Source organism: Mytilus californianus, unplaced genomic scaffold, assembly GCF_021869535.1.
Source record: "Mytilus californianus isolate M0D057914Y unplaced genomic scaffold, xbMytCali1.0.p SCAF_5, whole genome shotgun sequence".
NCBI lineage: Eukaryota > Metazoa > Mollusca > Bivalvia > Mytilida > Mytilidae > Mytilus > Mytilus californianus.
In genome coordinates, this window is record NW_026262701.1 from 84,210,875 (window position 1) to 84,271,822 (window position 60,948).

Below are 60,948 nucleotides of genomic sequence, written 5' to 3' on the forward strand. Positions count from 1 at the left end.
AAACCCAAGATACTTGCAACACAGCGAGGTCCCAAGCGAGGTCCCAAATGATGTTCGCATGTGGGGTAGACATTTTAATGTACTCGTACATGATGATTTATTCTTTGGAGTCGTTGTACACCCCAGGCGGATCCGAAAGGGGGGGCTGGGGGGCCACCCCTCCCCTTGGTTGATTATATAGCCCCACCCCCCTTTATGAAAAGTTCTGGATCTGCCCCTGTACACAGTGGCGCTCAGCAGTCATTGTTAATTGATATATCAACAGCACTGAGAACTGCATTTGATATAGATAAATCCAATTCTAATTTGTTCACATTACAATGTATCGTATCAGGTCTTACAATAAGTATATTTCGTCGTGATGATAATTACTATTTGCTTTTATTCACATGTTCAAGATAATCAAGGTTTCCCATTTTGAGATGGTGCTTCTATTTTGCTAACATTTTCAAATCTGAATGAGCTGATACTATATGTAAAATCATCAATATACAATGGTGCTGAGTTTAATCTATCGGCTGTATTTGTATAAGTATTTGTAATATGTGATATTGGCAGATCGAACTGACTATGTTAAGGCTTTAGTTTATGACTTGGATGCGTTAACATTGATGGTGGTTGATAAGGAAATTCAGATCCAGGATGTTAATCCAAAACCGAACCGGTATTTTACGTATATATATTAGAATTCATCCTCCTGAACATAGTACCCATATATAATAACCATACACCTAATCGCTTTATGGAATTCTGTCCCAGCTGACCTGAGAATCTGTCCCGCTTCAACCATTGACATCATACTACAATCACTTTTCTATTGTGGCTTCAGATATTTTGTATTATGACGTCAAAATTTTACGTGAACCTTTGTGATGGCCAGTAATTGCAGACAAATAGCAATAAGTAGGATTCAAAGCAATCTTTAATAAATCAACTCTAATGAAATATTCTTATATATATATAGATGATCACATGACATCATGAACATAGACGTCGCTAAACTAGTGCCGAAAATAAATTTTTCAAATGCATCTATTGAAAAAAAATTATTGCATGCCTTTCATAAGTTCTGCTTTGGACATAACTGAATAACAATGCCGAATATAATGGAAGCTTACATTAAGGTAAATTTCTTTATTTTTCACATAGCATCTGACAGCATTGAATGATACATTTGTACGATATGAATCAGCAGATTTATCGTTGTTTTAGAAGTTCAACGAGAAGTTATATATGTTACTTAGTTGGGTGGATAACATAACATTTATCTTGTCATTATAATATAAAAAAAGAAGATGTAGTATGATTGCCAATGAGACAACTCTCCAAAAAAAAAGACCAAAATGACACAGAAATAAACAACTATAGGTCACCTCATGGCCTTCAACAATGAGCAAAGCCCATACTGCATAGTCAGATATAAAAGGCCCCGAAATAACAATGTAAAACAATTCAAACGAGAAAACCAACGGCATAATCTATGTTTGCTCAGCATTCATCATGAAAACGATCACATTACAAATCATTTTAGGAAAGCACTGTGTAAGCAGACATTTCAGGAGGCAACAAGTCTGTAGGCTGACTGTATATTATCTGAACAAGTTCATTTCTTGTCAACTTCATAATTATTTCAAACATTTTAATAGATGTCATCCAAATTTGGTCTATTTCTTTTAGCTTAATATTCTTGCTTTTTCAAAGTCATGTTCATTTATTTTTCAACTGCGCCCAGAAATATGCGGTTACCTTAATTTCAGAAAAGGATTTAGGGAAAGGCGATCTGGGTCCCCCTTTTAAAACCTACATTTAATGTTAATGTAGACATATTACTTGTTCCAAACCAAACCTTGTCAAGTTTGGGGCCCCCGGGTACCCCTTCTTTCTATAATTCATCCTACATCTACTTTTGAATTTGTTGCTTATTTGTTATTTGGTCTATGAATATCTGTCTATATATTGACAATGAAATCACATCTTCATGGTCCCACAAAAATTTTGAAAATGTGTACATTTCATTTTTTTTCTAGCTCCTCTCATATGATAGCAGAACCTTTTTGGTCACTATTCTGTGTTGCGTCTAAATATTAATTGTAACACTTTATAGTGACTGAACAGGTAAAACAAATACTTCTCAAGAAACAGAAAAAGAAGACTACTTGGAACAGCACTAGACTATGTACATGTATGAATAAAAACTCAGATCGGAATAGCATGGATGATATATTTATACATTTTGTACATCATTGTGAATAAGCAAGGAAAGCTATTAATAGTAGTGCATTTTAAAAATTTTATTGGGTTTTTTATTCATATTCTGTTCGAATTTTTTCACACAATCTGTCAAAAAGGCAAAACTAACTTTACTGAAACTTTCAAACAATATGAGAAGTGTTCCATTCACCAAAACACTCTTGCGATTCTGCAAAAAAAAATCATGCATGATTTTGTGAATGAAAGGGGAAAGAAGATCCTGACACAGCGCACCCGAGCATGTCAATTGCGAACTGACCCAATAATTTATATATCACGACCAGTCAACTGATACTGACATTATCAGAGAGTACACATCAAAGGAAAAATGCACAAATTACCGATAAATTGTTAAATATGATATCATAGAATTAAATATGTTTTATTACAAAAAAATGTGTTCTCAATCTTGTCGATAGATTTTACAGAATGTCATATCAGTACCAAAGACAACTCTCCATCCAAGTCACAATTTGTAAAAGTAAACCATTATAGGTTGAAGTAGGGTCTTCAACATGAAGCCTTGGTTCACACCAAACAGCAAGCTATATAGTCCATATCAATCATGACAATAAACATAAACAAACAAAACAACTATCGCTTACTAATAATCCTGACTATATGTATTACATGAACTTGTTGCCATCAGAAATGAAACTATTAATATTCCAACTAACAAAAGCATATGCTTACACATGCAACCAAATATAAAGCACTAAATGATAATACCAATATGAAGCTCTCATCTATAGAACTTACAACAAAAATGTCAAGATTACAAACCGCAACAAAATAATAAAAAATATAAGAAGCCAGCTGACAACATGTTCTAGAAAATTATTTGCAATTAATATTTCATTCCAAATCCATTACCACAAAACATCTTCTTACAGTTATACTACATCTGGAAATTAGTAATAACAACACTTAACCTGTACCTTCAAAACTAATTGCTTCTTCTAAGACAAAAGCCAGATGAGATACTCATCACTTGAAGTGCTCCAGCTAGAAATAGAAAGGGGCAGGGCACTTTTTTATGATAGGAAGAGGAACTTCTCATTTCTTATGTCTACGTTTCTGTGTGTATCACAAGTTCACCTTTTTTTTTACTGTATATGTTGTTAATAAAGATGCATAAGTTGTTGTTTTGATTATTTATTCTATTAAATTTGCATTAGAAAAGTCATTCATACTACATGTTCATAAAACATGGCAATACACATTCATACATCAGATCACTATTAACCAAAAGAAGCAAAATAAACTTACTATTCTCCCCCTTGGAAAAAGGCTTCAAGAAGGGGCACAATTGAAGGCACCCAGGGTGCGGCGCCCTTCTATTTTGGACTAAAGAGACCACTGTCTTCAATACATATAAGATGTAATATTCTCATATTTGAACAGCCAACTATAGTAGTCAAAGGCGGATTTAGAGAGTTTTTCAGGGGACCCCCCCTTTTTGTGGGAAAACTTTGGTTGATCATATATATGTAGTGAATCACTGAAGCATGACTAGAGCGGGCCCCCTCTTATGAAAATTTCTAGATCTGCCACTGGTAGTCCATTTTGTCAAGCAGTAATCCTCAAAAGTATTTAATACGTTTTTCTTATCAACTTGATTATAACCTTGCTAACTATTACATAACTGTCAAAACACAGTATGCATGTTAAAACTACTTGCATTGTCATAAAGAGTAAACAATCATATTCCACAAAACAAAGAAAAAAGTGTTTGTATCGTTACTCTAGCTATTACAAACCATATATATATATTATCATATGTGACTATCAAGCCTCCTTCAATGATAACCCTGATTCACCAATACTACAACTAAAATCAAAAACCAGGGGAAAAAAGACACTATATATTCTAATGCTTGGAATGCAAGATTCCAATAAAAAAACCTATACCCACAAACCACCGATCTCAATATAAGCAGCTAAAATACGGCAAGCTTTTTAGAAAAGCTATTACTTGTCGTATATCTGTCAACGATAGATTAATGCCTGCATGTTGTACTAAGCCATACGTTACTATTCGTTTCTGGTGTGCAAGTTTTTAAACGAAATTTGAATATTGATATTTATATGCAAACTGAAGGATCTGAAATTCAAATGATTTATGTGAAAAATAACGAGTACGGGGCGGGGGTATGACACGAAGTCAGCCAAAACCTACCCGAATTATAAATCCTAGCCTCCTTACTTGTATGATCATTTAATCCGAAATTAAGCTTGTCAGATAAAAAAAAATACAGCACTTTTGATTAGGACTAGAGTTGAAATATAACATTTGCTAATAATCCATGCAAAATAGTAAGACGTATATTCCCGAGCGTATAATGCACAAAAAAATTAATAAGGCTAATTTGGTCTCTGTTGCATAGTTTATCTCATTGGCAATAATATCCCACATCTTTTTATTCAAGAAAAGTGGTAAACCTTGAATGTTCTGTAATCAATTTATGAAGCTTGATCGAGAGGAAGATTCACTCAGATACCGATTGTTCTATTCTTCTATTTCTCAAATGAACCGCTGAAGTCAGGAATTCGGAATATGGCAGTTATTACATATGCTCAGTTTGTATATAATTCGAAGCATTATCGAACTAAGTCAGCCCAATGGACTTTCATCTTTAGAATTCCTTTTGCATTTAGTATCTATGTTACATACAAATAACCTTTTATATAAATGAGATAACATCGGGATAACTTGGAGTGTATACACGTACATGTAAAAAAAAAAAAAAATCAAACAGCAATATTTGACGAAGATGATAATGATGGAATGGAATTTTAACGTCCAGTGACATATATACATGCATGTCGAAACAGAAACTTGAAATTGACCATAGGTATTAATAGTACCCTACTTTTTACAAGTCGGAATTTCGCGTAGTATTGCACATGGGTCATATTATTATACAGTATAACTAACAATTGTGATGACGAATTTCTTAATCTGTTCTAGAACAATCTAATTGAAATATAAATCTGTGAATTTACTATGCTTATGTTCATAACTTCGAGGAAGTAAAGCAAGTTAGAGATAAATCTGAATTTAAATCAGATTAGTTCTGGAGGTTTGTCTTATTTTCAATATACATATTTTATTTAAATTGTGACTATCTATAGTTCCGTTACTTTTTATCTGTATGAACCAATGATCGACAAGTGTGTACATTTTTGTTTCAAAATGTCCATAATTATTGACACTAATGATGATTTTACCATTGGAAAATATCTAAATAGATTTTTATTTCATCAAATCTGTAATCTGGAATTATTTAGATTTTCATATATATTATTCATTACACTAGAAATGTCATTCATAAACAAGTGGTAGTAAAATTGACTATACGTTAAGTGATGTCCAGTGTATCACCGTCGGACTCAAATAAATGTATTACATAAAAACATTATGAACAAATTAGATTTTTGAAAACTTCTTTACACGGAACACCGCTAGTTAATTATGACTTTAAACTATGAGAGAATCTTTAAAAGTATATTTCCCTATATTTACTTGTTTCATAAACTAAGTAAAAAAAAAACAGTTTAAAAACGGGAGGCTATAGGTACTTAAAAATTTAAGATCCAATCGGCAGACTTTCCATATTCTTAAACGAACCTTTTTTAAACATTGTTTCGAATCAAGTTAATTAAAAAAAGTTGGCCGATAGGTAGAAACCATGTCTGGTATAATACTTTTTTATGATCCGTGATACTGTGTATGCATTTGTCGGGTAAAACACCCGTTCGATTGATAAAAGATTTTGACACTTACTTACGACTAAGTTAGTCCTTCCTTGTTTTGGTACTTTGTGGTTTAAAGATATCACGTTGTTTTTTTACCCGGGATGCCATCAACATGGCTATATGTAGAGACTTGATATTCTCAATTTAAATTCGATGGTGATATCTTATGAAGGAGAATAAAACGTTAATATTTATGAATTTGTGCTTTTTTATACAAAATGAACAAAATATCAATTTTTCATTTTTTTGCGGAGTATCCATATAAAGGCTGTAAAGCAATTGCTGCCTAGTTAATATTTTTGTGACTTTTATTTTTCATCCACATGTAAAAGAATTAAACCCGAAAGGAGTCTAATCTAGTGAGAAGTAAGGATGTTTTAACTTTATATCAATAAAAAACGTATCCAGCAGAAATTCATTTTTACAGTGTTTTACATTTTACCAGGGGGACGACACGTATAGAAATAGGACAACAGTTTGATGGGAGTACTGCATCTTTGAATTTTGTCAATCAGCCATGCTTTTCTTCTTACATGTCTTAGGCTGTGTAAGAACCTTTTTGCAGATAATAATTCATATGTCATGATCATGATTTGTACAATTCTAACATACAGACAGAGGTATACAACTCAAATGATCCTAACAAGTTCAAAATTTAGCATGTTTGAAATGCCCAATAATCACGAGAAACAACGATTTTGATTGGCTGATCATGATTGTCTCCGTTCGAAAAAGTTCAAAATCCGAAAAAAAATAATTTTTCCGTGTAGAAATTCACAAAATCGGACAGGTCGTCTCAAAGAGGGCACAGGGAATCATAAAAAGGACACAGGGTGTCAGTCGGGAAAGCGGACCGCGCTATGAAAACGATCAAGCTGTAACACTGATGGTCAATGCTAAGATCTATTTTAAACCATCCAATGAAAGACGATGATCACGCATCAAAACCAGAGACATGACGAAACATTATAAAAGTAAATAAAAAGATTATCTGGGTTTAACATACGACAAACAGAAACACTCTTTTAGTTAAATATTTTTTTAAACTTCAGAATATAAAACACAAAACTTTTTAAGTCCCGAGAATTACAGGTAATCATTTTCAATAACATACAGGGTCTCTATGACATTTGACACTGTCTCGAGAAGTAACCTTGATCAGTTGATCATCATTTTTTTACAGAGTGGAGTCTTTCAGTATCAATCACCAATTAAGGAAATCCTTAATAAACAACAGGGGCCCGTAATTTCACGAAAGTATTAAAAACATGGTAAGTGTAAACAGAACGCGTAAACTGTGCTACTTTTAATTTAAAACAAATAATGTGAGATAAGATTACATTACTATCACGTGCGAAGTGATTTTACTATAATTTTATGAATGAAGGACAATTTTATGAATGAACAAGAGCAACTTGACCTCTTTCAAAAAGAAACACGAATTAAAAAATATTAAACCGTATAAGGGATCCAGTCAAATTTTCAATTTTAAATCAACAACTGACATGATTCGAGAACGAAATCGCAGGTAAAAAAAATGAACTTTTTCACTCGGACTTCTACATTCTTTGATAGTCAAACGGTTGTCTCCATAAATACAAAAATACATCTACAAGAACATATGTTGAAAATGCACAAACCAACTGTTGTTTTTCAACTGTTTCAATGAATGTAGTTTATTAGAAAACATACATAGGATTCGTAGAATGACAGACGAGGAATCTGCTCAAAAACTTTGGCTTGATCTGGTTCACAAAGATGGCTATACGCCATAGCATTAAAGCAATTGCTTTAAAAATATTGTTTTCATTTAAAGGTAGAAAAGTCTACTCAAATATCAGAATGTTTTGAAGGGGTCAGTAAATCTTGCCATTCCAAAGATCTCATACAAAAAGTTGATATTTCTGATATTGAACTAATATTTGATATAAATGAGATTTCAAAGTCATGCAAAAAAAAAGACAAGTGAAATATATTTATAAATAGGGAAACACATAGCAAACAGATTAAGAGATTGTCAAGAATGGTTATAGTTTTCTATGAAATCAAAAAGAAGCAGTATTTGAGAAAAAAAAATATATACATTTTTGAAGTCTTTTCTGTGTTCTGATAAACCAGAGTAGTGGAAATGATGAATTGCATAAAAAAAGTTAAAAGGTTAAAACTTTACTTTAATGCTTCATTCTAATGCAGTAAGGGATTATGGAATTTGACTGAGGAGCCGGCAAAAACGATTACTATACACCCCTTTTGTTTTAATGACACGGGCTAAAACCTAATGTGTCAAACATTCTTTTAATGTTTTAATATTCTGTTTGGTGTTACCTTCTATCGAGTGCATATTAAGTGTGCCTGTCAATGAGTACTAGCTTGAGATTTGTTGAAAACATCCTCGTATGAAGTAATGAGATGTGTTTTTTTTAATTTTTTTTTCTCGATTAGTAGTGGAAGACCTGGTCGGAGATTTTTTTTTTTTTTGAATCTTAAAAAAATATTGATTCCTTTATTTAATGCTTGATGGAGTCAAAATTGTCCACATTTCTTTAAGAGATGCGGCTGCATCATTCTTAGAGACAGATGTAAACAACATAAATGCTTGGTCAATGTTGCAATAACTGCTAAATCAAAACATACAAATGACTCCCAATACATTTGTAAGAGTTGTCTCACATACCTCAGGTCTACCCCCTTAATAGCTTCTTTTTTTTTATTTAGAAGCAATCCTTTTACAAATATGTTGTCAATTAAAACTTCCAGAATATTGATGATGTCGGTCTAAGAGAATATTTTGTTAATTTCATAGTTGTTTTTATAATCATGTATGTTTTATCCCTTCACATAAACAAAATATTTGCATCTACGTTGGCCATTCTTTTTAATGATAATTTAGGACTTATTCTGTTAGTCTGTATTTAAGTTTTGAAGGGGGGCTTTAGTGTATAGGGTAAAGAAGTAAATTTTTTTGTATACCATTGGAAGAGGAAAGAGACTTTGATTGTATACAACCAAACCGATATTTTGATTTTTTAGTATCCACATCTGAAGTTAAAGTTCAAATTCAAAGAAAAATGGAGCTGATGTAAATATAAAGAGCGCGAGAGGGAGATAGAAAAAAAAACCCCGACTAAACAATTAGATAGGTTCATTAAAATCTGAGAAAGAAACAGGCAGAAAGAACTGCACAAAAGACCATGATTGATGCATCAGAAATATATTAAGAAATGTACGACGATTATAACAACGAGCTGTTGTAGCAAAACCCAATCAAAACTGGAAAAAAAACGCGTACAGTTGTTAAAACCCCAAATGAATAAACATGTCAAGCTCTGATGCATTATCCGTGATATTACCCATTAATAAAAGCAAGAAATGGTTTTGATCCTTATTAAATATAACTTCAAAACTTGTCATTATACTTATCTCATAGAAGTCTACATATTCGCCGTAGCGACCATATGAATAACAACTAATTGATACTAAGCTAGTATGAAAGTAACATGGACAGGGTACCGGTAATCTTTGTACTGGTTATCTGGTTTTCTGTACACTGATGAACTTTTATGGTGAATGAGCTCATATTCACATTTTGTTGTTTCTCTGGCCTCAGAGCACAATTATTTTTAACATTGGTTACAATGCATTTGTCTGTAAAAGTATAATTGAGTTAAAAAATTTGCACCTGTTCAAACATGAGATTATTTGTACGTCTCATAGACCATTATTATTCTAATAAATTATGCTTCTCCCAGCACAGTCCATTGCTGCCTTTTTCTTATGAGACCTCTGAAAAAATGCCACTTTCAAAATGTTTTACTCATGTCAATATATATGCAACTAATAGGACCACCAAAATAGTAAACTTTTCTAAACAAAACAGTAGCAATCAAACTCCGGAAGAAATGACCCAGACAATACTTTGGAACTATTTTCCTAGACCACGAAATAAAAGGAATTAATTGTGGTAAGAAGCCTATTAGACATCAAAAAGTTGGTGTATTCTTAAGAAACTTTATATTCACTTGGCAGGATATCTAAATAGTATAAATGCCAAATTTGATCATATTCTGACAATGAATAAAAAAAGTTTCGACAGTTTGGATATCAGTTTATCTGTCTGCAAAATATGCTTTTTGCAAAGTTTTAAGAATTCAGTCAACGTTATATTAGGGAAATATTTGTTGATAATTTTTTACAGAAATATGCCTTGATATAGTAAACATGACTTGTATTTACTTGGAATGAGACAACTGTAAAAGCATTATGCCAGTGCTTTGCAAATGTTTATCTCTCTGGTACTTAAATCAGAATTGGTTAATATGATAAAGGGATACAGACATAAAAAGCATTATTTAAGGTAAATTAACACTGAAAAATTGATTTATTTCCATCCTCTTTACTAGTTATGTGTACTTCTAGACAACTAAAAGTAAATTAAGACCTAACACTTTTGAATTTTCCGACCTTTTGACCTTCATATTTTGATGTGTGTTTGTATGACATATTATGTCCCTGGGTGAACTCATTTTTGAAAAAAAACAATTGAAAACGCATCAGTGAAGAACCCTTATTGATTTAATGAAGTTATGTGCTGCATTCTTACAAATTTAATTTTTTGATTTACATTAGAAATCACATAAAAAGCCAATACCTGCCTCATATGCCAAGATATGGTCAAAATGTCTTATTCTAATTACTTTGTGTGGTTTCTGTTTTCTTTCTTGAAAAGTAAATTGACAAAGATAATTAAGACCTTTTATTCACAAAATTTGTGTTTGACCAAACTCATCTCCTACGGGGGGTTGGTTGAAAACAAAAACTTTACGATGTAGAGAGATTAGTTCAGCTTCCCAATTGTGAACTTTCCATTGTTATGTAGCAACATTCCAGCAGCGCCTGCATACGGAGTATATATCTCCCAGTTGATACCATATTCCAGGGCTTGCATTTCTTATAATGATTTCCTTGATAGAGGGTTGCTGCTCACAAGGAAGCTATCAAACCAAGAGTCCCCGGTGGTGAATTTGAAATCATCCCTTAGTAAATTTTACGGACGCCATCTCGAGTTGGATGACTGTTATGGAATATCTGTTTCACAAATGACAACGGATATGTTTCAATTGTCTTAACTATAATCCCGTCCCCCTTTCTCCGAATATAAACTACCGAATTAAGACTTACGACCGGGTTTGTACTAACATGAGAAACACGATGGGTGCCACGTGTGGAACAGGATCTGCTTACCCTTACCCTTCTGTTGCACCTGATATCACCTCAAGTTTTTGGTGGGGTTCTTGTTGCTCAGTCTTTTAATTTTGTGTGCTGTTTTTTGTCTGTTTCTCTTTTTTTAGACATAGCGTGGTCACATTATTTCGACTTGTGATATTGAATGTCCTTTTGGTATTTTTCGTCTCAGACCACAATCATTTTTGCAATTGGTTACAATGCATTTGTTTGTAAAAGTCAAATTGAATAAAAAAATTGAACAAATTCAAACATGCAATAAATTTTACTGTTTATAGACCATTGTTATTTTAATAAAATATGCTTGTCCCAGCAAAATCTATCTTTGCGTTTTCTTTTGAGAGTCCCGAAAACATGCCAACGGTATGAGTTGATTCTTGAGTAAATGCCGAGGGCAAATTTCTACCATACTTTTACTTTGACCAAATCACTACTTTCAATGTTTCCCAAATCACTACTTTTAATGTTTTTCAAATGTTTTACTTATTTGAATATATATGCAATTTATAAGACCACTGAACTAGTAAACAGAAGCAAGAAAACTGCGGAAGAAATATCCCCTATAATACTTAGGAACTGTATTCCTTTATTGCACTAAGCATGGCCATTATTCTTCCTTATATATTTACTTCTTGAAGTAAGTTGGATAAGTACTTCTCACATTAAAGCATCACCAATAATATTAGAATAATCAGATGTGGTAAGTTCTCTAGATCTTAATTTGTTATAATGCCTTTCCCTTACGTCATAAAACTACGGAGTGATTAAGCCGAGCACTTTAGTGACAGGTAAATACGATTCATGTAAGAGAACGTGATTTGTTATGGAAGTCATCATGTTATTTAACACTCCTCACTTCGAAGTCTGTTGGAATAAAAGGATTATTATATCTGATACATATATATACATTATTTGCAATTCCAACCTTTGGTTAATTTTCTTTTCATTGTGGGTGATCTAAGCTAAATAATAACGTCTTTACCTCTCTATTTTTTATCTAATCATCAAACCAACACTAAAAATTAAAAAACAAAAACAAAAACAAAAACAACTAGAATTGCTATTGCAAGCAATAGCGGAGGATGTCACCCCGTACTGGACATTGCCATAGTAGCAGCAGCCATTATGAATATACCAAAGTCAAATGACACATATATACATGCCAGAACTTCCATGCCTTTGAATTTCCCCTCCCGTGAAAGAAAGAAAAAAAAATGCAATTTGAGAGTTTTGAAAGTTTGAGATCTTTATATAATTTGGGAAATCTTTTGAATCTTAAGTAAGACCGCATGCGAAGAAAAACATCGTGTCACGTGATGCTCAATGATATTAGATTGGACTTAGCACATTAATAGTCTTTTTAGAGGGGAACTTTGAACAGACACCATGTGTACATATTATCAGAGTAGCATACTAACTGTTCATTTTGATCTTTAATAGGTAACGGATGGTTGATCGCGGATCACACGATACATGCATTTGATATGTATTTGATCCTGTACAATTTAATTACACGTTTACCGATTGATTTCAACTAATATGTATATTTTAGTAGGTGTTTGAATCCCGGATGTACTTTAATGCAAGTGCAGAAATGTTACTAATATGTACTCTTAGTATTTCTCACTTCCTTGGTCAGAACATCACGCGGGACGCCCATTATTAGTATCAGTTTTCATTCATTTAAAGTAGATTGGTGACGATTCTATTGTCAGAGCACGATTTTTGTATAGAGTATAAGCACGTTTAACGTTTTTTTTTCTTCTAGCATATTCTAGAAGATGTTAGCAGTAAAGGTTTGATTTTGATCGTATGTACATACACTTGATTACAGAAGTTTGACTCAAATTTACGAGGTGTTTTTATGGATTTTCGAACTTTCACATCGTTGCTGTTGCCATTGCAACGGCGGCCATTTTGAAAATGTAAAAGACAGATGACATTTCAATAACATTAAACCGGGTTCGAGCTTTAAATTTGTAAGAAAATGTTACTTTTAGCCTTATCGTCATGGTAACAGCAGCAATCTTAAAAAATCCAACGGCACTAAATTCTACAGTTCATACTTTTGTAATGGGGGTGTATGTTTTGGGGTCGTATTCGTAACGGTTGATTAACTATGAATTAATCAAGGATTAATTTTCATTTTTTTCACATTTGGACTGTTTCCATGGCAACAGTGGCTATTTTGAAAGTTCTAAAGATGGATGGCACACTTTAGAATGACGAGTTATATTTCCTGAAAATTTCATTAAATTTGGACCACTTTTCTGTTTTTCACATTTTCGCCGTTTCCATGGTAACGGCGGCCATCTTGAAAATTCCAAACCCTAAATGCACATTCTGCACATTGGGATTGTCACTATAATGCAGTTTTATCAATGTATGTCAAGTCATCTCCGAGAACTAAGCTGGAGAAAAAAATGTGGAATATAAAATCGTAGAATAACAATATGTCCCTCCTTTTCCAAAGGGGTGACATAAAAACAAAAACAAAAACAAAGTAAAAAACAAATGTAAAAAACAAAAGAAAAAAGAGAAAAGAGAAAAGAACAGTCATGTATCAAAAGGTATTTTTTTCCACATGCAAAGCTCTGATTCCTGGTCAGGATTTGGCCTTACATTAGGTACTTTTTAATTTTATCTGATCTTCAACGTTTCTGTTAGGTTTTTGATTTTCTCAAATATTTTGGCATCGAGCATCATTGAAGAGACATCAATTGTCGGAGTGCACATCTGGTGCAGTAAATTTTTACCGTTAATAATATTTTGAAATGCAAGATAAAAACAAAAATCGAAACATAACTTTTAAAGAAAAGAAGCAACCCTTTTTATTCCATAAGGAAATTCAAAACATCTAAAGGGAATTTGACACAAAACTTATCTACAAAGGAATTTTGCAAAGGTTCAAGTTTTAGTCTTATTAAAGAAATTTTCGATTTGTCTTGATTAAGGAGCTGTTCATAATAGATTTGTAAAGAATAGTATGTTTACTCTATATGCGTAAAATGGATATACAATCCCATAACGTCTTTATATATAGAAGGAAAGCCAAATAATATAAAAATAAAGAGATGTGGTATGATTGCCAATGAGACAAATATCCAACAAAGTTCAAATGAAGTGGATGTAAGCACACGTACATAATATGTTTTTTTCTGTAAGCGATATTGTATTTTATATAATATTCATCCTTTTTGTAAAATGGGAGACATGATGAAATACTGCCTCGATTCTTTCAAATTAATCGTCAACCATGATTGAAGGTTATAAGAAAGGTTATTGAATCACACTGACCTTCAAAAGACTAGTCACTGGTAAATTATTTTTACTTTGTTGAAAACGAATGGACTGATTTTTTTTAACAATATGATAACCCAAATATTACCTTCTCTTTATTAACAACACCCATGTATTTGAGTAAAATAATTATAAATTGCTTCATTTGGTTTCTAGCTGTAACCTATTATGTTGCTGTCCTTTTTCGATTAATGTCCTTGATACTGTCTCCTGTTTCTTACGATTACCCCCTTTTAATAAACAAATTGTTTACGTCATATTATGAGATCAAAAGTTAAATATAGGCAAGAGATTAAATAACATAAAATAATTAAAGTAAATAACTTTGAACATTGACCCTTTAAAAACTGCGCACTGTAGAATTATATAACATTTCTGTTAGGTATATATTAGGTATGTCATGTTAAGTCGTATTATGAAAATTTAACATATAGTTTTTCATCAATCACATGACTTATATCTGTATACACATCTAATATAAACACAGGTAAATAAAACGATGACTAGACACGTGTCCATACATGTATTCTAAATGATTACGACGAAAACACCATTACATCAAAATGGACGAGTTGCAAGTTTCCAATTATGAGGGAATTGGGATTAGATTCTTTATTTTGATATTTGCTGTAACTCTTGTGCTAGTTAAATTTTTTCAGAAACTTTGGAATGATTTGTATCTTTCTTCACCGGGTCCGTGGGGATTTCCTATTCTTGGACATTTGCCGCTACTTGGAAGTAATCCAGCGAGAACATTAATGAACATATCTAGAACTTACGGTGACGTGTTTAAAATTCGCATGGGAAGTTGGCCAACAATTGTTTTAAACAGCAGAGAGGCAATACGTGAAGCATTGATGGACCATGGAGAAGTGTTCTCAGATCGCCCAGAATTTTACACGGGGATAAGTTTATATAACATGAAGAGTTTAGCATTTGGATCGTACACCCCTCGTTGGAAAATGCACCGAAAAATTGCAAATCACGTTCTCAGACAATTTGTTTCGGCCAAAAATAACCCAACAGAGGACGTAATTAATAAAGAAATAGAAACGGTCATTAAGAGCTTTCTTGAAAGAAAAGGAAACCACTTCAGTCCACATGACGACATATTTTTAGGAATAGGCTGTATAATATATCAGCTTTGTTTTGGGTCTGCAAGAAACTGTTGTGAGGATAAAAACTTTTTGCAGTTCATCAAAAATAATAAAATATTTGTCGAAACGGCCGGATCGGGAAACCCACTTGATGTTATGCCATGGTTGAGATTTGTAATGCCCTGGAAAGCTATACGATTTCAGAAATTGGTAGCATTGAACAGAACGGTGGTTTCTTCTGAAGTCAATGAACATGTGAAGTCATATGACAATAATAATCACAGGGATATCACGGATGGATTGATTTCCGCCGCGGAACAATACGGAAATTCGCCGGAACTTTACAATGGAATTACAAAAGAGGAGATTTTGTCATCTTTGTCAGACTTTATAGGTGCTGGATTTGAAACCGTTTCGACAACGCTAGAATGGATCATATTATATCTGTCATACCACAATGAAGTACAAAGACGAGTACAAGAGGAAATATACTCCGTGATTGGTGATAGAAAGCCGAAGCTAACAGACAAAGGAAAACTTCCGTTTACCGAAGCTACGATATTAGAGGTAACCCGAGTGGCTAATGTGATTCCAATGGCGCTTCCACACTCAACGACAACCGACACTGTGTTCCGAAACCACAAAATAAAAAAAGGTACTGTTGTGTTTTGCAATACATATGCCGCAGCTAGGGATCCTAAACTATGGACAAATCCCGAAAAGTTTTCCCCAGAAAGGTTTTTAGACAGTCATAACCAAATTAATCAACAGAAAGCAGACGAAGTTCTCCCATTTGGTATTGGACGAAGGCGGTGTCCTGGAGAATTTCTTGCAAAAATGGAAATATTTTTGTTTGTTGTCAATATTTTCCAAAGATTTGAAATAGAATTGTGTTCAGAACCTAATTTTGAACCAATTTGTGGATTAATTAGCAGGCCAGTGTCTTATCAGATTAAAATGACCGAAAGATGTTAGAATGTATTCATCTTTATCCACTTTTAATCCGTACAAATAATCTGTTACAAGTATAAGTTATATTTAGAAAATACACACATATATATATACATTATATTAAAATGTATTTAGTATAGAGGCTTTTCATTTGTTTGCACATAAAATCTGACACTGCAAATTTAAGTTAAACAAAGGAATGAATCATTGCGGGAAAGCAACTCTGAGTTGATTTATTTCATTTAATTAGCAGCTTGTTAGTCTTTGTTTATGTAGTAGGGGCCTTCTGCAGGCACGCGTTGCATAATGCCTTTCCTACACGTAAGAATTCCGGTGTTTATGGTTTAAAGTTCGTGCTAAATGTAACGTCGATATTCTCGATATTATTTCGCAAAATATTTACACGTAAAAAATACACAATCTTCTGTAGGCATTGCTTTTGATGGGTTCAATTATTTTCGAAATTGTTTTGATAATGAAAAAAATATCTAAACGTTTTCAACTTATTATATTGATATAATAATAATAAGTAGCTGCGGAAACAAGTCTATATATAGTAATAGAGATGACAATTTGAAAATGACCAAATAAAATATGTTACTGTTTTTGTTTTTGAGAACATTTAATAAATTTTGCCAATTTGTGGACTTCAGCAAGTCAACATGGCGTCTCACTCGACATGTCAACTGTGAATTTTTTCTAGTGTTTTTTTTTTAGAAATAAACCATGAAAGATTGAGATTGTTTTGAAATTTTTAGCCTTTATTTCAAAGGGGATAAAATAGAGCAGCCATACACACGACAATCTTACCAAAATCTTACATTTGCTTCAGTTTTTAAATAACCATACTTTTCCTATTAGAATCCAAATAATTCATGGAAGCCATGCATAGATTTGTTGGAAATTTACACTTGGCCTGGGCCGTAATATTCGGTTATAGATAATGCATATTTAAGGTGTTTCTTTTTGTATAACACAACGAGGCGTGTTATACAAAAAGATACACCTTAAAATATGCATTATCTGACTTATATATCGTCAAAAAATTATTTTTTTTTGCAAAGATTTCCAGGAATTGTATCCTATTTTACCGATCACTTTGAAGTGGGATATTTTTCTCTTAAACGTTTAGGTCTGAACATGTAAAACTATACATATGCTTGTTGTTAACAAAATCTTATATAAATTGTATCCGTATACAATACGCCCAACGGTTCATTTTTAATGTGAAATAAAACTCACTAATTAATCTAGATCATGTATAAACGTTAGAAATCACTGTCCAGTTACAATATAAATTGTATATATAGTAATTGCATGAAGCAAGAAGCAACTGAATTATAAAGATGTACGAAAAATACAAGTCACTTTGTAAGTAATTTATCATATAATCTATATAAAAGGGGTTATGTGTTTTTTCTATTTGTTTCATGACATTTCTATCGCGGAAAAGCAGATTGTTTTTTCAACATTTTTAGCGAACTTTTTGGAATAACCGTTTTCTCTCTTTTGTCTGGCAATACATTTTTTCTTCAAAAATTGAGAATCAGGATGAAATATTATAGCCCCCCTTTTTTTAAAGAAGGTGACTGTTCTCCTGTAGAAAATAGGAATATTTTGTCATTTATTAGAGGAAAGGGTATTAGTTTCAGCCTAAAACACGGAGGAAAGAATTATTTTGGCCTAAATGTTTTTTAAAAATGTTAAAGATAGAAAATTGTACAATAAAACCAAATTGGCAACAACACACGGATTAAATGTTTTGGTAATATGTACTTTAGTTCATTCACATCTTGTAAAGACTTCTGGTGATTAAGTGCTTATTGTCGAAAAGTTTTTGATGACTTCCAAATGTTTTAGTTTATCTTGTGATTTGTTATTTTTGGGTACTGATTCGTTTCCGTAATATATCCTAATTTTTACATACATGTAAATCGAGCATTAACTTATGTCATAAATAGCATCATATAATAGAAAAACAAAAGATATGGGGTATCCATCCATGACACAAATCAGTACATGCACAGCAAAAGAAAAAAAAAACAAAACAAAGGAACAGCGCTTTTATTGCTGTTCTTCATCTCAAAGTCACAGTGAGGCCTTCAACACGGAGCAAAAAACTCTCATTTCACTACAAGTTTGAGACCGCCCCTAGCACCGGCTTGTGCGGAATTCTTTGCAAAAATAATTTGGATAGACTTTGTAAGATGCAACACGACCTAATCTTGCCTGGTCAAAAAAGAACATACTGGAAAGTAGTACATATTTAAAACAAAATAGTTCCTACGCATAAGGGTAAATCTTAAACTATTTAGCATATATTTTAGTAATTAAGGTGTCAGATGAAAGGTGAAGGAATGGTGATTTTTGTAGAAAACACAATTTACTGATAATTTGAATAATACAAAAATGTATGAATGAATTCTAAAATTGAGGGCATATATAGCCTGTTTCTCAAATATAAAGTGCCTGGTTTGGTGTATCCGAAATTCCGGTAACCAGTGCAGTACGGTTTGATTTATAAATACCGGTATATTGATCCCGCTTCCATAAAATGTTTTGAAGTGAAAAAATTAACGTGGATAGGAATGATGACCAAACATAGGTGGTGTGCGTCTTATTAAAATTTTAATATACAAACAGCCTAAAAATTAAGAGAATGATGTGGCACACATAAGAGAAGTTATCTCAAGAATAAATACACCATAACTTTGAAAATACAGAAGAGCATACATATCAAGTACGGGGAAACTTTATACGGCCTCCACACAGTACGAGAAACAAATTCCGTTAATATAATAGAAAAACAAAGAATATGGGGTATCCACCAATGACACAAAATCAGTACATGCACAGCAAAATAAAACACACAAAAAGGACAGGAACAGCATATGTATGTTTTGAAAAAATCCGATTCAACAACTGTATGTGGATATAACAGAACAAAAATATCTAAAAGAAAATAATTAAAAAATGAAAAATTTCCAGTTAAGGTAACTTGATAAAAACTATGGATGAGCTTCACAAACCTGAGAAGGTAATGGTGTTGGCGGTTCTAAGCGGATATCAGTATTCAATTGGCCTCGCGAAAGTACTGTTAGATGGTTTAGAAATTCGTCGAATCCATGTATAATGTCTTCCCGTGATTTTGCTTTGTATTCAACTTCGCTGAAAATCTGTAAATCTTTAAATCGTCAATTTTTATATTTTGAATTATGTAAACAAAGAAATTGTTCACAAATCAATACATACTTATCTTTTACTAACTATTTTTAAGAAAAGGGGCGGGGAATTCAAGGTGGAGAAAAAACTGACAACGCCATAAAAAAATATTGAACACGACGAAATCACAAAAAAGTCCACATAATAATACATAGAAGAGTAAAAACTTAGCAAAACGAAATATTTTCAAATTATTTTTAGGATAATGGTACTTGACTCTAGCTCAGTTTGAATTTGTTATTATCAGTTACTTCAATTGAATTATACAATATTTGCAAATTTTTATGTAGTCGTACGATTATCAATACCAATAATAGACAATTAATGGAAAAATAAAAAATAAATATGTTTTATTGTTTTTAGTGCTGTCAACTGAACATTCTATCAGAGGATGTATCAACGAGGATAAATTAAGCGATAATTACGTTGTGTCACAAATTAAAATGTTTATCATATTTCTAACATTTTATTTTCAGTATTATTAGTAATCAATCTGGTTAATTTTGTTTCAATTTTTAAAGGAGATACTATCGTGTATATTAAAAAGTATACCACTGTATTACATATTCATTATTCAATTTGTAAAATGCCATATACAAAAGTGTTAAATAACTTTACTGAAATACAACACAATCGTTATACATCTCATGAATCTAGTTTTTATGTATCTTATTACTAGTTTTATAGATAGTTTTTTAAAGGTTCATCATAACCTATTGGCTAATATGGCCGTATTTACATCATAAACTTTACTCTGAGTACAGATAAACCTGTGCACCTGGAAAAGTTTAAAGGCATGACAGGAACTAGATAATTAAATTTTGAATGCATTTTATGTTTCAGAAAATTATAAATTTTTCTGGATTTTGCTATTCATTTTTTTCATTCCTGCAGAAGGTGCCAAAATAAACTAAGTTTGAAAAGAGGTTTGAGAAGCTCCCCTCATATAATAAATGCTGTGAGTAGTATTAATTGAAATGGACAATAGATGGACAATAGACATCTGCAAACAATGTGTGATTTAAACTGTGTGCTGGACCGTATCAAATGAAACTCATGTGTTAGTTTATTTTGCTATCTCTGCAGAACCCCCAAGGGTGACTGGGGAATAGAACTAGGTCACCATTGGTATTCCTCCGACCGGCAGTAAAATCCTTACCAAAGTGGGGCGTCCGTTTTGGCTGTGCGGGATGCACAAATTTGCAGCCACGTCCGGTCAGAATGGGGACGTTAAATCCGATGCCTCGTGTAAAGAGAGTGCCACGCTCTTTGAACGTTAAGAACCCTTGCAACAACTCTTTGAGGGGTCCGTAGGTGACCTGTTGCAAGGCTAAATTTCTGTCCCTATCCAATCTACCCTCATTTTCCGTGGTAGTCTAAATTTCTTCGACCTTATTCCCGGACGCCCCCCATTATAGAACCTACCTATTGTATTTATTGTTAATTTGTTCTCGTCCTGAATATGCATGAAATATTTGCCACTGGACGTTAAGCAACCAACAATCAATCAATCAATATTTTGTTGTTTAAACACGGCCATATTTTTCAATTCCTTTTGATGAACATAAAGGTTCATCATAACCTTTTGCAAATATGGCCGTATTTACACCACAAATTTCACTCTGAGTACAGACAAACCTGTGCACCTGGAAAAGTTTTAGAGCATGGCTGGACCTAGATAAATAAAATTCAAACGATTTTAAGTCGGGATGTTAACTCGATGAGAAATAAATACTAAAAGAGATGATTTTTCATTTCCTATCGTTAATTATCCATTTTTAGATGGTGACGTTCCCTTGTCACCATCTTACGGTGTTTATATATCTCAACTTGTACGATTCGCTCGTGTATGTAACAATGTTTTAGATTTTAACGAGAGAAATTTATGTATTACTGAAAAATCATTACACCAGGGTTTTCGATATCACAAACTAGTCAAAACATTTACTAAATTTTATCATCGGTATAAGGACATCATTCGTAAATATAGCTCAACATGCAGACTTCTTATACGTTCAGGTATTTCACATCCAATTTTTTATGGAAATATTCTTTATAAAGCACAAAAATGTCAGTATTCACCTCTGAAGCTAACAAAACCTTTAAATAGACTTATTAAGAAGGGATATAGTTACGATACTGTTGTCAGGTCATTAAAGATTGCATATTTTGGCGTTAATATTGATTCACTTATAGGGTCTTTGCATCGGCACTAAACACATTTATTTAAAAACCAGTTGTTGGCATGACACGGGTTATGTTCTTCTCATATATGTTATGATGGTATGATACTAAACCCCTAACGGGAAGGATTGTGCCTGATATTCATATGATGAAGACATAATCTTTCAATCAGTTTAATTGAAGTCTGGAGCTGGCATGTCAGTTAACTGCTAGTAGTCTGTTGTTATTTATGTATTATTGTCATTTTGTTTATTTTCTTTGGTTACATCTTCTGACATCAGACTCGGACTTCTCTTGAACTGAATTTTAATGTGCGTATTGTTATGCGTTTACTTTTCTACATTGGCTAGAGGTATAGGGGGAGGGTTGAGATCTCATAAACATGTTTAACCCCGCCGCATTTTTGCGCCTGTCCCAAGTCAGAAGCCTCTAGCCTTTGTTAGTCTTGTATTATTTTTAATTTTAGTTTCTTGTGTACAATTTGGAGTTTAGTATGGCGTTCATTATCACTGAACTAGTATACATATTTGTTTAGGGGCCAGCTGAAGGACGCCTCCGGGTGCGGGAATTTCTCGCTGCATTGAAGACCTGTTGGTGACCTTCTGCTGTTGTCTGTTCTATGGTCGGGTTGTTGTCTCTTTGACACATTCCCCATTTCCATTCTCAATTTTATTTAGAGTACTCGTTGGGTAAAATAAAGATTTGTAAAATTACACAAGTACATATTTTGTTGTCTAATTAACGTTTAACGTAAAATCCCTCGATTTATGTGACACCAGAATTAATAACTCATTTATTAAATGAAGTAATTAATTAAACAATTATCTAATAAACAATTTTATATACGAATTGAACATCAATTATTACAAAGTCACACATGATCAAACAACAGGTACATTCCTCAATCGAAAATTTATTTACAAAGGTGAGACGATTAGAAGTCGCTGATGCGTTTCACATTCATTGAGGGTCACTACGGGGTACGCATTTGTTCTTATTCAGAAACATAATTTTGTCCACTATTTTTGGTGAGAGTCGGTTTCGTAATTTTGTTACTAACAATCCTGCTGATGAAAAAATCCTTTCGGACGGTACCGGCTAATATACGATTTGCCAAAATTGTTAGCCTAGGATAACTGTTCTCATTTGTAGCCCATCACTGTAACGGATTTGTCTCGGGGTTGAGTTTTTCAGCGAGATAAGAATTAAGTTCATCATTATCCATTTCTAATTTTTCCTGAGATTCGTGAATTAGGAAGTCAATTGCATTTGGTCTACGTTGTCGTTTTGGTTTTGGTTCGTCATCATTGCCATCCTGAGAAATGTATGAAGATACTGATAAATGTATTTTGTTGAACGAAATGTCATCTAGCTTTGACTTGAATGCATCCTCAGCTGTTTTACGTTATTTTTTGTCCAGAAACATGTGAGAAAGGTTAAGTGTTTATAATGAGGATCCAAGATAGATGCCACAATTGGTGTTTGGTTTCCAATATCATCATCGCTGGGTATAAATCAACGTTTAAGTTCGTCAGCAAGTGTACTTTTAACTTTACGAACAACAGAATCTTGACTTAAAATCTTCAGCGCTAGACTTTCTATCTCGTTAGTTAGACTTTTAAACACAACTCTTTAGTAACTGTATAAGACCAACAAGACTCCATATAAAACTAATGTCAAAGCCAGAAACAAGTTAAAATGACAACCGCACTATACAGAAAGTTCGTGAATTTTTACGGTTGTATCCGATTGATACGTAGCTACTCGTTGAAAATTTTATTCGACAGTAGATCTCAACCTTGTTCCAGAATATCACAACCGATACCAGACAATCTCAATCTGACATACTTTAAAACATATTTAGCGTAATTAAATTAAATTCGTAAGAAATAGGAAAAAAACTGTTATTATACGTTGATATTGATTAAGAAGAACCCTTATATATTGATATATACGTTACGTATTGAAGAAATCACTGTCATTTTGTCAAAAACTCACTGAACTAGCCGCACTAACCTGCGGGAGACAAGTCATTCCGATGTCATTTTAAATTACATTGGTCGGAGTAATGAACGAGACAAGCTCTCATTTAGTTATCTATGGCATGACATTCTCCTATCAAACCAAATATTTACAGATTGACAATAAATTGATGAAAAGTCGACCTAACCTATCTATATTTTTGATATTTTGTACAAGAAAAGTTCAACAGGAAGTGCAGGTAAACTTTTTTCTCGCTTAACCATTTGATTGAGATTTGATGGTATACCAGGCGTGGAGATGTGGTATGATTGCCAATGAGACAAATATCCAATAAGTTCAAATGAAGGGGATGAAGTGGATGTAAGCACACGTACATACGTTTTTTTCTGTAGAAGATATTATATCTAATATAACATTCATCATTTTTGTAAAATTGTAGACATGATGAAATACTTTCAAAATAATCGTCAACCATGATTGATTGTTATAAGAAAGCTTATTGAATCACACTGACCTTCAAATGACTGGTCACTGGTAAATTATTTTTACTTTGTTGAAAACGAAGACACTGATTTTTTTTAACAATATGATAACCCAGATATTACCTTCTCTTTATAAAGAACACCAATAGATTTGAGTAAAATAAATATAAATTGCTTCAATTTTATTTGTAACCTATAGTGTTGCTGTCCTTTTTCGATTAATGTCCTTGTTATTGTCTCCTGTTTTTACAACGAGTATCCCCTTTTGAGAAACACATTTTTATTCTCATTATGAGATTAAAAGTTAAATATAGACTAGAGATTAAATAACATAAAATAATTAAAGTAAATAACTTTAGTATAAGTTATATTTAGAAAATACACACACACATATATATATATATATATATATATATATATTATATTAAAATATATTTAGTATAGAGGCTTTTTATGAGTTTGCACATAAAATCTGACACTGCAAATGTAACTTAAGCAAAGGAATGAGTCATTTCGGGAAAGCAACTCGAGTTGACTTATTTCATTTCATTTAATTGGCAGCTTGTTAGTTTGTGTGTATGTAGTAGGGGCGTTCTGCAAACACACGTTGCATAATGCCTTTCCTAAGAATTCAGGTGTTTTCAATTTAAAGTTCGTGCTAAATGTGACGTCGATATTCGCGATATTACTTCGCAAATATCTACACGCAAACAAGATACAATCTTCTGTAGGCATTGCTTTTGATAGGTTCAATTGTTTTCTAACTTGTTTTGATAATACATATTTTATCAAAACGTTTCTAACTTATTATATAGATATTTAATATATTCATTCTTAATAATAATAAGTAGCGGCGAAAACAAGTCCAGTAATAGAGATGAAAACTTTGAAAATGACCAAATAAAATATGTCTTACCGTTTTTGTTTTTGAGAACATTTAGGTTAATAAATTTTGCCAATTTTGTAAGTGTCCTCATAAACAATCTGCCAAATGCTCCACGAAACCGCTTTTCGGATAACTAACATCTTTAGTTTGATCTCGAATCAAAACTTGACTTCGGAGATATTGTTTAACTGCTTACAATAGGGACAGTGTAAATCAAATTTTGATACTAAAAAGTCAACATATCTTTTGGAGTATACACACTCGATCTTTCCTAGTATAATAAAATGCACCGCAGGGCGCAGCTTGATACGACCGCAGAGGTCGAACCCTGAACAGTTGGGGCAAGTATGGACACAACATTCAAGCTTGATACAGCTTTGCATTTGGATTGTGATTAAATATTTGACACAGCATAGGTTTCTGACACAGAATGAATGTGGTCTAAGAACTTAAAAATTTTAAATTAGACATTCACCTATTATGGTCCAATATCCAAAATCTAAATACATGGTTAGATTCAGCATATCAAAGAACCCCAAGAATTCAATTTTTGATGAAATCAAACAAAGTTTAATTTTGGACCCTTTTGACCTCAATGTGGACAAAGTTGATAACGGGGCCCAAAAATCAAAAATCTAAATACATGGTTAGATTCAGCATATCAAAGAACCCCATATATTCAATTTTTGTTGAAATCAAACAAAGTTTAATTTTGGACCCCGATTTGGACCAACTTGAAAACTGGGCCCATAATCAAAAATCTAAATACATGTTTAGATTCAGCATATCAAAGAACCCTAAGAATTAAATTTCTGTTAAAATCAAACTAAGTTTAATTTTGGACCCTTTGGACCTTAATGTAGACCAATTTGAAAACGGAACCAAAAATTAAGAATCTAAATACACGGTTAGATTTGGCATATCAAAGAACCCCAATAATTCAATTTTTGATGAAATCAAACAAAGTTTAATTTTGGACCCTTTGGACCTCAATGTGGACCAATTTAAAAACGGGGCCCAAAATCCAAAAACTAAATACACGGTAAGATTCAGCATATTAAAGAACCCCAAGAATTCAAGAATAAAACCCCATTGAAATTGGTCAAGAAATAAGCAATTTATACGAAGTATCTTCTTTTGCACAATACTGTGCAATTAAATATTTCTTGCTATTGCGCAATACTGTACAATTGACAATTTCTTGCTATTGCGCAATATTGTGCTATTGGATATTTCTAGCTATTGCGCAATACTGTGCAATTGAAGATTTCTTGCTATTGCGCAATACTGTGCAATTGAAGATTTCTTGCTATTGTGCAATACTGTGCAATTGAAAAGTTCTTGCTATTGCACAATACTTATTATATAATAATTTACACATCCTGTTTGGTGTGTATCTCCTACCATATCATTATTATTTGCTTTTAAATATAAATCAGAAATAACCAACTTAAAATGGAAAATTTTAAAGGAAAAAAAAAGGAAAAAAAGAAAAAAAAGGAAAAAAAAAAAAAATCCCCCCCCCCCCCCAAATTTTTTGAACCCCCTTATGATTCATCACCCCCAAACTCAATCCCAGCCTTCCCTTTGTGGTATGGTACCTTGCAGTACAATTTCAGAGAGATCCATACACTTGAACACAAGTTATTGTCTGGAAACTAGAAAAATGTGTTTTTTGGCCCCTTTTTGGCCCCAAATTCCTAAACAATTAGGGCAATTACCCCCAAACTCAAACCCAGCTTTCCCTTTGTGATATGGAACCTTGTAGTACAATATCAGAAAGATCCATACACTTGAACACAAGTTATTGTCCTGAAACTAGAAAAATGCTTGTTTTTTGTCCCTTTTTGGCCCCTAATTCCTAAAATATTGAGGCAATTACCCCCATCATCAATCCCAGCCTTCCCTTTGTGGTATGGTACCTTGCAGTACAATTTCAGAGAGATCCATACACTTGAACACAAGTTATTGTCTGGAAACTAGAAAAATGCTTATTTTTGGCCCCTTTTTGGCCCCCAATTCCTAAACGTTTCAGCAATTACCCCCAAACTCAATTCCAGCTTTTCCTTTGTGATATGGAACCTTGTAGTACAATTTCAGAAAGATCCATGCACTTACACACAAGTTATTGTCATGAAACTAGAAAAATGCTTGTTTTTTTGCCCCTTTTTTGGCCCCTAATTCCTAATAATATGAGGCAATTACCCCCAAAATCAATCCCAGCATTCCTTTTGTGATATGGAACCTTGTGGTACAATGTCAGAGAGATCCATACACTAACACACAAGTTATGTCTGGAAGTTACAAAAATGCTTATTTTTGGCCCCTTTTTGGCCCCTAATTCCTTTACTGTTGGTACCATAACCCCCAAAATCAATCCCAACCTTCCTTTTGTGGTATTGAACCTTGTAGTAAAATTTCATAGAGATCCATTCACTTAAACTAAAGTTAGAGTGCGAAAACCAATGTGTCTTCGGACGACACCGGACGACGCCAGACGACGACGACGACGACGACGACGACGACGCCAACGTCATACCAGTATACGACCACAAAAATTTTTTTGCGGTCGTATAAAAACGATTGATTGTTCTTATCTTTAAACAAGTATTCCTTATTCTTAACGTAAATACTGATTGAGAGAAAAAGTCCAGATTTGTTTTAAAAAAAGAATCAACATCGTAGATACAATATCTTGTATAAGCAACGGAAGAAATTACACTTGGTAAAAATATCTTTGATTCAAGCAAAAAATAAAAAAAAAACTAACATCAAAATACTTAATTTCATATTTTGCCGTATTCACATTGAGATAAACTCGGTGTGGTGTTGGTATCATTAACACGAAATAAACTTAACTTTTCTACAATCCTATTTATAAATATCAACGTTTACATGTACTTTTTAGTTTAAATCAGGTTTTGATTACATGAAATCGATAGTCACCGCAGGCCTTTGTTTTTACATAAAACTAGACATTGTGTCATAGATCAAACTTATTCGTTCAGTGTATGATTACTTGATTTTTTTTAAACGTCTCTTTGATTGAGTTAAGCTATATCAATTGATATTTTATAGTGTGTCTTTTTATATTGTAATGTTACACTACTTTTTCAGGATTGGGTGAAGGTTGGCGCCTGTTTAAACGTTTAAACCCGCGGCATTTTTATGCACCTGTCCTAAGTCAGGAGCCTGTTGTTCAGTGGTTGTCGTTTGTTGGTGTGGTTCATAAGTGTTTCTCGTTTCTCGTTTTGGGGCCCTTTATAGCTTTCTGTTCGGTGTGAGCCAAGGCTCCGTGTTGAAGGCCGTACTTTGACCTATAATTGTTAACTTTTTATACATTGTGACTTGGATGGAGAGTTGTCTCATTGGCACTCACACCACATCTTCTTATTTATATATTCAGAACGTGAATTTTATATTATAAATAATTACGATAGAAACATTAATTGGACGCACTCACAGAAACTGTGGCATTTATAAATGTATGGCAGCAGGACCACGTGAAGAGACATGCAGGTTTTTCCTCTCTTGGGACAATTTTTCTCTCTCTAGAATTTATCAAAAACAAATTACTTTTTTTTTGAAACTCAATTGATTTATTATATATTTTACTTATTTTTTAAAGGAAACAGTCTATTTTTTCACTTTCTTCTGAAGGTGTAATACCACCAAATCATAGTACGTCACATCCGGTTGCATACGAAAATAGGTCGAAAAAAAATATTCCCTTGAATTTGACAGTTGTAGGTAATTGATCCTACATTTCATTGCAGTAAAACATTTCTGAGTCATAAACATATATCTTGGGTATTTCAAAGCACCATTATTTCTTTATTTGGGGTTTCTATAGAATATTTTGGAAACTTGAGGTTACATGGTTACTAAAGCTTGTACACAGGTTAAAAAAGGGGGAAAATTTGATTGGTTAACTTCCAGTGATGGTTATTTTCTTATATGCAATGAAATGTTATGTGAAATTTTTTCTATAGTACTGGACAGGATAAAACTTTACTCATGCCAAGTATTTCTTTATTTGAAACAAAGATAAATTCTGCACAATTTTTTGAAAAGTGCAAATTTAACAAAGACTAATAGGGGAAAATCAATGGTGGTATTACACCTGAAACAAATATTTTTTTTCATGAAATTTTGATTCAAACTCATCATTTATAAAATTGCATGGCCCCAATAAGTCCTTAACTGGGAAAAAGGAATAGTCGGTGGCTTACTGCTACAAAATTTGACAAGAGAAATTTTCTATTCATTTCTATGTAACGTACTTTTAAATTTGTTTTCGTTTACTCGTATAAAAGGTAATTAAAACCGATGCATAAATGTTTTAAATCTAATGTGAAAACAGTGTTACAGGAAACTTACTGTATACAGGTTTGCGATATGTCACGTTAAGTATGAACATGGCCTTGTTACTTTTGGATGACATGTGTTTCAATATACAGTCGGCATTCTTAAATGAACACCAACTGTGTTCCTGTTCTTGCCGATCTTTCCATAGTTTCAATGTAGCAGAATTTCTACATGGTTTTTCTAGAAATGACGATACCATTTGACTGCACGTTTCGCTAGATGGGTGATATACTCTCCTAAACTATTTAAGGTTCGATCGAATCGGTCAAATTTAACCTATATCACAGAAACACTGAGGTCTGCTTACATCATGAAATTGACGACGAGGTGCCTTGAGAACTAACCTGTACGAATACATTTCCCCACTGCGAACTGTTAATTCCTTTCCGTGCAGCAGTATACCAGAAGCGCCTGCATATATGGAGTACGTATCTTCACAGATGATACACTATTCAAGGGCATGTTCTATCATGATTTCCATATTTATCTTCCACTTGTGATAACAACAATCCCATCTTCTTTCCCTTGTTTATGACATAACCAAATTCGACTTGTCGCTGCGTTTTTACTAAGAATGCCACTAGTAAGACAGAACAGAAATTATTATTTTTCAGAAGCAACTGAATTCCCCCTAATGTTTTGGTGGTGTTCATGTTACCTAATAAAATGTACTCTGGTTTGCCCGGTGTTATCAGTCCTTTTTTGACTGATGATATTTCTATAAGACCACATGTTGCGTCATTGCGTTCTATTCTGTTTTTATATTGTATTTATGATTCCTGTCTACAGAGATCTCCTTTCATTTTTAAGCACTAATTCTCAAAATGACCGACAAACGCTTTTCCTCATTTTGTGATATAGTGATGGGTAAGTATGACATTCTGTGGCCAAAATTTGTAATAAAGTACTGGTTTTACGGTATAACTCTCGAGGAGGAAATGCAAGTCATCAATATTCTTGATAAAAACATTCAACATAGTAGAAATGATAGGATCAATTTAGTTTTCAGAGATGTATATAATTTACACAGCCTTCTTATCTTTACGTTTATGAATAAAACTTTTTATGGAAATTGTCCCTCTGGAAAGGAATTCCTAATAGTAACTAAGAGGATTTCTTAAAGTAAAACGAAATTTATTTGAAACTTGTTTTTCTTCGAGTTATGAGAGTTGACTGCACTATTAGAGGTAAAAACCAAAGTGGGCAATCAACACCCATAATTCAATGCAAAAGGAAAAGAAAAGACGAACAGACATACACACAAGCCACAAAACACTACAAAAACTAAAGATTGGGTGATGGGTGATGCAAACCAGGGGTTAGCTCTGGTGCTAACACAGCATACTTAAAAACGTGGTATGGTATTCTAAGATGAAAAGAAAACAGACATCAAGAAGCAATGTAAATTGTCTTTACCATGACGTGATTATAAAGGTTTCTCTCAAACGTAATGCAGTTCAAAAATGCTCCGACCAAATGCAATTTGTTTAATCAAATCATATTGTTCAACTGGTCAAAACTTTTAACCAACTGCAAAGTCAAGTCAACAAAGTGCAAAGTAATAAAATAAAGCATACTTAAAATCCTTTAATGTTTGTATTTACACTTAAAATGAGAACTATAAACATGTTGCCTTAATTTTGTTTAACACATTTGTATTGTAATGAGTCATTTGAAAGGTCAATTAATAATTTTTGAAAGGCTAAAAAAATGTCAAATTTGATATTTTGAATAACAATGAACTATTTCTCCTAAAATGTTGTTTTTCTATGCATGCTACAAAGCTGTCTTAAAATTAGAATATGAAATAATTGGTGAAATATACTTTTAGCTTAAAAGAGAGGCGAAAGATACCAAAGGGACATTCGAACAAAAATCGAAAATAAACTGACAACCCCAACACAACATAGAAAACTGCAGACTGAGCAACACGAAACCTACAAAAAACCGGGGTGCTCTCAGGTGCTCCGGAAGGATGAGCAGACCAGGCTTCACATGTGGCATCCATCACTTAAGGGAATATAAGATCAATATTTCAAAAAGGGGGATCGATGATTTTAGATTAACTTTAATGGCAATTAATTTACAACAAACTGTAGATTTACATATATTTTACTGAATATTGCATGTGTTGTCTGATTTTTTAGAAATATATAGGAAACGTTTTGTAAAAGTAATAGAATGAAAATTAAATTCGACACTTTTATATCAATTAAAAAATAACAACCTCACCTTCCAATGACTAGAAACCATACTTGATAGCAGCTCAAAAGTGGAATTTAAGTCTTAAATAGGACTGGAATTACAAAATTACTATTTAAAGAAAAGTCTCATAGGATTGTAAGGATGCTTTATTTTATCTCTTTGTTGACTTGACTTTGTAGTAGGTTAAGATTTGTGACCAGTTGAACAGTTCGATTTGAAAGAAAAAGTAATTAAGTCAGAATTTTGAATCAACTGCAATAGGTGGAGATAAACAATTATAATGAAGTCACAGTAAGTAAACGTATGGAAAAAAGAGATGCACATTTCAAAAACATTTTGAACTTTGTTTTTCTAAGACATCTTCCTTATTACGATATGAAATGCCGTCCTGTGAACGACTATCAAAATAACCAAAAAAATTGTAAGAAGGATTCACAGTATAACTTAAAATTCCTGAAGTCATAATCAAAATAGAATTTCTGCAAATTTCATGTTTTTTAATCTATGTGTTATCATTTGTTAATGAAAAGCACTAAACATTTTATTTAAATTTTTTACACCCTAAATCCTTTCTATCTAACTATATATTAAAACATATGTTATGATACGTTGTATTTAGATGGTTATAAAATATTTTGTCAATTTGATGCAATTTTAAAAAAATCCAGTGTTGGCAACACAAGGCGAAAAACATTGAAGAAGATAACATCCTGGTACACATGTAGACCACTACAACCATCACATCTGAAAAAAAGCAGAATATAGGTAACATAATTTATGACATCCTTTATTTCAAGTTTGATCTTTGACCCTTTACCATATGAAGTGCGTGATTTGGTCTGAGAAGTGGCGAGACTATTTATTTTTAAAGAAAAAGAAACATACAAAAGTGTTTATGTAAAATGTGTTGGTTGGTAGTAGTTTTCATGAAATATTCAAACGTAACTTTACAAAATCATTTCCGTAAGAATATACATAATGAATTGTAGCAAAATGTCGAAGTTTAGAAAGCACAAATTAAGTAAGGAAAATTGGATGAGTAAGCTTTTCAAAAGTGTCCAAACGAATACACTTAAGGGTTACAAAAACAGACCGATGTGCATAAATTATTTTGGTTGAAAAAAAAAAACTTAGAGTACTTAGAGAATATAATGCATTATTTAACTCATTATCAACCTTTTAAATTTAGGATTATAATATTTTCCCGTTAATCTTTTTTATAAGATCTTTCTGATTATTTATTATTATTTTTAGGGTCTTTCCATTTCCTGTGAAAATACCTTTTGATTGTTTTTTGATTTTTTTTTCTGTAATTGACATACAAAAGAGGTAAAATATACCAAAGGGGTATTCAAACTCATAAGTTAACAACAAATTGCCAATACCATGGCTAAAACGAAAAACGACGAAAAGACAAACAACAATACACAAAACACCACATAGAAAACCAAAGACTGAGCAACACAAACCTCACCAAAATCCGGGGGTGATTTTAGGTAATAAGTATAACTCATGCACTATTAGTGATTTTTTAGACCTAGGGTCTTTTTACATGAAGTCCTTTGTCCATTATAAGAAATGTTTATCATAATTTTGATTTCTCTTTATCCACAAAAGATATCTACAAAGTTTTAATTCAAAAATGTTCATTTAGACTAAGTGGTCAATTTTAACCGAAGCGATCCAATGACGTCTAATTGGAGTTATTTCCCATTTCAAATTTGACATAGGAGATATGTCGAATTAACGCGTGCACTGTAAGTCATAGAGACCATTTAATCATTTGATATGTTGTTTTTTTGTCCATTAGCAGGAAGTTAAGTAAAGTTCAAGTTCAAGGTCACGTTCTGAATTTAAAATTTTGTTTGTAATCCTTTTTCCTCAGAAATTGTAACAGTGAACAATAAAAAGCTTTTCCAAATAATTGGTTACGCCATGATGAAACTTTGATGCATTTGAGTCAAGTGTTTTGGTGAGCTTTTATAGGAGTTCCCCCCTTTATTTTACCCTGTGTAACCATACATTTGTTCCTATGAGAGTTATCTGCACGTACTCATTTTTTCTTGTTATCGATACTCTCTTTTGCATCCGTAAAAGAAATCGACAATTTTTGTTTTCAATATTGCTCGTTATATCCTCAGAATGTTATGCTCAATTTTAAGACTCCATATGAGAGTTATGTTCCTTTCTATATTTGACATACGGAGTATATTAGTGTAACTCATGAACTTAAAGTGGTAGAAATCTAGGGTCTTTAGATTTGAGATGCTTGATCCACAAAAGGATGTAAGGTCAAAGTCACATCCTAAATTTATAAGTTAGCTTGTTATCGCTAATCTTTGGAAACCACAAGAGTTATAGACAAAAGATTTTATCAAATTTTTGGTTACGACATGTTGCAATTTTTATACATTTGGGTCGAAGTGTTTTGTTGACTTTTATAAGAGTGTTCTCCCCTTAAATATTTGAAATGAGCTGTTTAACAGCATTACTCCTCAACCATTAATAAAAGTGAGAGGGTAATTTGATTTGAGATGACCGATGACCTTGAATTGAGGTATATTTGACGTTCTAGATTTTGAACTTTGCTTTAACTTCATGCTGGTATATAATAAAGCCATATGTGTTTGTATTAGGATATGACCAGAGGCGGATTGAGGGGGTGTCTTGAGGTTGACAAAAATGGTGCACTAGAAAGAGTATAATTAAAATTTTGATTAACCAATAAGTCTATCAAATAGTACTAATAATAAACTTGCCATTCTATTTCCAATACAACAGATTTACCTTACGGATAAAGGACATTTTTATACAATGAACATGAAACTAATTACCCATCGGTTATTTCGAATTCGATTTTTTGATGTTGAGGTGTGAACAATGACGGACAATACTCATCAACCGTTTTATTTCTTCAATTAAGTTTATTTAGATTTTATGTATATGTTACAGCCATTTTCTTAATCTAGGCATTTTGTAAAATGACTGAATTTTCAGGCAATTTACAGAATGCCTTACCTTGACAGGCATTATATAAAATGACTAAAAATACCTAGTCATTTTGTAAAATTCAACAATTTGCCTATTCAGTTTCAAGTAATTTGTAAAAAAAATTAGTACCATTGAGATATGACCAAACACACAATATATTGCAAAGAAAATACATAATGGTACAGAAAAATTAAGTTTATTCTTCAAATACCAACTTGGAAAGTTTGTATGTATGTCATAGGTTTTTTTTAAGTGAAACTACTTTACGTTTGTACTTACTTTGTATTTCATATAGTAATTTTATGACTTTATTGTTATGGTGACAGAAGGACAAATTGTTCTTATATTAAAAAAAAATTGACAAACAATTTTTAGAAAATCTAGATTTATAACAAATGTGTGAAATATGAAACAGAGAAAAGAAGGCCATTGTTTGATTGACTGATTCTTGCCGTTTGTTTGCGTTCAGTGGCAAATATTTTATGTTTATTCAGGGCGAGAACCAATTGAAAAAAAAAAAAAATGATTGTAACAGGATGCTGTTATGAAGTCTCACAAACAAATCCCCATAAATAAAAACCCCTAAGCACTCTCCCTATTGAATAAATTGAAAAAAAAGAGTTCAAGGTCACAGGTCAAGGTTATAATTGACCATTGACCTTTTGACCTTTTAGTAGATCATATGTTCTCATGGTCATTACTGAAGACCCCATGTGTTTATCACTAACTGTTGTTTTCAAGTTATAATCATTTGAAAATAAAAAAAATGAAATCCCATAGGGTTCTTTAGTAAACCCCTCTTTTCTTTTTGCCTTTCAAAGTACCCCTTTATAAACCCCATTGCACCAAAAAACTGTGATTGCATCACTAGACATGTTAGTCTAACATATTGTGGAACCCTAAGTTAATCTGACAAGAACGGGTGCGACCAGTTAAATTTTAAAAGCGGCAGAAGAAAAAGAAGAGTGAATAATAATAATAATAAAGAAAATAATAAGAACTGAGCAAAACCAATAAGTCTCCAAACTTTGTTTAAAGGACAGGCATTTTGACTGCCTCTTAAAAAGAAGGTATGTTGGATAGGAACAGATGTTATCGTCCAACAGGCCACCTGGAAGGAAGAGTTCTTAACGTTCAGAGAGCGTGACACTTTTCATACAAAAGGCATCATATTTATTCATGCTGCACAACAAAACGAATTCCATTCTAAAGCATTGATTTCACCGTACAAGGTCATGTTTGGTTTTGAAGTAAAGATATGAGTATCATCACTGCCTCAAGGACATTGTTAGGTCTATATTGTAATGACTTGGCCAAGCGCAATTGCCAATTCCTTTGAAAAACATGTGTTTGTACTTTCAAGCACCTGCTTTCGGCTACGAGTCGATTTTTGGCTATTTTAAAGTTTGACACCGGTGCTCACCTTTCTAATTCAATTCATTATGCTTTCAGTGTTCTAATCATTCCGTTTTCCCAGTGTTCAACCATTTTTACATTTATGTATAATCGTGATAACTTATGTAGCTAACTTTCACTTTCGTACATCAGCAGCCATTTCCGGCACAGTGATTTTTGTGTATTGATTATGCAAATTAGGTTGACTGTGTGTAACCTCAGGTGAACTTTATGTACCACAACCGCAAAACAGTGTATGAATACTATAGCGATTGTAGATCGATTTTTACATGATTATTGTATTAAAACGGTATTAATTATGATTGTTAATTGTAATAAGATGATTTTTATGTTCCGTAAACATGTCGTTTATGTTTTAATGTACTTATTTCTAGCAATCGGGGATTCTTTTTCGTACTTGTCAGGCCCGTTTCCAGTTTCCCGTTCGTTTCCCCGTTGCAACCCCGTTTAAACCGTTCATTGCCTTGTTAAGCCCATCGGAGTATAAAAACCCTGCAACCGTTTGCCGGGGGCTCTTCCTCCTAAGTCAGACCAACAGATACGTTGCCAGATTTTCGGTCAGTTTTTACTGTCGTATATTTCACATTCGCATATTTTTATCATGAATTTCATGAGATTTTAAGCAGTTTCACTGCAGTTTAGAATATTTGGCTTTTTAAATACACATTTGTGTAGTTTTTCAATTGTTTAGTGCAGTTGACTTTTCTTAATTACCAAATATTTGGACATTTTCTGTTCACTATAAGTCTAGTATTTTGGACTTAGATCAGAATCAAAAATGGATTTAATTCAATTGTAAATATAAATAGCGGGTCTATTTATTCAGGCTAGTTTTCATTTGCTAACCTGTTTTCTTTGAGACAAAACGGAATAAAGTTACATGCCTTCCCCATCCCCCATTTTCTCTCCATTTTTGGTTAAGACATATTGTTAAGTATCCTGTTTGCTGAGTTGCTCCAGTAATCAGAGAGAACATAAATAATTTCTGTATACTTACTAAGATAGGAATAGTAAGAAGCTAGGACAATTAAATTTCTCTTTTAAATACTCTCAATCTCAAATGTGATTGAAGACTGCCTTCCTGTGCTTACTCCAGTCCAGGAGGCTGAGGTTAATTGAATAATAACAAAGTACAGTTATTTTAAATATATAATTTATTAGATGATATATATATGTAAACAAAGATATGATATATAAATTATTGGTTAGTTGGTTGAACACTGTGGCAAATAACTTGATACATTAATAGTTAGAAATATATTTATACACGTCTGAGAAGCTGTTAAAACTGTAATTTGGTTCACTGTGATATCTGTATGAAATGCTTTACCAATAATACAAAATTATGCTCTTAAATATCTTATTTATTCATCAGTAAACTTACATAATAGTAGTCCAACTTGGTTTCTGGTTGTTGGTGTCATAACACTGTCTCATGGGAGAATAGACCCTCTTGCTACGCCTAGACAAGAGACTATTTGATTGTCAGACAGAAGATATTCATTTATGTGATAGTCTGTTGGTACCGTTCCTTGCGTTTCCACTTCTTGACTGATAGTTTATATGTTGACAATTTAGAGGTTCATCCTCTACCTTACAGAGACAATCTGTTCTATAAACTACACGACAGGAGTGTGTTCATTTCCACAGACTAGAGCGTGTTTGAATATCCCAAACCCTTTTCGTTCCCCCTATTTGAGTTATTCACTCGTTTTAATATTGAGATTAAATATTTCTGAGGTGTTTTGACCCCTTTAACCTAGTTAAAGTCCCTCCCCATGAGATAATTACATCTAAATAAATAATAAAGATAGGACACCGTGTTTAAACCATTCTCTGTCTTAGACTAGCTATTTCTAGTCTATTAAGGTCCCCTGTGTACCTGTAAACGAAGGTGGTGGCAGCATAGTTAAAGAGACACCTGTCAGGCCAGTTATTACAATATAATCTGATGAATTACAATGTAAGGCGACAATAGCGTATTGATGTTATAATAAAGTAATGATACAAGAAGAGATAAATCAAAGTCCGTCAAAATGTTAAGCATCTCCTGCTATACATGCATCACCCATTATGCGAATATCTGATTCAGCCTGGTGAATGCTCTGATAACCCAAAAGATGTAAGTTAACCTAATCACGTTTATAATACTTCAAATCTTTTGAAAACACAGGACAATATATTCATGTGTGGGCTGTTGTCGAAACCACATGTTTTTCAAACGTTTAAATGTTGACAGAGCTGAAAGTGTCATGGTCCTGGTTTCACCAAATGAAGTTGTAGTGCTAAGACCATTTTAAACGCAAAACGATGTATTAGCCAACAAATCAGGACAAATGTGCAACATAACCTGCCATCCAAATATTTCATGAAATAACAAATAATTGTTGAGTTTAGTACGTGTCGGAATTTTAAATAATTTAGTTGAATTTATTTTTGATACTTAAATCTCTTTGAGTGCAGCGTCAAAAATCAGTTATTACCATAGATAAAACGTCTGTGCTGTTCTATACTTTCAATGGCTCAGTTTTTGTGAACATTTCATTTATAAGTTTTTAAAATAATTCAGGCATTTTGTAAAATGCCTTTCAAATTTTGTAGGCATTATGTAAAACGCCTGAAAAAAATAGTCAATATACAAATTGCCTAAATTTTACAGGCATTTTAGAAAATGCCTAAACTGTTCAGGCATTTTACAAAATGCCTAAATCAAGAAAATGCCTGTAACATATAGGAGTTTTAGCTTAATTGCCCCAATCATTTATGGTTTTGTCAGTCGCTCTGATTATTATTAGCATTTTAAAGCATATAGTCACCTGTATTATTTCCTTCAAATTTTGGCTTCTTACTTGATTTTCGCCCCCTTTCTTTTCGTCATGAAAAACGAATATCAGCCCCAATCTGAAAAACAAACGAATGGGCCTAGCAATGTTTTGGCTCTTGTTCCTTCTGAGATGAATATCAAGTACACAGACACACGCGTTAACTGGTATAATCAAAAATCTAAAATTGTTTCTTGATTTTCGCACGGACATTTTCATAACTCGTACTTGTTAAGCCCGGGTGAATTATCATTCGAAGTAAAAGCGTGTGTGTGTTTTGTTGGCTTAATATAAAATTAAAGTCAGCAACTGAAAGGATTTAGAATACAACAAGTTTTACTTTTTAAACATCTGCCATTCATAAAAAATGCAGTTGAGAATTTCAGCGTTCAAAAGTGAGCTCAGGTTCCTGAATATTCTTTTTACTAAAAAAGTGAGACAGAAATAACTAAACAGATTAGTATTAATGCACGTGCATTATGATTAACTGTTGTTTTCTAAGCGCACAGTGGCAAATATTTCATGCATGTTCAGGACGAGAAAAAATTTACAATAAGTACAATTGTTTGTATAATTTATTATAACTTTTCCATTATATTTACCATATTACGACCAGATGCTGATATCAGGAATGCCATGTAGTTTTGTTGATGTGGTTCACTTTATTATTCTCATTCATTCAACTCATAATTGACTTAGTTGAGAACTCGTTATTACAAAAAATACTGATGACACAGCTATATAAAAAGCAGGTGTGTGTAACGAGTCAATGGTTTCAACAAATAAGAATCATACATACCAAAAAACAAACATTTTTATCACTTATGTATTATACTATAGTGTCCTCGTCTATTTTGCTATCTCTTTAGTATTTTGTTGTATCTTCGTTGGGATGCCAGTACATATTTCCCTGACGGAGAATAAATTTTGTAACATGAATGAATACTTTTTCATTTTGATAATAATTGAAATAATCTATAAATTACTGTATGAACAGTTAAAGCAATTGAATTTGATACAATCATTCAACTTTATATGTGTTTATTACATTGCTTGCAATTAGTTACCATGATATCCGAGTGAAATAAAAACTGATTATTTCACATGTGAAATAAATCTGATACTTTCACTCCTCTGACGTCATAAAACAATGGGTGATGTCAAAACGTTGCCTTTGTCGTTCCATGAAACAGTTGAGATGCGTAGAAAAGATATGGTTCCCTTAATTTTTAACTCACCTTGCCCGAAGGCGTCATCACTTGGCGTCCGTCGTTTGTTGTCGTCGTTCGTTAACTTTTACAAAGATCATCTCCTCTGAAACTTCTGGGCCAAATTTAACCAAACTTGGCAACAATCATTAATGGGGTATCTTGTTTTAAAAATGTGCCTGATGACCCCTCCTGCCGACAAACATGGCCGACATGGCTAATAATAGAAAATAGGGTGTTAATTGCAAAATTTTGTCTTTTATCTTAAAAACCGCTATAGATAGAGAAAATCTGACAATGTAAAAATGTTAACAATGATGAGATCCACCTAATGACAATTGGCATGAAAACTGTCAGACGACTTCTTGTAGGAGTTATTGCCCTTAAACAACAAATTTGTACCATTTTTTTCTCATTTTTGCCTATTGTATTGAAAATTATAATAGATAGAGAGACACTTTATATAGCAAAAATGATCAGCAAGATAAGATACAAATTGGGGGAACACGATTGAAATCATTTGCCCCTTATTGGAGTTATTACCCCTTTTAATGACGTTTTTAACAATTTTTTATTTTTTTTGGCTTAATATCTGAAAAACTATAAAAGATAGATAGCAACTTAAATAAGCAAAACTGACCAGCAAGACAACATCTACAAATAAGTCTACTGGCCGTAATTATCAGTTCACGCCTTATTTTAATTATTGTTCTTTAATGACGATTTTTATCCTTTTTTAGTGTTCTGCTGATTATCTTGAAAACTTTTTTTGATAGATAGCCACCGTATATATATATAGCAAAATTATTAACAAGACAAGAGATTTTTGGCATGAATTCTATTCTAGTCCACAATGTTGAAGAGTGTCCATTTTGGAGGATGCTAATAAACCTAGGTGAGCGACACAGGCTCTAAAGAGCCTCTAGTTTACTCTATTTCCACTAAAAAGTCGGTAATCAATATAATAAAAAGAAAAACTAATCGAAGAATTAAAATATCGAAAATATTCAAATTGTGACCGAGCTTCACTGATAATTAACTCATTTGCTACATGCATTCGTGAATTAAAGGGGCATTAGCTACGAGATAAAAAAAAATACAATATATGATTTGTGTTTGTTCAACATTAATGAAAGTGAAATACTGAAATAATAATTCGCTTTTAGCAGCCAATTTGGTTCAATTTTGTAAAAAATAAGCTAAGAAACATCGCTGATGAATTATTCACTTGCAAGTGAATAATTCGACCGCATTGAATCCGTATTCGTGTGACCTTCAATATAACCCCTTAGCTGGACATGGATTACGCATGTATTCAGCTATTAAAAGGAAAATAATGTCAACATTGAAAGTGAAACAAGGATGAATCATTTGGTTGACTGATTCGGTCCACAAAAAATCATTTTTATACAGGTAAAAATGATGATAAACATACTTTTAAAAGTTCAATATGAAATCCGACAGACATTGAAAAATCCATTTGAACATGGTCGCTATCTATTCATATTTATGTTTATACCGGGTTATATGACCGTCGGCAGTCTTCGGAGGTCATCTCGATAGGTATTAGATGAAGTCAAGACAAAAATACACACGAAACGTTGATACATTATATTATTGTTTATTTTAGACTTTTGTAATTTGAATATACGTTTTAGTATGTCATAAATCATATATGAGAGTTTAAGTCAAATCGGTGAACATGAATTTGACAGCTAATTCCCCTTTAATGTGTTGTACGGTCACTCGTTGAATATTTTTCTATATTTGAATTCTTGGATTGGTTATTCTGTAAACCTTTCCATTTTATACAAAACATAACACTGATTAGAGGATCGATTTGAACAATCGTCATTCATACAATTAATACATACGATAAACCATATTGCACACATATCATGACTATCGTTGAACAATTAAAAAAAATACAAGTTATAATTGTTATTTTTAATGTTTGTACATTAAAAAAGTAGTTCTCATCCGTGGTGTTTGAAAGAAAATATTCTCTAACTCTGCATTTGACGGATAGGCTCAGAATTTTACAAATTCTTAAACTGTATATTTCTACTTTAGAATAAACAACATAATAACTTACAGTTGATTGTATCCTATAGTTCCTTAAAATTTCTACTGGGAAATCGTTTGAAAAGTAAAACAACAAAAATACCGAACTCCAAGGAAAATTCAAAACGGAAAGTCCCTTAACAATTGGCGAAATCAAAAGCTCAAACACATCAAATGAATGGAAAACAACTATCATATTCCTGACTTGGTACATGCATTTTCAAATATAGAAAAAGGTGGATTAAACCTGGTTTTAAAGCTAGCTAAACCTCTCACTTGTATGACAGTCGCATAAAATTCCATTATATTGATAACAATGTGTGAACAAAACAAACGGACATAATAGGTAAAAATGTCAAAAATAGGGGTACAGCAGTCTACATTGTGTTATAATCTCAATCACTATAAAAACAAACAAATATGTCAACAAAGAAAAACAAAATGGTATATATAGACAAAGCACATACGCAACATTAAAACACAAGAATACAAAAAATGACAACAGCACAACAACACAATGCCGGGATGTACAAGTACCAAGCCACGTCTAAAGGATATTACCAAAAATGGACCAAACAGTAAACGTTAATAATTTACAAAGACAAATAAAAGAACACTATAGCACGTAATTAAGATGATAAACAACGTCAGTACCTTGAATCTACACATCAAGACCATCATGTATTATTTGTGAAGTTGATACGGAATATTTATCAACAAGGTCTTGGTATCTTTCGATGAACTTTTTTTAGAAAAAGGACGAGACGTTCTTTGATATAACCCTGGTTCATCAACTTTTTGCTCAGACACTGGTAACGTTTTACAAAGTCTGAGTAGCAGCTGCAAGCTCTTGAATACCGAATGAGTTGGGAAATGTATATCCCATATGCAGGTGAAGTTGGTATATTGCTACTTAGGTGGGGGAAATTGATAATTTCAAAATTAAAATCGTCTCGTTTGTCATAGATTCTGGTACTGAGATGACCGCTGATGTCAAATTCGAGGTATAAGTCTAAAAATGAGGCGGAGGAAGCCGTGTCTTCTGTTTCTTTGATTTCTAGGTTCTGGAGGATATATTAATGGAACCAATCAGAAAAGTTTGGATTGTTTATGGAAAGAACATCATCAATATATCTGAATGTGAAATTAAATGATCTGGCTTCTTGTTTTTGACAAGTGTCTGAAGGAACTCCGACTCATATGAAAATAAGAAGAGGTCGGCAAGGAGAGGCTCACAGTTCGTTCCCATAGGAAAAAGTCTACCTCCAAATTCAACAAATATAGTTGTCAACAAGAAACGTCAGCATACTGATCACTTGTTCCTCTGTGTAGAGTTTTACCTTTTTGTTCACTATTAACAAAATATGCCGAATGATATCCCAAAGTAATAAATTTATAGCGTATGCTACCATTTTTATATTGAAAAATATTGTGGGTTATTTCTTTTCGACGATTTTTCAATTTCACATGGGGAATGGTGATATACAGGGTTAAAAAATCAAAAGTTTTGATAGAATTAATTTCAGAGAAAGATCGAGATTCAAAATTATCCAGTTCTTTAGAGTGTTTTTTTTTTTAGAAGCCACATACTGTTAATACCACTACGCTAGTAAACAGTTTCACAGTATTTCTGAAGACCCTCTTTCACTGCGGACAGAGTTTTTGTCAATCTAATGGACAATTTCTTTGTAGAACATGCAGATGAGCCGGCAATGTACCGTTGTTTGTACGGAATTTTGTGAAGCTTAGGTATCCAATACAAACAAGGTAAGTCCTCAGATTTGCTGTTCAATGTAATGTTCAGTGAAGCCATGAAGGACTTATGATTCGCCAAAATCTCATCCTTGTCAAATGATATGTCTTTGTATGTGGATTACCTGAGTGCTCATTTATTCCTAATTCTTTTACAAGACACTCGTAGTAGTACGATTTACATACAAAGACAATATTATTTGTAGCATTGTCCGCAGGAACATGAACATATTCATCATGAAGAGATGATAGACATTTCCCAGCTTCTCTGTCTCTGAAAAAGGACTTTGGTCGATCATTCACACAGTTTTTTAACTTATGAATTCGACGTTTTATCAGCGACCTGATTGTTTTGACCCATTCCGACACATAATTATTATGATGAAGATGTGAAAGAAGGTCATCAAAGCTTCCAGACGGCGATCTAAATTTAGAAGACTTAAAATATCCTCCTCAGATAAACCAGTAAATGTTTTGTCATGTTTAAGATACCATGAAATATTACCCTGCAATGATAATGTTTCTTGTTTGATATGAAAATTGCACATTTTCTCTGTAATGTTAATGAATTGTGTTTTAGAAGACATCTCATTACATTTTACTATAATATACATATGTCTGACATAACTGAATATTAGGTCTTCGATATTTTAATAACTCTAGAGAAAATTTAACATTAATGTGAACCCAAATGAAAAGGCAAAAACTCCAATGTTCGATTGAAGGATTAGCATTATCTGTTTTATATAAAATTAAGAAGATATGGTATAAGAAATATAGAATTAAAGCAATTCAAGAGAGAGTGATTGATGTTAGTTTCAAAAATAGTATGACAAAATTAGATACAATTTCTATAATACATATATATCCACCGTTTTCTAGTGCAAAACTGTTCTAAAATTTAATCATTCCTTATGTTTATTGCTGCTGTACTTACGGTTGAAGTGAGTTTTCTGTATTTGCTATGCTGTAAAAAAAAGTCGACAAAACAATACACGAAAGATTAAAGACTGAGCAGCACGACAAATTTTCCAATTATTTTTAGAATAATGATATTTGATACTAGCTCAGTTCGAATTTGTTTTTATCGATTACTTCAATATAATTATACAATATTTGCAAATGTGAATGTAGTTGCACGATTATCAATACCAATAATAGACAATTATTTGAAACAAAATATTTAAAAAAAAGTTTTATTGATGAAACGCGTGTTTTGTTTCTTGTGCTGTTATCTGAAAATTCTATTAGAGGATGCATCAAAGAGGATACTCTAATTTAAGCAATAATTCCGGTGTGTCACAAATTAAAATGGTTATCATATATTTAACATTTTATTTTAAGTATTACCTGATTATATTCCGTTTCAATTTTTAAATGAGATACTATCGTGTATATTGAAAAGTATACCACTGTATCACATATTCATTATTAAATACAAAAGTGTAAAATAACTATACTGAAATACTATACAATAATTATACATCACATGAATATAGGTTTTATGTATCTTATTAGTAGTTTTATAGATTTTTTCAGTTGAAAGTACATCATAAGTATTTCATTGATTAACTACCTTACGTACGCTTAGATCTTAAGGGGAAAATCAAATATTATAGATGAATAAAATTGATATGGTTAGGTATTATAATTTTTAAACTAACATTAATTTGACAGATTTTGGGGTTTTCTGTTTTATCGAAGGGATGTTACTCAACAAGTAATTCTGAATATCTCACCTTATCGACCATTATATTGGAAATTGCTCTTCCTATTTCAAATATATAGCTGGGAACAGAAGGAGGTGTAAGGTGAAGGAAAATGAACCAGGCAGGTAGAGCCACTTGTGATAAATCACCAATAAATTTGGGTTCAATCAATCGAATGAATGCTGTGACTGGTTTTTTCAAATCTTCCAATTCACCAACCCATACATTAGCAACTTCTGCACCTTCGGGAACATTTTTCAAAAACGTTGAATGGGCCTGCTGAAAAAAAAAATGATGTCTTGATCAGGTAACAAGTACAATATTTTCGGATTTAACATAATCTTACAAGCTGATGGTTCATTGTCAAAGTAAGAAAAAAAAAAAATTTTCTTCTGAATTATGTGAGTTCAATTGATAACTTGTCATCAACATATTTTTTTTTTAGATCTTAATAAAGCTATTCAATTTATTCATTTCTTCAGAAATTGCTACTTTGATATTTGAGCTAAAGTGCACTTTTAACAACAATGTGTTGACCTCTAGATGACCCTGTATTAGGTATTTTACTATTTGATGACATATATGATAGAATCTCAATATCAGTTATGATTGGTCTTCCTTTATTCACGCATACAAAATGAAAATATCGCTTACAAGAAAAAGAATCACAAATAGAATTTATACCAAAAACTTTGGCGATTTAGTCTGTAATTTATATATATATTTTAGCAAACAAGTAAAAAAATGAATACATATAATATAATATAAATATAAAAATGAAATGAACATTAAATCTTTTATAAGATTTTAAATGGGCAATTCGATGACAATTTTACACGAAACACCGAAACATATAAAATCCCTGTAATAATTAAAAAAAAAAGATCATTACTGATTGTCAAGGTGACAATGACATTAACGGCTCTGTAAAAAGTGCGTAGCATTTTGGAATGGTCTTTGACTGATCTGACTGGTTCCCTTGGGTAGCTTCAGCTAAGCAGTCAGCATTCATTTGCTGACTTGCTAATTGTACGGCCATTTTCTTTTAAATTTACTGTTGTTGATATGAAGATTACGAAACACAAAGGTTTTTTAATCCCAAAACATAGATTTGCCATATCTGTCACAGAGTTTGCGAATTTTTGGTTTTCATTGGTCTTAAAAGTCTCCATAAATATTTAAACATGAGAAAATCACTCATCCAGGCATCAATAATAAATCATTTTACCAATATTATAACTATCATCCATATGTAAAAGTAAATCAATTGACAAAAAAATTACTTATTTTATTACATAACAAAGAAATAAATGTGTTTTGATAGAAGGAAAATCATGCTATGATGAAAATTAATATAATTTTTCATAGTGAAATATTTTCCCACAGTAAGAATTTTATTTACTGTTTTATGCACTTTAAGAGTTACACCTTACACCATGTAAGGAAAGCCTAAGTGACCTCTTTTATTTGTTTTGTTTTGACTTACAGGTGGATCACCTTTCAGGTTAACGAGATCTAAGGTAAAGCTCAAAGTAGTACTACCTCTTCAGGAGAGTACTTATGTTTGGTAGAAAATATCTTCAAAAAATGTTTGTCCAAATTTAAATATTCTGATGAAAAGATTTTGAAGTTTTCGAAATAATCTGAATAAATTTTCTTTGGGTAGAAGAGATGAAAAGATAGTTTTGTTTTTTTTTCTAATCTTTTCAGATATTGTAGGTCTTAGATTTACTTGTAATCATGCATAAACGGTGAATAATAATGGAGTATACAATATTTTAAAACAAAGCCCTTTTCTTGCAAAAATTCATAGTTAAACAAATGCTTCATATGCTGGAGACTCATTAAAAAACTCATCATATTTTGTACAAACGCTATTTTGATTCATAACAATGACAAAATTTTAGTGCTGCATGCCAATTTTCACATTATATAATATTATTTTTCTAAACATCATATTCCATGCAGATGTAAAGCTGAATGGACCATGATAAACCTCCCTGCATTGAGGAATTTAACAACTTAATAAACTCATATCTGTATATGGAATCTAAAAACAAACAGATGGACGGGGATTGTCAGTCTTTATATAGACTAACTTATATAGCTATAAGAATCGTAATGTTTGATGATTGACCTAACTATCTTGATAAAATCTTTACTATGAAGGGTAGGTGTAATAATTGCAGGGTAGATTTACTGTTATCATTACATTAATCTTATTCACATTGACGAAATTTGGTTTGTGCACTTTACCTAAGCAAACATCACCTATAATTACCCAACCGAAAAAGAGCTCCTGGCCAAATGGCGTGCCCTTCGGTCCTGTCAACTGTTTATACACGTGGTGCGCTTCTAGGACATCTCTGCCAATTAAAAGTTGAATGTCTATATTCGGATTCAAATCTAACATTTGATGAGCTATCTCCTGTAAATGGGGATAGGATTTTGCTATATCGGGAGTCGGAATTTCTGATTTTTCGTCTGAGATTGCACTGCATTCTATTACTGTGTTTCAAGTTTTCCATTACCAGACAATGACTCAATTATCAGACTTTCTGCGCATCTACCGCTCATAATGGTGCGCCCAGCGCAAGATGACATAGTATACTGAGTGGCTGATGTATTTATACCTAACTGATCGAACAGCTCTGTCTTAGCAAGAGTCCTGTTACTTTGGTCGTCCAATATAGCGTACAAATAAACGGCTTTATCTGGGAAGTTCTTCAGGTACACATGGACCTGAACGGTTTTTTCCACATGATTTACCACTAAATCCACATAATGACGTGCACTTGGATCACAACGTATGATCATCAGCATTTTGCGATGTTTCAGATGATTTCTCCCCGCCGTCAGGAGAATTAGATTTTGCAGAAAAATGCATAGCGGTAATATGACAACTACTTCCACAATGTTCACATTTAACTGTCACGGTACAATTTCTTGACATATGTGTTGTCGAATGACAGCATTTGAAACAAATCTTATTGTCCTTCAGGTATGATATTTTCTACGTTCTTCATAAGTCTTTGCTTTGAAAGCTCGACAAGTATTCAAATTTTGATTGGCTTTATGAATAGGACAACGAACAGCCTCTTTCTCTTCGTTCTGTTTCAGATTCACATCCGTTTTTCGGTTAAAAGCAGACGTTGCGCTATGGTTAACTTTTCGAGTATCATTTGTTTTTTTTTAGAATATGTCGTTTCAGTATTTTTATAAATAAAGGCAGGATCGTTTTTGACAGCACTAACCTCTCTGATAAATTTCACAAAATACGAAAAAGGTGGAAATGGTACATTGTTTCTCAGTTTGTATTGCATTGCGATGCGCGTGTTGTCCACTTCTCTTGTATACTGTACGGTAATTTTTCCACGATTAGTAAAACACCAGAGGAAGAGTCGAAATATGACAATGAATTCGAAAATATCTCATTCTCCTTCGAAGATTCGATTTGTGTGAGTATATCCAATAGTTCATAAAGTCGACTATGATCCTTGTTTGTTAATTTTGGAAACTTCTGTAGTTTTGTTTTAATTGCCTCCTCTACCATCTCCGGTCTACCATAGCGTTCGTCGAGGCGCTCCCATATACGACAAAGACCAGTATTTGGATTGTTCACATTCGACGCACGAATATTTTGCGAAAACTTAGAAGATTCACGGCCGAGCCATTTTACTATTAAGTCCATTTCTTCGAAAGCCGTAACTGAGAGTTCTTCTTAAATACTTTTAAAAGTAGCTTTCCATGAAGCGTAAGTTTCCTGACAGTCATCAAAGTTCTGAAACCTAGAAAGTAATAAATCTTTCTTTAACAAGAGTGCATACGCTGAAATGTCTCGCCTTCTTAACTAATCACTGATATTATGTTGATAGTCCTAAATAAAAAGCTTTATTACAACTGTCACATAAACTTAACATTAACCAAGAAAACTAAACATTGACCAATGAACCATGAAAATGAGGTCAAGGTCAGATGAACCATGCCAGGCAGGCATGTACAACTAACAATTCTTCCATACAACAAATATAGTTGACCTATTGCTTATCATGCTTATAGTTCAAGAAAAACAGACCAAAACACAAAAACTTAACACTGACCAATGAACTGTGAAAATGAGGTCAAGGTCAAATAAAACCTGTGCGACTGACATATAGATCATAAAATATTTCCAAACACCAAATATAGTTGATCTATTGCATATAGTATTAGAAAAAAAGACCAAAACTCAAAATCTTAACTTTGACCACTGAACCATGAAATGAGGTCAAGGTCAAATGACACCTGCCAGCTAGACATGTACACCTTACAATCATTCCATAAACCAAATATAGTAGACTTATTGCATACAGTATAAGAAAAACAGACCAAAACACAAAAACTTAACTATAACCACTGAACCATTAAAATGAGGTCAAGGTCAGATGACACCTGCCAGTTGGAAATGTACACCTTACAGTCCTTCCATACACCGAATATACTTGACCTATTGCTTATAGTATCTGAGATATGGACTTGACCACCAAAACTTAACCTTGTTCACTGATCCATGAAATGAGGTCGAGGTCAAGTGAAAACTGTCTGACGGGCATGAGGACCTTGCAAGGTACGCACATACCAAATATAGTTATCCTACTACTTATAATAAGAGAGAATTTAACATTACAAAAAATGTTAACTTTTTTTTCAAGTAGTCACTGAACCATGAAAATGAGGTCAAGGACATTGGACATGTAAGTGACGGAAACTTCGTAACATGAGGCATCCATATACAAAGTATGAAGCATCCAGGTCTTCCATCTTCTAAAATATAAAGCTTTCAAGAAGTTATAGCTAACGCCGCCGCTGCCGTAGCCGCCGCCGGATCACTATCCCTATGTCGAGCTTTCTGCGACAAAAGTCGCAGGCTCGACAATAAAAACTTAGTCAAGTCGAACACTACAGACTGATCATGTTTTGGTGGCAGTTGTGGCTGAGTAAATTCAAAATCAGCTGCACACGGATTTATGGTTTGTTTTGTTTGAACTTCTGGTTTTATATCTTCAGCTATCGATCTATCCAAATCATCAACTTCATATTTCGGCAAATTCATTAGCGTAGGATTCATGTTAAAATGGTTCCGAGATGCCGGGGTATGCGAACTTAAATTATCAAGATTCTTCGGAATAACTTGTGGAACATTGTTATTCTTGTCTTGAGTTCTGAGTTGTTCTACTTCTTTAAATTGTTCATTCACACATTTCTCTTGTTAGTGTCATTTTCACTTTTTCTAATGGCTCTTTGTCTTCTTGTAACGACAACGATCTTTTATCGCTCTCGGCCTCTTCTAAAACTTTGACCTCGACCTCTGCGACTGCGGTATCTGTCTGTTGTTTAAGCAGTGCTAAATCTGCATCAACTTCAGCCTGTTCATGATCCCTTAAAGCCTTAAGCTGTATTTCTAATTCACTTAATCTTGCTTTTTGCTTAATTAATTTTGTTTGTTGCTCAAAATATTGTAACTTTATTCGCATCAGCTGTTACACGTTTCTGAGCTATAACCGAACTCGAAATAGATCCACTTTTACCACTATTGTTTGAACGGACAGACTGCATAGGAGCTACTGACATTGTTTCGGCTGCGGTTAATTTCAATGTCTTAATTGGTTGTATTGTATTGTCAATTATTTCAGTGCACTTTTTAAACTCCTTCTTAAAAGCGGATAATGTTTCATTACACTGTCTTCACTATTTTTGCGTGTTCAAAACTGAATATAATTATCTGAGTTTTCACAATATTTTTCACGGAACTTTTTCTCTAGTTTGCGTAGAGGTTTTAACTCCTTCGGGCAATCTGTAAATTCTTCTAGTAAATTTTCAACAGCTTCCCACGACCCGTCAATTCGCTTAAGGTACTTTACCTTGCGTGATTCATAAAGATCTTGATCTTTCTCTGTCATCTTATGTTCATGTGTCGTCTCAGACGGAAGGGGTTGTGATTGTGCCATTTCGTAAAATTGTTTGTAGGAACTACAATGTCTGCATATTATTCTGTATTAAACTACGCCGACTCACAATCTTTTTACTGTTCTGCCTCAGTGCATAGTATAACGTTAACCATAAGCCACAAACAGGTATAATCATTTATTCCGAAATCCACGAAACAATGAATTCTACATATGTGTGCTGTGATATTGGTAAAAAGCTACAAAAAACAAAAACAAAAACCTTAGCTAACTCATCATACTCATGACTGCAAAAATCATAAAACTAACTGTTCAAATCTATGTCAAATCATTCAAAAATTATAGCACCAAATGGCTTTCCGTACATTTTGTAAAAACGCTGACATAATTAATGATAATCATATTTCACGTTTGGTTGATATACAAATATACAAAGTTTATCTTAATGAGAAAACTTATTTAAAACTATCACCATAATATCATTAATAACTATGAATTATAAACTTACATTGTGCGTCGCCGTAGTTTTGATACTTTTAAATGCGTGTGCCCACGATTATGCTTTCAATTTAGGGAACAATAAATGATGGGGGAAAGAAACGAACTTCAAAGCATAACAAATCTAACACTCAAAAAAGTTCGGGAAAACGTATGAAAACTGATATAAGTTCTTTTAAACAATAAAAAATTAACACTGGTAACAGTACAATTGCATTCAATCAATTTCACCTCTGAGATCTAAACTTAAGTGAAGTGTCTGAAACTCTGGAAAATACATTGGAGAGAAACAAATTTATTTCGTACTTTGATGTTATATATAGTAAAAATACTTTTACTAATCCCCCTTTTTAAATAAATTCAATGTAGGAAATGGTTTTATGTTCAAATTTATATAAACACAATTACAAACTGTCTAAAACTTATTTAACAAACATAATAAAATTATGATTAAATCTAGCATCTACGTTTATTTAATTTAAAGAGAGTACATCGGTTTAAAAAAAAATATCACTACTAACAAAGTGCGAATGAGACACATGATTGATTTGTTCAACAGTTTAATCTGCGGTAACGTGTTCCTTTATTCTGCTTCCCATATTCATCGTCGTTGATAAGCGAAGTTTTGCATTAAGTTCCTATACAGGCAACACTATCAGATTTATAAATAGAAAAACTTGTATATCAACGCCGAAACCTGAATATTATAAAAAATTTTGTAGTCCCCTAGGTCATGAAGCAAGTTCTCGATTTGCACTTTGTACACAGGGTGAGGTTTAGGTTGTTTATCAAATTCTTGATTAGCTATTTTGTCCAAGGAACAATGTGTGACTTGCACATCAAAACTTGGTAAAACATTTAAGTCAGATGAAAGATTTTTCCCTGATTATGATAATAAAAATTTTTAACTTGTGGTCTTTGTCTTGCGGCATGATCTATCAAGCGTAAGAAGCATTATTTTTTTTTCTCATTTTAATTGTACTTGAAAATGATGTTAGGAAGAATGAGAGCAACACCAGAGTTCGATGTTTATATCCAAAGACGAACGAGGATAAATCTTTTGCAAAAAGAAATACCTAAAAGCAACAAAAACAAACTTACAATACTTATGCATTATCAACCAAATTGGTGCTAAAGGAGACAACCCATAACATGAGAAAAATAGCTGTGAAATAAGTATTGGCAGTGTTAAAATCAATTTGAAAGGTTTTTTTTCAAGAAACCGTCTTGATGAGTGACAAAATTATTGTATTGGAAGGTGACTTTAATAAAATGTTTTTGTATAATTGTCAATTGTTCTTTCGTTGTATTTTTTCATATGAAAAAACAAATTGTGTGAATTGATTGATCTTTTTTCAGTTCGTGACGTCATTCTATTGTTGTACCCGTTCTTTATTTCAGTGATAGGACTATCATTTACCTTTAAGAATCAATTATGCTACCTTCAACTGTCCAATATTTGTTAAGAAAGAGATGGGTTATTCTTAAAAATATTGGACAGTTAAAGGTAACATAATGGTTTCTTATAGCTAAATGATAGTCTTATCACTGAAATAAAGAACGGGTACAACAATAGAATGACGTCACAACAATGTTTTGAATCTAATGTCTTCTATATGTTTACTTGCTTGATTTTTATAAAAGTCTTATAACAATTCATTAAAATTCCTAATTACAGTCAGCTAATGTTCTCATTCATGTATACACAACATCACTTTTTATTCATAAGAAGATAACATTTCTGACATCTAAAATCACTTTATTAGGTACTGAACATTTAAAATACAAAAATTCTATAATTCAAGCATTACTTGCATTCTGAGCAGATGTTTATACTTATGCCTTAATTTATCACTGTTCTCATCAGTTACTTACATCATTTTCTGTGACTATCTTTTTTATCTTTTCCTGTTACTGAATTCTTCCTTTTTATTGAAAATAAAAGTAGAAATAATGTCATTACATTGTCCACATCAGATTGTCTAAAGACAACATGTCATTTATGAAATATGTGTGTGTGGTTCAATCTTTAGTTTTCTGTGTAGTGTTTTGATGACTGTTGTAGTTTCATGTGTAGTGTTTTGAGGACTGTTGTAGTTTTCGGTGTAGTGTTTTGAAGACTGTTGTAGTTTTCTGTGAAGTGTTTTGTGAACGGTTGTAGTTTTCTGTGTAGTGTTTTGTTTATGATAGATATTATTTTGTTCACTCACTGTAGCATACAAATCATACCAAAAAAAACTATGTATTTTTTGAAAATTGTAGGCAAATTTTATACAAATTATGTATATGAAATTATAAATTAAGGCTGAATAGATGCCATGTCTTTCAGCTACATGATGACAATGTCAATATATAACCATGAGGCGTCATAGTTAGTCCAAACTCTCCATGGATGGCTGCAAGACCAGATCGTAAAGTGTATCATCCATCTAGGGTACCATAGTTTTGGCCTGTTGGAAATCAAATGCCCAGTGAAACCATTATTTGTTATAGGTATCAACACTGTGCATAAGAATTTTGAATACTAGTTGAGGCAATCTAGACTTAAAAAATGTAATGGACCACAATATGATCAGTGAGGCATAAAAAATATACTGGGCTCTCCGCTAACATGCTGAAGAAATAAGGGTAAAACTCTAGGCAATTAATTATTTTTGACAGGTTTATACATGGGAAATAGTGATTCTTTAAAATGTGCTTGTTTACAAATGACAAAAAAAAATGGTTGGAAGTTTTAGCATAATTATAGAAAAGTATTTTTTTAGCAGGCCAGATTTTAATTTTTAATTTTGATTTTAATTTTTATCAACGCCATTCTTTACCTAATGGACCTCTAAATAAAGTAAGCATATTAGCAACAGTCCACAGTTGATTGATTGTGCCCATCATACTAAGGGGAATTATTTTGTCGAAGAGGTAGTACTCCTTTACCCTACGGATATGTCTTTTAATATGTATTCTTAGCTTCGCTATGGTTTGTGTCTCTTCCACTTCTTGTTTAGTGAATTGACCATAGCTCATAAGAAAAGGAGGAGTTTTTTCTGTGATGAACTTAAATTGTAAAAGTTAGCCACAAATGAATGTAGGAATTTGATTTTTCTGAACTTTTACCGAAATTAGATGTGTATACATTAGATTTTTGATTAAAAAAATCTAGGCCATCAAACTTGTTTACCAGATATATGGGATTAAAATAGTTTAAAATAATATACTGTATATAAAGGGGGATTTTTTGTATGAACCAAGAACAAAATCTCTTCTATTGGAATTGTTAACTTGTTTACTATGTGATATGTTGAAGCTATCAAGGACAGCATACTTCAGGAAATATGGGTTATATGTTGGTTTTTTTGCGTGAACCCCTGAGGGTTCACGCATATATATTAGTTAGAAATATAGTCTATGGAGGAATATTCGGAAGCTATATTATTGTTCATTCGGAACACCTATTCATCTTATCTGTATTAGCTTCCTGCAATTAAGAGTACCTCCATACGGTGTATCTAAGATATTTAAAACATGACAATAAAGAATTTCACAGATCGCTAATTCACTTATCTGATATATGATAATAAACAATCTATAGATCCTTTTCAAACATGTATATTTATTGTAAAGCTACATTTTATGCATTGCAAGGGTTTAATTACTGACGTGTTTTTAATATATGTGACTTAACATCAAGAATTCCATTATTATGGAATCGTTCACTTTTGTACACTTCGGTATCTAAATAGAGAGTGGTAAAAGGGAGGGTCAGAACACGGAAACACGTGAAATAACAAATCGAAAAAACGTTGCACGAAAAAAAAACACTCTGGAAAAACGAAACCAATGAATAAAATCGTAAATATTAAAGAAAAAAGTACCAAAAGTTATTACTCAGCCGTTCTTGGAGATCATGCAGTCATTATAAATGGACATGGCGACCCTGCATTTGGTCACCTTTTAGCGTCCGTTAGTTGCATCCGATTTATCATAGTAATACAATAGGCTATTAATAAATATCTTGGGACCAGTTAATTAGTTAATAATTTAAAACAATATATTTGGGTTGACTTTGAATTAGTCCCGGATTACTTTTTAATCAAATGCGGGACAAGCACGAGAAAATAAGAGTACCGACACGAAACACGGAAAATAATTTAGGGAAAACACAAAGCACGCACATCGAACCAAACACGAGAAAACGAGGAATAAAACGTCGAAACACGGAAACACTTGAAATAAAAAGGCCGAAAACGTTGCACGAAAATAATCCTTTACCACCCTCTAAATAGGCCATACTAGATGTCGACACCTCACATTAGAACTTAAGTAGATAGTCAATTTCGTTTGCAGGGTTAAAGAAATCTTCAGCTTGCTCTAATTTGCCTGTGAAGACCATAAAACCGTCATCCCTATTGACGGTGTAATTTGATGTTTTCACTCCATTGGAACTTATCTAAGATTTTAATTAATAGGGCAGACAGATGCAGATCTGTGCATGTTTGTTACAATGGGCGCTCCTATAATGTGTTTGTATAACACGTTTTGTCTTTTTTTTTTTAAAAACAACTTGTTTATATAATAACCACTGTCAATGAAAACTATATTGTCATTTTTTTCATTGATGCATAAAGTGGAAATAACCATCCGTTCTCTTTAAAAGGGAGATAACAAAAAAAAGCTAAATTTTCATTATAAAAATAGTTTTGGATTTGGAAAATATACATATATATATATCATACCTCTATTTTGAGTTTAAGCAGCATCCTACTGACCAGCAAACTAGCAATGCATACCAATGTATGTAAAATCCAGCATCCCATTAACCAGCAGTAGTCAACCAGTGTACCAATTCAGCCTTCTTCTGACCAGCAGCAGTCAACTTGTGTATATTATCATACTTCATTTTGTTGAGTGTAAAACTATTCAAAACAGCTGATTGCATTTTCAAAATGATTTTTGATAATAACAGTTTGAAAAATGAAATGCTATTTTGAGAATGATTCTAGTGGATATGTAGAATTTTAGCTTCATCTATGTAAATGTAGTAACTAAAAAAGAATTATGTTAATAAGAAAGAACATTATGTACTTTATCATGAAAAATGAGACTGTGACTGTTTCAATAAAAACATAATGAACATGGCACAGATGATTCTAGAAAAGCCCTTCATCAACACCAAATTTATAAAATTTGATTAGAACAAGAATGTGTCCATAGTACACGGATGCCACACTCGCACTGTCATTTTTTATATGTTCAGTCTACCGTGGGGTCAAAACTCTAATTTGGCATTAAAATTAGAAATATCATATCATAGGGAACATGTGTACTAAGTTTCAAGTTGATTGGACTTCAACTTCATCAAAAACTACCTTGACCAAAAACTTTTATCCTGAAGCGAGACAGACGGACGGACGGACGGACGGACGGACGGACGAACGGACGAACTGACGCACAGACCGAAAAACATAATGCCCCTAGGTGGGGCTTAAAAAAGGATTACCTGGTTTGTTATGCGATCATAAACCATTATTAGGTGATATTAAACAATTATTGACTTTTGATCAGATTGATACAAATAGATTATGGAGAGTTTTTCAAACGAGTAGCGTGATATGAAAACTTATCACTGAAAAAGATCAAAGCAAAATTTACGAAAAAATTTATCAACCTCAGATATACGATATTTGCTAAGGCCAACACCATACCACTGGGGTTGATAAAATCTGAAATTGGAACACTTTTATGATAGGTATTGATTACTAGTATTTCAATATATAATCTATTGAGTTAATCTATTGAGTTATATATATATATATATATATAATATATGTGTAAATCTTCATAAATAACTAAATAACTTGTTAAAAAGCTGCGGTCATCCAAAAAATTATATTGTTTACTTTGTCAGACAAAAAATATCTGACCATAACCATGATAACATAACAACATGTTGTACAATAAGCTGCTTCGCATCAAATTTTAAGTTTTAATTATTTTTGCAGACTTAAATAATTAACAAACCAAGAATGTCACCTGATTTTCTTTCTCATGCATGTGAGTTGCTTACATGTAGTTTAAGTCGAAATGATTTACCTCTCCACAGATTCAGGTTTTCGCTCTGGGACCGTTGCCCCATTTGTTTTGGGGTATTTAGGTTTTTATATACCTCTGATATTTTATTCTCAAATAAATATATATCTCAAAGGTTCGTGAAAAAAAAACCAAGCAAAAAATGATAATCTGGTAGGAGCAATTCAACATAAATATCACATTTTGTAACCAGACTCAAGTTGGCTGCCACTTTTAGCAGCCAATCCAGATAGCAGCCACTTTTTTCCAGCAGCCAATTTTGATGATATGTCTAAAAACCCAAAAATTATAACAGAGTCAAACGTTCCAAAAATCTCAAAATCTAAGTTAAATGTAATTTAACAGCGGAATTCGACAATTTCACGGCTTGTAGTGATTCTCAAAGGATTTCAGTCCATTTTTAATACCAATAATGATAGTAGCCACCTTTTTTCGAAATTCTAGCTACCAATACGATATATATTGTTTTTTAACGTCTAAATGACCGGAGATGTTCAGCCTTTTTTGTTGGACAAACCAACTCCAATGACGTCAGTAACTGAAAGAACTTACTAACCTGATTTCTAAATCCCGGAAATCGTTTTATGACCCCTTTAAGCTGTCGTAAATTCTCGTTGTCGAATATAAACCATTATGTCAGTTGCATAATTCTTTATGTAAAATATAGTTTTATCAATAAAACAACATTTAAGATGTATTTTGTATGCAATATTTCTTAAATCAATAAAAAAAATATCCTAAGGGCTAGAAACATTTGAAAAATATAAATTGAAATATTTATGGAAAGCCCCCTTCTACCCCAAAAAATGTATAGTGGAAACCTACCAACTTTGAACGCCAATAATTTTCTAATGGAATGGGCCTAACTCCCAAAAAATCATTCCAGTGTGGCCATCCCCAAGTTATTACCTTTCATTTGAGCCATGTCCGGTGGCGAACTTTACCGTACGGATCTGGCGAGGCTTACCGAAAGAATGTAGGTTGTATACGTATTTTTTTCCTTAATAGCAACTTTGAACGCCAATAATTTTCGAATGGGCCTAACTCCTAAAAAATCATTCCAGTGTGGCCATTCCTAAGTTATTACCTTTCATTTGAGCCATGTCCGGTGGCAAACTTTACCGTACGGAGCTGGCGAGGCTTACCGAAAGAATGTAGGTTGTATACGTATTTTTTTCCTCAACAGCAACTTTGAACCCCAACAATTTTCGAATGGGCCTAACTCCCAAAAAATCATTCCAGTGTGGCCATCCTTAAGTTATTACCTTTCATTTGAGCTATGTCCGGTGGCAAACTTTACCGTACGGAGCTGGCGAGGCTTTCCGAAAGAATGTAGGTTGTATACGTATTTTTTTCCTTAATAGCAACTTTGAACGCCAACAATTTTCGAATGGGCCTAACTCCAAAAAAATCATTCCAGTGTGGCCATCCCCAAGTTATTACCTTTCATTTGAGCCATGTCCGGTGGCGAATTTTACCGTACGGAGCTGGCGAGGCTTACCGAAAGAATGTAGGTTGTATACGTATTTTTTTCCTTAACAGCAACTTTGAACCCCAACAATTTTCGAATGGGCCTAACTCTCAAAACATCATTCCAGTGTGGCCATCCCTAAGTTATTACGTTTCATTTGAGCTATGTCCGGTGGCGAACTTCACCGTACGGAGCTGGCGAGGCTTACCGAAAGAATGTAAGTTGTATACGTATTTTTTTTCTTAATAGCAACTTTTAACCCCAACAATTTTCGAATTTGCCTAACTCCCAAAACATCATTCCAGTGTGGCCGTCCCCAAGTTATTACCTTTCATTTGAGCCATGTCCGATGGCGAACTTTACCGTACGGAGCTGGCGAGGCTTACCGAAAGAATGTAGGTTGTATACGTATTTTTTTCCTTCACAGCAACTTTGAACCCCAACAATTTTCGAATGGGCCTAACTCCCAAAAAATCATTCCAGTGTGGCCATCCCCAAGTTATTACCTTTTATTTGAGCCATGTCCGGTGGCAAACTTTACCGTACGGAGCTGGCGAGGCTTACCGAAAGAATGTAGGGTGTATACGTATTTTTTCCCTTAACGGCAACTTTGAACCCCAACAATTTTCGTATGGTAAAGTTCGCCACCGGACATGGCTCAAATGAAAGGTAATTACTTGGGAATGGCTACACTGGAATGTTTTTTTGGGAGTTAGGCCCATTTGAAAATTGATGGGGTTCAAAATTGCCGTTAAGGGAAAAAATACGTATACACCCTATATTCTTTCGGTAAGCCTCGTCAGCTCTGTACGGTAAAATTCGCAACGGGACATGGCTCAAATGAAAGGTAATAACTTGAGAAAGGCCAAACTGGATTGATTTTTTGGAAGTTAGGCCCATTCGAAAATTGTTGGGGTTCAAAGTTGCTGTTAATGAAAAAAATACGTCTACAACCTACATTCTTTCGGTAAGCCTCGCCAGCTCCGTACGGTAAAGTTCGCCACCGGACATAGCTCAAATGAAAGGTAATAACATGGGAATGGCCACACTGGAATGATTT

The 60,948-nt window shown here is 32.9% G+C and overlaps 1 protein-coding gene and 1 long non-coding RNA gene across 2 annotated transcripts; one reads left to right on the forward strand and one right to left on the reverse strand.

Annotated features, from left to right (window-relative positions):
- Nucleotides 1–15,015: 15,015 nt before the first annotated feature.
- Nucleotides 15,016–16,737, forward strand: LOC127703220 (cytochrome P450 1A1-like). Its single transcript, XM_052207745.1, has one exon. It carries the CDS (start codon nucleotides 15,114–15,116, stop codon nucleotides 16,620–16,622), a length of 1,509 nt encoding a protein of 502 aa, XP_052063705.1. The 5' UTR covers nucleotides 15,016–15,113; the 3' UTR covers nucleotides 16,623–16,737.
- A 14,558-nt stretch (nucleotides 16,738–31,295) lies between these two features.
- Nucleotides 31,296–36,817, reverse strand: LOC127703229 (uncharacterized). Its single transcript, XR_007982829.1, has 2 exons — nucleotides 36,343–36,817; nucleotides 31,296–32,672 (listed from the first exon to the last, which is right to left on the reverse strand). It is a non-coding gene; the product is annotated as an uncharacterized LOC127703229 (long non-coding RNA).
- Between the last annotated feature and the right edge of the window lie 24,131 nt (nucleotides 36,818–60,948).

Coding starts and splice junctions, on each gene's coding strand:
- LOC127703220 (XM_052207745.1), top strand. CDS start 15,114: ATGGACGAGTTGCAAGTTTCCAATTATGAGGGAATTGGGATTAGATTC.